We start from the raw sequence: 67,095 nt of genomic DNA on the forward strand, positions 1-67,095 counted from the left end.
TACTTATAATACTGTGAAATATTACAATGTCAGCTTAAAATCCACGAGTGTTTATTTTTATTTTAAAGAAATATTTACAAACTAAGCCTGGGTCACACGATGGTAGTGCTATCGCCGATAGTGACTGTATTGCAAAAGATATCCTCATATCGTGAGAGTGTCGTCGTCATGATAGGCGAACCATCGAACTATAATCCAACAGTGCACTCACACCACTATATCACGCACGCACGATAGTCGATAGTACAATCGCTGGATAGACTTATCGTTGGTTATATAGACTTATCGTTTTACGGTCGTGTAAATTGACATGCTATTGAGATAGTCGATGGCCGATATAGCCCGTCTGTTAAATTAGTATTCATTTTAACAAACTAGAGTGTGCGTTTAGGTTAGGCTAGGTTAGGACACAAAGTGTGGATACTTCACTTTCACGAAAGTAGCTACCGACCACTTTCGCAAAAAATCACTATCGCACTAAACTATCATCGCGCAACCCTGGCTTTAGAAGAGTATAATAAATTATACTATTATACTTGAAAAACAGTAACTGAAATTGATAGGTATTAAAATTTGAAAAAAAAAAAGAAGTTTTTATTATGGGTTATAGGAGAGAGGAAAGTGGAAACTACTCATTGGTGGCATATAACTTCCAAAATCGATGAGTTATATTTTGTTAATAAACTCCGGCGAAAAGTTCTTCAGTTGAACATCATTTTTATTGGCCGTCTGTATTGATTATAACACGACGTATACTACGTATACCTAAATAATTATTGTATGTGTATTAAAAAAAAAAAAACACTTGCTGCAGTTGTGCAGTACTGATCTTTTAAGTAGTTGTTTTCGATTATATAATTAATTACTAGTTATTATTGTATTTCATTATTATGTTAATATTATAAAAAGTATCTACCTACCAGCTATAATCGTACATATTTTATTATATAACAGGCAATTTAAACCACGTAAATGTATAGATATTAAAGTTTAATGCTATTTATTTATGTTTATTATTTATAATTTATTTTACTGCCGATACCATAAATTATATTACAAACTTCTAAGTATTAATAGTTACATAATTTATTATTTGTCTATGTAATAATGGCTTGATTGTTATTTGCAATTTTTGGTGTAGGTTTGACAAAATATTTCATCCAAAATATATCTAGGAATTAATATCATTGTCCACGCATGTATTTGCATATCCTCTATTCCTCTTGCAAAGAGGCCTCTGCAAAGTCTCCAAGAGACAATATGATCTAACTTCAAAATAATTCCATTCTTATATAATAGTATTCAAATTATTTCATGAACAGTTCAAAAGATACCAAACTACACCTATATGTCACGTAACATAACCAGGTATATACTATAGATAACCAAAAACTCTAACCAACCAAATTTTCCATATTTAATTTATAAATTATTTTGATCTACCCGATACGCGACCGTATGTATTACGTGATATAACATTTTAACAGACATAATTTTTTAGTATATAAATAGGTATTAACAAACTGAACATAATATCATCGTAAAAAAATGTTGTAATATTATTAACTTTTAAGCATAAATCTTTGATAACATAATTCCGTGATATTTTCTTGTAGCTATGTTTAGAATGTTTCAGCGAATAATTAAATGATAATCTATCGTTCAATTACACTAAAAAAACATTAATATGCATCATCACTTTTTCGGATACTTCAATAATAATAATTCAGAAACTTTTTTTTATTTTCATCGTTATGCTTAACATTATTGATACCTATTAGGTACCGAAAAAAACTACTTTACATTAACTTTATTCACACGATGACAATCTCAAAGCATATAATAGTATTTGCTAGATGCAATCGCCATCCAAACAATTTACTATCGAGCACATTTATTATACTTGTGAATAATTGTGAAATAAAGCCAAATGTATAGGTACGTACCTATCGTAACTTCGACGGTTTTATGATCCCCACACCCTCGCTGCAGTAGGATTGGGAGAAAGGATCGCAATAATTACTGTTTACTAAGTACTTACATGATATTTCGTAAATTTGAGATGTCTAATATATATGAAAAATATATTTCAAAATGATTTTACGACTCTTTAAGCCGAGTGGATTACATAATCGAAATGGAAGTATTTTTAAATGGATGTAAGGTCCATGAATATCTTGAAATATTATTTGTTGTGGATAAATACGAATAAGCGTTTATTATGCGTATAATAATATTAATAGCTTGTATTTTATTTAAGTACCCATAGAAACTTAAGAAATTTTTAATTTAGTTTAAAATGAAACTTTTTTAAATTTTAATCTAAAGATTTCAAATAAGTCGTATATTTTAAGTACCTTGCAACTATTTAAAGCGCCTCTCCCAAAACGGCAAAACATCGAATCAATCGTTTTCAAAAAAAAAAGAAGAAAAAAATTTTTAAAAATAAAATGTCATCGTGCCATCACAACATATTGATAACAAGAGTAATATTTTTATATTTTGTTTTGACTATTATTATTATTATTATCTTGATTTCTATTTTTAAAGTATAACATTTTAAAATTTGGTGGTATATTGTAAATTAATATCAATATTGCATTACTAATAAAAACAAATTCTGTGTACCTAAGCAGGTTTTCATTTTATATGTGGGTTGGCAAGTGGAGAGAAGTATCAACATTTGTCCTTAAAGATGTGTACAATGTTCGTAGTGCTTATTTGTGTTATATATTTAAAAAACTTCTAACTGAATCTGCAAATCTTAAATTATGTTATATACCTATTATTATCTAATCAACATGCTATCAAAAGTTTTCAGAACTTTTTTCAAATCCAAACCTTTTAAATTAATGTTTAGTCATTCATATATTATTTATTAATTCACATTCCCTAAAGTAGATTTTTGGCGCTAACGATTTTTCATATAAACGATTGCTTAAGTATGTTTCTACGGCAATGATAAAATAACTATATGCATGACCTGCCAAACTTTTGTAATTATTTGTAAGTACGGAAATGCCAAAGTAACAATGATGCCGGATTTCCTAACGTAAAAAAATCGAATCTGCTACTACCTACTTTTTTAACTTCATATACATAATAATAGTTTAATTAATCAAAAATTAAATCGAAAAAGTTTCTAATTCGTTTAGGAATTTTCATGTCTACTAATAGACATGAATTGCCTATAATACTAGCATTATAGGTGGTATACTATTATGCTGTGCTAATTGTTGGAGTTTAAATGCTTATATATTTTTCAAAATGTAAAGGCACCAAAATAAATTGAAAATGTTATCCTATAACTGCATGCTTAAATTGTGTTAACATTATATTGATCTAGTTTACTTTAATAATGCAAGTTGTTTGAGTTATTGAGATTCTTATATCTATTGTGTCTATTGTGCATCTTATATGCACGACGTTTAATGTCATATAAACACCCCGTACACAGTAGTCTGCATTTTACAAAGTGTTGGGTATGCATCATAATTTATAATACTTTTAAAGGAATATTTTTCCATCTGGTACTGAATATTACAGCTTAATACCTTTCATGTTACCATAATATTCCATTGTGTCGAAGATTATTATTAACATTTTATTTTTATTTTAACTTACCTATTATAATATATAAATTCCGTTTAGAGAATAATCGTATTAAAACTACACTGATGTTAAGCGAATTCATTGCAAAAATTGTTTTATTTCAACCAGCAGGACTGCAGAAGTGATCGTTTTATAAGACGCCGATAAAAAACTCGCGAGTAAATTAATAATAATGGGAATTATACCCAGAACATGTATAATTTAACCGACCAGAATGGAATGATTAAAAACTGTATTTTGAAAAGTGAAAAACAATTTTTCCTAAATATAAAATTCAAAAAAAAATGTTTGAAACAATACAATACCTATAGTTTTTTGAACATGCGTAAGTATAAGATAAATAGACACCTCGGCAGGGTTATTAGCAAGTATGAAGTAACCTAGGTACGAATAAGTTACATAAATAATAAAAAAAATATATTTGATACATTTGTTACCATCAATGATGATATTTTTAAAAATATTTTGAAAATTATACCATATGTATGGAAATTTGTAATATATATACATTCAACGAAAATATCAACTAACTACGGTTATTCGTTTTAGAATAAATTATAATCAAATAGGACAATACATTTTGTCGAAGTAAAGTTTTGGGTAAAAATGTCGGTTTATCCCTAATAATTTTTGTTTTTACTAATTATAAAGAAAATTACTCTGAATTTTATTATTGGCCCCCAAAGTACCAACTAGATTCTTTTTCGTATCAGAATATATACTGAAGTTGAAAATCAAAGCATTTTTTCTTCTGTAAAAAGTGTTTTCAGACACACAAAAACACATGTTTCAATGTAAAATCAATACATTCTTCTCTCCATTTAGAATTTAAAATGCATAATATGTCGCGATCATACAACTAGAAGAATTTGAACATCAAAATTCCCCATAAGTTTTCGTGAAAAAAATTAAAATATTTAATAGAACATATTAAAAAATACTTTAGATACAGTTGTTCTCACTTTATATGTTATTTTAATTTATCTTCTCCATTTGCCCAATAGAAATGATAGAAGTCAACCTTAAAAATAGGTACCCATATATTAATAATTACCATATGGTCACTTACTATATAATGATTTCCTGAAAAAATCAGTCATTGTTATAATTGTGCATTATGTACGAACAGTAAATACAATAATATAATGATTAAACTGTGGTCTGTTGTGGAGTGGTGGTTGTCCACTGCAGTCACAAAACGTCTCCTGAGTGAGTGCAATAAATAAACAAAAAAAACAACATGAAATAGGTTCATTTACATCTCTCTTTGCTCTATGTATGTAATCGAACGTGTCATGACTGGCTGATCAACGTAGTCCTAAACTATGATAGCTATAGGGACTTTTGACAGCACGTGAGTATTATTACCATGGAGCGGGGCCCTAAGAAAGGATTTTTCAAAATGTACATTATAATTAGGTGCTTGCATACAAAAAAATTTTGAGATTCACGATGGAAATCAACATTTTTTTGTTTATAAATGGTTGCTATACTGGTTATAAATTATAATAGAAATAGTGAAAATTAGTACTTTTTTTGTTATATCAACAGTTTCTAATGGTTAAATAAAATAAAATTGTTACTAAGCTTGGATATAAATATAACTTATACCTATTTAATATTTGGTCACTATATTTTACTTTTTCTAACACTGGTTACCAACGTTTTTCAAATATTACCAGCTTACTAAAATATACCGATATTGTATTTATATTTTAAAACCAAAATGGGTGAATGATTATAATATTAAATTGTACGTACAAAGATACTGAAATTAAATAATATTTTTTTTGTTATTGGATACTTAGTCAAGTTAAACGTTATTACTACGTTTAAAGTTATTCTAATGTTTATACTCATTTTATACAACGATATTTTGTTCAGTAAAAAATTTAAAAAAAAATCATAATAATAATTGGGCTTGATAATTTTACAATGGATGTCACCATAATTATAAAACATAATCGGTACGTACTGGATAAAAAACTAAATGCATTAAACATGGTTAATTATGTACACGGTCTATAACTAAATCGTAAAAATCATCTAAAAAATATTATTATATTACGAGTATTATATGTACTATACAATTTTATGATATTAGCGCATTGGTATATAATATATATGAACATAAAACATATACAGATCTGTTTTATAAATATGTTTACTAAATTATTAATTTCTTTAAAAAATAATTAGGCAACGAAGTAATCTGGAAATCATGTTAAAATAATTTCCTTTTATAAATTTCGAAGTAAAAGGGATTTCTTCATGTGAAAGTGTTAAATCGTTTAGGTACCTATCAACCTAACTAGATAAAATATATTACTAGTACCTATATAAAGTGATATTCTCCTTTCTCATCATGATAATATTATATTGATTTATATGATGTGCACTAAAGGGAATGTAAGTTAAAAAAATTAAATTTATTGCACACTTATTCATTTTTTTTTATACACACAATTATTATGGTTGTTTACCAGCTTAAACTTAGAATTTATTTTTACAAATACGATGAACTGAGTGTTTTAAATTATATATTAACAAATATGTAGGTATATAATATATTAAATGGTTAATTTAAATAATTTCCTGTACCCAAAGTATCAAATTAGGATCTACAACTTATATAATAATATATCCAAAAAACTGCGTATGAAGAGTTTACGTATTCAAGTAAAGAAAACAAAATTACAGATTACTTTTTCAAAGTGCAGTCAAAACTGTCAAACGCGGAATGTTTTATTGTTCTATCATTAAAATGCGGACCTAAGGAAAAGTGACATTTTTCAATAACAAATAAGTGTATACTCTTTTGCCACGGTCATAAAATTTTCGCGTACTAGATAAATTGTTGTTTATTATTTGTTTATAATCCTATTTTATTAAACGCACTTTTTGAATAATTGTGCATAATAACGTAGTTCGGCTATAAATTTCACAGAGTAATATAAAACATATAATAAATATTATAAATTATATAATATTATTTAGAGGCAATTAAACCTGCATAGGTTAAATTATGTAAGGTTTGGAAGCATTCGTCGGTTTTATTAAGACCGCGTAGTTAATACTTAATATCATGTCGTTTCAGTTAATTTTCTTTTAATCCCGTCTAAATAATATCAATTTTTAGTCATAATATATGTACCTATATACACATCCTTGCAAAAAATGTGCAATATAAATGTAATAATCAATCCAATATCGAAGCATACCCAATAAGTAGCAAAAACGTGGTAATAGGGATTTATGTATAGTCAGTTTGAAAACCCGCAAATTCACTGTTACAAAACTGCTCGGGTAATACAACTGCAACATATTATTGTACTAACCTAAGCGTATAATATATAACAATAATTTCGTTTCCACGCAATTTTGCCACGCGTAGTGTATTTAATTAAACCTTGTAGCGACAGACAATAATAGGATTGGTGGTTGGTTGTCCGTTTATATTATATTGGACGCGATTTGTTTCAATTCCTTGGCCGTTTACTGTCGCCTATATATACAAAAACACCGTTATAATACGCAGTCTACGGCGATTAAGACTTAAGAGAATTAAAAATCTGAGTCTGTTGGAACAAAAACAAAAACCCATTTCAGTCGAACCGCAAAATGTATAATATAAATCAAACGGAGGATATCGACCGTGTTGCGGCCAAGTGAACGCGCCGAGTGGAAGTCAGACGAAATAGTGTAAGCCCACCACCAACTCCGGGCGACTTGTGCGTATTATTTTATTATTATATTACGAGGGTACCTCTCAATGGGTACACTATAGATACGACTACACGATAACTGCAAAAACATAATATTTTTGTATTGTATAGTTTGAAAGCTGGATCGGAACCATAGCACAGTACGAGTGTATACAATAATATTATAATACCAACAAATCATATAATAAAATAATATTGTACAAGACTTTAAGCCGTTTATTTTTTTATTATATCGTGTATGCAATGACTTTAGGGGTGTATAATATACTGCGAGGAGTGATGGGATGATCAGATCTATCGAACACCTCTCCCACGTCACAATTAAAAAACCCTATTGAAAGTGTAGTATATGTATATGTTTTGGTGTGAACTGTGGAGTGTTTCTTACAAAGGTCAAAAAATCCCCAATTAATTTATTAATCATTTATTTGCTTAATTTTCATAATAATATATTATTAAAGACTTCAATAAGCAACGGTAAACATGATGAAAGCTTTTAATTATCTTTGATCAGATACCATAGTTCCTCGGAAACTTGCTCCATTAAGGAAGGTTATTTACCTGTATTTTATCATCTATACTCTAGGTCTAGGTCTTGGCATTGTTAGTCAGATTTTCTAAAAATTCTTTCCTAGTAACGAATGACTACCAATTGTTTAGCATAAGGTAATCAGTCGGATATGAGTTGAACTTGGTTTTTTTTTCGGCTCTCCCATGCTGTCGATAACTTATTATTTCGCATTATGCAAGGCCGTCCAATATTCCACAAAAATGACTAAATTCATCGTTATTTTTATCCACGACAATTTACTCTAAATCTTGGACTTTTCTGTAAGAACTTTGGCACTAATAACAAAAACAGGCTCTAATAGTCAAATTTGAATCAAAAATTGTTTCTTTTACCTAATTGGCTAATTATATGTGCCCGACTTTTTTACCACGGACCTTGGTGTTTCGGACTTTTTTACCTTTGACTTTTTAATCACTGACTTTTTTACTCTTACATTTTTCCTACGACTTTTTGGTAGTAGTTATATTTATTTTTAAGAGTTCATTATTATTATTTTTCTTATCTAGCATTCTAATTGTATTATATTATTATTGTATTAAATTCTTAAATTACAAAAAATATAAATTAATTATTTTAAGAGATTTATTAGGAGCTATAGACATACACTCATACACACTACACAGTTAGACATCTGTAGTTGGCTCTACATGTGTTGGTGTCAATGGTGTACACGTTTGAGTATATATTTAGAGCTTCACAATAAGCTATAGTTAAAATAATTGCTAATCATTGCTATAATAAGACTCATGATGCTGAGTGGACAGTGATTAATATAACATCAGTAGATTTTAAGATAACCACAGTTGTACTATTGACTATCCCGACAAATTAGATTATGTTAGTATGGCATTTACTATATTCAATACAACATTACAGTAATTTTAAATTAACTTTTTATAGATTTGAAACAACTAAATATGGTATTTTTACAACTATATACTTAAAACTTAATGTAGGTATAGTGTTGAAAATATCTTAGAAAAGTAAAAAAAATATAGCTAAACACACATATTTTTCAGAATCAATATTGGAATTGAATCCTCAATTGATCCGGTAATCTACCTTACGCCCTAACCCTATCGACTATCACCTACAATCTACATCATTGCATAGTTTACATTTAAACATGTATATAACTGTTACATAATATATAGAAAATTATCTTTAATTGCATTTTATGGACTCTTTTTATGTACTTTAGACATATTAAAATAATATTGACCAAAGTAATATGAACCTCTCTGGGCCGTATTTGAGGGGGGTCCAAGGGGTCTGACCCTCCTACCTGAATGTCATCAATATTTTACAAATGTTTGAAATCATTTATTTTGAATAAGTCAGTACTACAGTCAGTACAATACCTTTTGCAGAATTCAAGTTAAAAATCTTACAATTTTATGAAAAATTACATATAGTTGAACTTTTCCCACCCAGGTTACCTTCTATGTTCATACTACGACTAAGAATAACGATATTTAAAGCAAACTATTTAAAAATACAATTTTTTAAAGTGTCAAAACAAAAAAGAACTCAACTAAATAATTTTATACATTTCCATTTGGAGACCACTACCAGACCCAGCTAACGAGTAATGAAATTGCTCCAGACGAAATATTGAACACATTAGTTAGAGTCGACAGTAAATTTGTTTAACAATTTTAATTTTAATATGATAAAAATGTAAAATATGTTTAATTTTGTTCTACTAACGGTATTGTGAATAATAATCTAAACTAAATATTGGTAATAATATGTCATGTTGTGGTGTATGGGAGTAGAGCCCCCCCCCCCGCAGCTATGTGAGAGCACCCAGTATACTTATACTACCATTAGCTAAAAACATCTTCTTAGAGGTCATGCTTATTACAATAAAAATATATTAATATTATGAAGTACATTAGTAACTATTTTTTTGCCTTTTGTTGTTTACAGTTGGCTCACTTGTAACTCATAAAGTTAATATAACATTTTTATAATGTTTTCTTTATACAAGATATTGTATTATAGTCAGTATATCCATACCTAGGTATATCACAGTAATCAAAAATGTCAAATATCACGTCAAAATGTCGAGAAACTACGGATCAATTGATTGTATTGAACAGTTTACAAGTAGTTCATACTTGGGCGCGGTGATAATACCTAGTGACCACACGCCTACCAGCACCATGTCAATGTCAAACACCGGCTGCACGGTCAGCCGATAGCCGCTATGGTCGTATCACGTGGCGCCATCTCCCGGACCACCAACCTCTCAACTCGAGCTGTTTCGTCGCTACCGCGAATGCCCGGTGGGCTATAAATTATAATACCGTTCCGATACTATGTGAACACCGATTTGGTCGATTAAGATCAACACATTATTATAATTGATAATGCGACATTTCATTGTCGACATAAAAATTTAAAATTTAACAGAAGTGCAATAAATAATAATGTGTATCCATATTTGCCGAATCTGAAGACTCCATACAAATTGAATTCAAATTTTGTTAATTAAACATTTTCTTTGAAAATAAAAATTATTTCGAAAAAGTTTTTTATTTAACTAATAAATTTAATAAACCGATGGATATTGGATAATATTATTATATATGAAACAACGGACAACATTCAGGTATAGATCAAGTATTAGTATGTTTTTGTATACCTAATCCGTAGTCGATTATAATTTAGATGTATCTGTATTGTTTTTAAGCTTTTTTGATTCAACAGATTAATTAATGCTCTGACTATTAACCTTGAATTCTGATATTCTTAACCAATTTTAAATATCGACAAAAAACTTTCGTGGTCACTGTTATGATTGTAATGCACATGTAATTGGCCATATCACTTTTATTAAGAATGTATGGTTAAAGCTTTTAACACTCTTTTTTAATGAGAGAGAAGCGGGATTTTCCCTTAGAGCATCTATGATTTTTTGAAATTTTGGTGCCTATGACTTAGATTATAATTTGATATACATAATGAAATTTTACAAATATTTTAATTAATTGTATACAATTAATTAGAATTTTTGAAGTTGGTACTAACTACTAAGCCTTAAAAATATGATGCAATGTATTAAATTGTTGTTCTTACAGAAATGAAAAAATATCGAAAAGACATGCTAACATTTTTTTTCATGAAGTTCTAACTCAGAAAAAGAAATCTTTCGTTTAAAATTGTTTTTTTTTTTATAGACAGTCGGTTTTACATAAGTAAAATGATTAATCATTTAAATCTACAATGAATGTAATAGAAGCGATCTCTTAGTATTTCAGTATTTCAAAATTGATTTTTTTAAAAGAATAGGTGTTCGTGGAAAATTAGAATTTTTTGAAATCAAAATATTTATAGGAGGAGTGAAAGGGGGGTTGACTTTTTGAGTAAACTAAGCTCCCCTTATTTCCACCAATCCAATGCGATCCAACCCCGCCTTGAAATAATGAAACCCAAATCTATTTTACTCTAAAGACTATTTATGTTAATATAAACTTATTCGTTAAAAGGCGCTTATAAGTTATAACATATTAATTGAAGTGATAATTCTATGATACATTTTATAAATATTATAATATTGTATATACACGTTATTCACTCTTGTGGTGAAAATATTACTTTTGGTCATCAGACAAGTTTAATATTTTATACATAGATAGCGACGTAGATGTCGTTAACTTAAGATATTGTAATAAAATAAAAATTATCACATCTGAATAATATGTATTTTATTTAAATGTATTGCTTATCAGTCACAAAAAAAATGTTCTTCAATAAAATACTTTAATTAATATTTATTGATATATTTTCAATTTAAATATTATTTCAATCGAGGTTAAAAAGTCTTTAAGAATACAAATGATTTCCTTAAAAAAATGCATACTGTTAAAAATTACATTGTCGTAAATATATTGCCTACTTAGTTAAGCACATATTTTAATCTGGATAATTATAATTCGAATAAATTGTATTAAAAATGAAATTATTTAAAATAACAATATTATTTTAAAACCCAATAAAATTGTTTTTATTCATCATTTGAACTAATAATATTATGATCAACCTACAGAGAAAGATGTATCACATTACGTTAAATTCATTAAACATGGTAAAATATAAACATTTGTGATGTAATTTTTTTTATATAAACAAGTTTCACTTAGGGGTTTTGAACTCTTGAATCAAAATAGCTTTAAAAAGTAACGGCAGCGCAATTAGGATTTATTTGCGAAGGGCCTTGTACAGACTATAGAGTACAAACTAGAGAGCCTTAATTTAATTAAAATTAATTTTCGTTTGTTTTTATTTTCAAATATATACATACATTTAAATTTATATAATATTATATTTATTTATATACAAAAATATTTAAACTTAAATTTCGTAGCGTCCTTATATTTTTTTTCAAATTTTCAATTAATATCACCTGCCGATAAGTTGTTGGTTACATCCATAGATACATATTTTTATATTATCTATGGTTACTTCCACGAGTAATGACATGTCGGTTGTGAGTAGTAATGATAATTTATAAGTATCATATCATCTATACCTACTTCTACAGCCTCGGTCATTGTGACTTATAAAATTGAATAGGTATTAGATATTATAGAATTATAAGTAATATTGATGGTTATTAGCAATTACTATAATCCTATTGCGCAGTCATAAAAATATATCAACAATTATATGACACATGCTCATACAGATACGCATAGTTAATAATTTAAATTCACTGTAAACTAAAGTTAAAAATACTAAGTTAGTTCTGCTGAACGAAAATGTCCTATGGTGAGTGTGAGTCAGTAAGGGAGAACAAATAGTGGGCTGAAAATTTCTTGAATTATACAAATATACAAATATGATTTGCTTGTAAAACATAATATAGCACGGAACGTTTGAAAAAATAATTAAATTTACAGCCAAATCGGCTTAATTTAATTTTGATGTTTAGATTCTAGAAGAATTGTTTTTGGTTTTTGAAAATAATAGTAAATAGTAAAAATCTAATGTTCTCGAATGGAAAAAATATGTTTGAGGGGTGTTTGGTCGATTCACAATTTGTGTTCCTAACAAACAAGTATAATAAAATAAAAAAATCAATATTGACCAATTATACAATGAGAAAATGTATAGTACCTATACCTACCATTCTCTTTAAGTTGATACCTATAGTCTTAGTCTATACCGATAAAATTCAATAAAATATCTGAGATTTCGTTAACTTCTTAAATCGTGGATAGTACTAATTGCTTCTGTAATAAATTATAATATTAATAATAAAGTGTAGGGAGAATAAATTTGGGAAAAGTTATAATATTACGTTACTCGAAGTCCGTTACTCGTTGCATTCAATATTTTCATTTAAATTAAATTCACATAACCCGACATGATGGCATTATTTTTATCACATTACGTTACTTTTTCATTCAATAATAATGAGTTCCAAATAACGTTAAGTTTTTTAAAAATTAATTACAAAATCAGTCCCTAAGGAGTAAGGACGAAATGCGTAGCTAATGTACGTATAGTATTATACGTTTTAAAGCACTAATACCTTAGCACTTACGTCTTATACCATATTACCTATTAGTTGCTACTAATTATTAGGTTATACTATTATATAAATTGTACAGCAATATAATAGACATAACATTGGTGACGTATGGATGTATGGGTACATATTAATGATTTTTAATGTTATACATGAACAAAATGTATGAGTATTCCTGGAGTTTTTAATAATTTTGTTATTATTATCTAAAACTTTCAAAATAAATTTGATTGATTTTTTATTTTTCTCAAATATCCTAGCCTTTAGGTCTTGTCATACATTCTACATTCATACATTTTTAATAACGTAGAAAATAGCATGTAACTCCATAGAAATTACTATTAAAAAGTAAATGTTGTTACAATTGAGTTAATTTAAATAAAATATAATGAAATTACTATGGCGTTACTGCAAAACTAATTTCGTTAAAGTAATTTGTAATTTGCGTTACGTTACTAGCCAACACTGTCAACACTATATATTATATTATTATTAAATTGGAAATATTGACTTGCAAAATATATAAATATCGAAAGGGCAAATTAAGGGAATATTGATGGTTGTGATTTGGGAAGCATATTATGTAGGTATAAGTATTTAGTATTTCCCAAATACTTCATGATATCTATAATTAGTGATGAGTGATGACTATGCAAAATGCACATAATCGACTTGTAATTACATCGTTATTGGTTTGTATGTACCGCAGCAAGTTAGGCCGAACTTGTCTTGATAAGATCTACTGGTAATATGGGTATTTTTCCTTTGAGAAGCCATAATAATACAATCAACTTAATTGTCGACCCGGCGGTCACTAGGATTTTAATAGGCGCGAGGGGGGGGGGAATACTAATTGTATAATAATAGATTCTAACCAGGGGATCAGCTTTAAAATCATCTGTGACCGACCGTTTGGCCACCCTTGTCCGATCGAGTATATTAATATAATATTATAGAGGAATTTAATATCAGTGAATTAACGTAATTTTTGAGAAGTCTAATTTTAGTTATTGAACATTGATACTTACAGATTTTGAACATCTAATGAAATAATATTATATCTGTTGCCATCTGTTATCAATATTTTTTATTTTTTCTCATATTACATTAGATGCAGATGTACCTACATCGATAGTTTGCAAACAAGTTAAATTTATTATTTAATAATAATTCACTATATTGAGTCTGTACCCTGCAGTGAGTCATCGTAAAAAGTAGTTTACTAATCAAAGGGTTAAGTTAATTTTAATAAAATGTAAGTTTCTGTATATCATATTATATGTTATACTAGATTACAATACAACTATAGAGTATAGAGATAGAAGTATAACTATTTTAAATACCAATAAGTTTATAATATAATATATTAATATGTATTTACAATAGAGTATCTAGGAATAATCCTGCTAAGTATTTTTTTGATAAAATAGGTACTTTCTAAATTTAAAAGTATTGATATCTTTTTAAATAGGTATTAAAAGAGAATCTAATTAGTGTATTCGATGGATTCATCTATTTTTTAATATTCTCAAACGACGATACACTTTAATTACTTGCACCTCTTTGATTATTATTGGACATGGAATGCCTATGTATTTAGGTACTTACATCAATTCACAAATTTATCAAATCATTAAAAATATATAAATTGCAAGGAAAATAACATTATTTTATACTTACATTTAAAATAAACTGTTAGAGAACTATACCATGTTTATTAATAAGGTGTAACATAATACTTTAACAGAGTTGTTACTTTATTAGTTTGAAAAAATTGTATGAAAATTTAATAATGCACCTATACTGTAACACTGTAACAGTGTAACCTACCTATATTATATAATAATTATTAAAAATACACGTAAGACTACAGCATTCAGTGGAAAAATTACTGATTAATTTTTTTAACGTTTATAAAATTATATTTGTGCTCATATAAATAATCGTCGACATACGATTAAAGATTTTTGAAGAATACTAATTATAATACTAGTATATTTCGTATTTTAATTTTAATAAGGTATTTAAAGAACATAACGTAGAGGCAATGACTAAAAATTATACAAAAATAAATTTAAAATTAAATACATAACGCTGAATTTTAACAAACATTGAGAGTATCGACAAGTTTACACATCTAGTGTTTGCTGCCATAGTTATCGTTTTCGGACATTAAGTTTCAAATTTTTAGACATTTACATTATTATAGTCCCTGCCGTGGACCATATATTATATGTTTCATAAATATCAAGATAATAAGTACCTAATATTAATTTATTTTAATTTTGTACTCGACATTATACCAGAATATATGGTAATTATTTATTATGAACTAAGTACCTACTATAAACAGTCAAAATCTATTTATGCAACTTTAAAATGTGGTAAATTATATGGGACGCACGTGTCACCCTTCGTTTATAATAGACATTTCGTAACCAAAAATAAATTCTTCCTCACGGACAGACTTATTTTATATACATCACACAAGAAAAATGTCAACTGCAATCATTTTTTTTTTCAAAGATTACAAATGTGTGAAGAAATAATAACTAATAATATTGTAATATGAATAGGTATTAGGTGGTATACAGGTAATTTGTTTGAAAAAATTTTATAATATTATTTGGATTATTTTAAAGTTAAAATATTTACTTATTTTTTTTTACATAATAATACAAGAAATATACATTGTGCAAAATACTGCATGTTTTTTTTTATTTTGAGTACCTACTACCTACCTACCAGCTACTGTGTTAGCTGGAGCTTAAAATATGCATTATATGTAGGTACTTTAAAATAGTATATTATAATAGTAATAATTTTAATACTTTTGGTCGACCATAGGTATATTAAATTGTTTTATAAGAGCAAATAATATATATTATTAGTGTTAAGGTACATAACTTATTTATTTTTTATTTATTTAAATGTTAACATAATATACCTAATATTATCTCCGCTGCTGAACAAGCGTTACTTTCCGAACCTATTCGAAATTACCGCCGCTATAAAATGGCCAATGGGGTCGAGGTGGTTCGTATTATCGATCGATCTGAGAAGCGACGCACGCGCTGCCACTGGTCCACTCGCGCTTTCAGTCATCTCCACCGCGTACGAGAATCCGGACTTCCGGTTTTCCGTAAGCCTTGTTATCATTACGTAGCCTGGATCCAGTGATAGCGGTTGTATATTTTTGTTATAGTGCGAATAGTGCGCTCGGCAGCAACTGAATTAATGATATTATCGACGAGATATGTAAGTAGTAAACATGATACACACTACAATAATCCAACACCGTATATCCGGTGTAAACGTATATATTTGTTGAGGAGAGACCGGTACACCTCACCCCACTGATAATCACCCTTTGTTTTCGACAGTTATACCTACCTTATTAGGTATTCGTTGTGTGGGCACACTTCACACTCGGTACTGTCTGTCATATATAACAACTATACAATATAACTTTATACTACGTGTGCTTGTGTCAATTTTCTACTGTAATTTTTTAATAACCGTTATCTATAAAGTCGTATTTGTTAAAGTCATACAGATATAATAGGATTATGGGAGTGTTGTGACCAAATTGTTTCAAATTTATATTTAACATTAAGTAAGTAATTATATACCTTCTATAATACCTTTTAATCTAAATTATAATTATTATCTATAAAAACATTTTTCGCTTACCCTATTAATAAATATTTTTAAAACTAAATCATAACTCAATTAAAATTGTATAATACTTAATGAATTTAAAATAAATATAAAAATTTAAAATACATTTATTATTTTGGTTTAAATATAATAATAAATGCATGCTGTGCCACTCGAAAATCTAAATATGTATAGGACTGATATACTTGGTACATATTTCATACACTTTTATTTTAATAGTTAAAATTCAGAAAGAATTAGAAAAAATATTAATTATGAATCAACGAAAAAGAAGAATGTAGTATATTATTGATTTTTTTAACTACTTCATCCATAATAATAGCAAATACTCAACTTTTATTTTTATATAATTTTAACAGTGCTTACAGCACAATTACTTTTATTATTACTAAGAATTATATCTCATTAATTTAAGTAGTACCTTTATCACCATGGAATCTGTAATTTTATAGGTTATAACACTTTTAATACCTACCTGTAATATAATATCTATTGCTAAATGATTTTGTTATATTTAAAGTGCACTCAGCACTGAACTATACATCATAAGTGTTTGCATTGATTGCAACAAAATAATTGAAAGAGTAGAAGGATTCGGATATTATATTTGATTCTGAATAGAGAATAACATACAAACTATGTATTATAGTCTAAAGGAATACTATGTGATACATATTATATATGCATGATCAATTGATACAATCAGCCGTCAGCAATATTACGAATTACACAATTATTAAAACATTCAAAACTCTAAAATCAGTGGCGTGTATAGTGTTTAAATATTGCGTGTAATGTATGCAAATGCTATGAGCCCTTGGCAAGGGGCCCATTAAAAGCCAAAGTTTCTAAAAAAAAAAAGGAATAAATAAATATAATTTGGAATACAGATTACAAACAAGTTCAAAAATATTCTACTTTTATTTTTACTTCTATGAAAATAAATTGTAGTTTATGATTGAAAGTTATTTATAGCATATTATATTGTTTATAATATTTTATTGTAGTTATTTATTTTTACATACATTGAAGCCATAACAAAACATAGGTTTTAAAAAAACAATTAAGTAGCTACCTCTACATTATTTGTTTTATATTTTTCATCGATATCTATCTGGAAATTTCGAGTTTTGTACAACTAGGTAGTTATTAAGTTATGATTAATAAGTATGTTAAGTTTTGACGAGATAAGTAGGTAGTGGAACAACATTTTTCGGGGTACTCCTGTACAGTGTCATTCCATTCCTCTCTGCTCACCATAACTTAATATAGGTACTTATAACTATAATTAAATACTTGTTCGAAATTCGAATTTTATGTTTTAAAGTTTGATGATTATCAACCTGAATTCTCAGAAAAAATATTTTTCTTCAGAATATGACATTTATAATGTACGGTGTTGTAAATCAAAAAGGAAAGAAACTAAAAATACGATTGAATATGTAAGTACCTATGTTATAAAAAAAATAGTAAAAATATTGATTTGTTATGACTTCAAATTGTGTAGAAAATAAATATTTTCAATACTTAAATACTCTTCGAGACGGTGAACTATTTACTGGGCAGTGGGCACCCTGTAAATAATATACAATGTGTATACTGTATATATTATAGTCTCGGCCGGGCAGCACCGGAATAAAATAATCTACCTACCGAACGCCTTCTCCAGCACCCCAAATAATAATAACAATATTACGTAACACGATGTCTCGCGTGGAGTCTCACTGGATGCCGACGGCGGTCGCCCCCGCACGCACATGCCTGACGATGAAATACGATTTCTATCAATCCTTTCCACATGTGGCACACGCGCACGAGTTTACTCGGCACGGACATTTAATATCCATTAACGACAGCGCACCGTCGACGTATGTTAATGTAACAGTATAACGACAACGGGGCGAGCAGGGTGTACTGGTGTCCACATATTAATATTACGACTACACATAATAATATAATGAAAACTGTATTCCTGTATGAAATTATTGTTATCTTGTGCCTGGTTATATGAGACGAAAATACGGTATTGACAACATTTGTTCACGTCCTTTTGAACACCAGCGATATGTTTGGTGCAGCACTTACCTTACTTAATATTATTATGTGAGTTCTGCGCGTTGGCGCAGGTCATTTTGATTCTAATAGCCGATCGATTCCGTAAAACGTGTTTTTGAAAATAGATTTTATATTTTATTGTTATTTGATTTTGTATTTGACTTTCAAAATAAACAAAATTATGTTGTACATTTAAATGATGTTTAAATTGTTTTGAGGCCATATTTAGACAAAGCGATAAGTCATCCCTTAAAAATATTATTCTCTATATTTTTTGTTATGAATGTTTTTACTCTAAGATTACTTAAAATCATAGAAAAAATGATTCTGCGTAAATGCGTTTTTTCTATGTTGCGCGTGGGCCAGAGAGAGTAAACAAATTAAACATATTATAGGTACATGGGTACTATGGAAAAAAATATTGACAGTAAATAAAACTATTTAAGAAACTATTAATAGTTTATTGGACTTAATCGCGTAATTTATTTTACACATAAGCTTACAAATTTAAATTATAGGTAATTCCATTTTGATAATAATATTTTATTTTGACAGATTAAAAGAGATTAAAACCATAAGCACCGTAAAAGTGATTAAATAATATTCTGATGTAATCACTACTCAGCGATGCCAATAAAATATCAATTTAATATTACAAATATTATTAGTTATTATTAGTTACATTATTATAATTATTTAATAGTAATTTGTATAGGTTTTAATTTTACGATCATAATATAAGCCATCTGCATTATATTCACTGTAAGATTTTATATAATAAATTTTGATTAATAATATTATAATAAGCAATACAACGTCGACCGCAATTAATAGCCGTACCTATAATATTGGTACCAATTAATAGGTACACCTACCGGCTACCTGCATATTTAAAATATACCTTTATTTATTTTATAACGGTATAGTGTTACAAATTTATACAAAATTATTACTTATAATATGCGTTAAATCGTCAAAAATGCAATGATTTTTTTTTTTTTTGCAGCTGTTCCAGTGGTAACGGTCCCTAGCCCAGCCTCGGCGAATCCACCCCTACAACGTGCGTGTCTCCCCGTCCAGCAGGTTAGGTACATATATATACGCACATACCACATATGTGTATGTATATATAATATAAATATTCTTATACCATATACCCTACGCACGCACACGAGCCCGCGCACACAAACACACCCAAACGGCGCGCACACCCAGTCCGTCGTGTATATAACATTTAATAATAATAATAATAATAATAATAATATAAAAGAATAATAATAATAATATGGCGCGTGCGCCCCGGCACAATGGTCTTTCGGCGGCGGCGGCGGTGGAGGAGAAGCATCAGCGGCGGCAGCAGCGAGCAGCTGTTGGTTTGGTGGTCGTGACGTAGTCGTCGCCGTCGTCGTCTGCCGTGGAACAACTGAAATATTATTATTATTATTATTATTATTATCCCTGTCGAACCGGCCGTCGCGCACACACCGCGACCGCGTCCGAACCGGCGACCGCCGCCGCCGCCGTCGCAGCAGCAGCAGCAGCAGCAGCAGCAGCAGTCGTCGACCGCAGTGTGCAGCCGTTTGCCGCGTTCCGCACGGTCCCGTTCAGCCGTCCCTCGGTGCTCGCGAATCCCGTGACGAACACCAAATCGTTACAACAATATTGACGTCGATCGATCGTCGTGCGATCGCGTACTGTGAAACGACCATCGCCGTTATGCCGTCGGCGCCGAACACTCCGTAACCGGGGAATGACGACCGGTTTGGTGAGTACCTACCAGCAGCTACCTACGCTACAATAATATAACTATACACTATAGCGAAAAAATGTACAAACGGTTTTAATTTTTCTTTCCCGGTATCATTTTCCCCGTGTAAATGCGCTAGGATAATAAACCGGTGCTCCAAAGCGGTACCGATTCGTATTGGCTTATCAACACGGTTTTCAATGTTCTCGACCGGGGGTTACCCACCGGTTTTACCCCTCCCGTAAATTATGGGGTAGTTACTATAACGTGATAACGGTTAATGATAAAAAGGGAAGAGTCACATTTTTCGGGATGGATGCAAACCGGGATCGCTATGTTTTCTCGACCACCTCGTTGTTGTGGTAATAAAAAAGTAATCCACCGCGTTTCATATTTTATAAATTGGTTGGGCTCAGCGATGTTTTTAAAATTAAACCGATTTACTTTTTAAGGGCAGATCTACACCGGTTCGCGCCGAAGAATTGTCTTGTACAATATACTTTATGATTAATAATATTATTTTTTATTATTTTTATCTATCGGTTTCCGCCGGCTGGGTTTCCCGCCAAAACCAATATAAATAATATATCGTTTTATCCGTTCGTCCTCGAAATGGTTCAGGATACCGGTTACCCTCGTCACCACTCGCCATTATTTATTATTAAGCATTTAACACTATTGGGTAATACTGTTTCGTGTACGATAATAATATTTTGTATTATGCCTAGATATAAGTATAAATGAGTTCACTGCTACTATGCTGACTTAGTGATGTCAGATAACAATACAATTATATCATCATTCATCACGATACCGTTCGATCTTTATGGTTTGCTGCGTAAAATACTGAAATGCACGTCTGGCTAGTGATAATACTGATACCGTTATACGACGAACTTCATTGACTATAAGTTTATAACAAATAACAATAATATCTAAAGTATTATTTTATAATCAACAGTTATCTACCTACTTACCTATACTTTTAAGGCATAAGCTGCCAGGGTTCATTTTAGTCGGTTAGTTTATATTAAATCCGGCTGGGCGTTTAGATTTAATATTACTAAATTGTATGGAGTATGAAATAGTTAATGCAGTAAATTATAAGTACGTAGTCGTGTTGTTATATAATGTTTATACATGGTGGCGTACCTATTCAATAACTTCATAACTTTCAGAAAATCATAGTTAAATTGTTATGTTTTTCTATTATCGGCGATTTTTAAAATCCGTCATTTAATAATATAGGACGTAACTTGGGAGTACCTAATAGCTTTATGCTTTCGTCGTCAGTCCAAAACACTTAAAACTCCAAGTAAAACTATAGTTATAATTGGATAACCCCTAAAATTAAAAGAATTTATTTTTGTTTAATTTACATTCTGTAAAAAAATATGCTTTATGCTCCAATTTAGCACATACATTATACTAGGTAGTAGATTTGTTGTACTTGGTTACTTTATTTTTAGAATGTTTAAACGTGTTTCGTAAATAATCTAACATCGTCAAAATTATAGTGTGTACTGTGTACGATATTTGGTTGATTATATAGAGGTGATTTGACGTTTAAACAAAATTGAAATAAAAATACTTAAACTCGTAAAATCAAGATTTGTTTGGTGTTGATCTGAAAATAATATGATATATTTTATAAAGATGTACATCATGAACATCGACTTGTACCAGTATTTATTGGTTAGGTATCTTCAGTGAATTATCCAATGACTTGAGTCATAGGAACGACATGTACTGTACGTGTTCTCAAACTAAAAACTATGTGTTCCTTAAAAGGTCTGTTAAAAACATACTGCTTTAATCTTGTTTTGTTTTTTTATTTTATTTATTATTATTATTGAATATAATAATATTTTATGATTCCGATAAGCTAAAAAAGGATTCTGTTTGTATAGGTCTGTATACAACTATTATTAATAGGTAGGTACAGATTAAAGAAACACAATATATTATTATGTCAACGCAAATGTTTAATATTGGGTTATTTGAATAAAGGGTAATTTATTACAAATTCAGAAATTCTGAGCAAGTAAAACGTCGTTCACCTCATGCCAAACGCATTAAATAATGGTGATTAACTATCAAAGTGATATTTTGATAGGTAGTATTTACTTACGGCTACATGTTATATGACGCCTATGTGTAGCTTATTTTTGATTTGATTTTTACCTATTATATTCAACTTTTCTAGTAGAGCTAGATTTCTATGGTATCCACTAAAAACGTTATGTTTTCCGTTACTTTTTACAGTCTAATGTAATTATTTTTTCAAATATTAATTTTTTTATGTAAAGCTAGATGTACTAAACCACACATAACGTCAATTTAGATTAAATGGGTGCTTTTGGTACTTGAAATGACGTCACAGAGATACTGATGCTACTAAATCACAGCTAACAAGTTATGATTAACGGTGAATCATTGGGCGCAACGTGAATATCAACGATAAGGTTGACGAGTTACGATGAACAACGGAAATCCTAATTTAAACCGAATAATGCCCATGTATAGGATATCATTATGTTTTGTTTGGGTTTTTAAGAGAAATTATATGATATTTTTCCAATTCTTGGCAGATATAAATCGTCTATACCATTTAGACAGATGTTTTACTACTTGATTACTCAACCATTATAACTTACAAGTGTGCCAAACTGTCAAATTCCAGAACGTCAAAACGAATCTAATGGTTATAAATTATAATATATTATCGAAAAATTGTTCGTCAAATATTGATTATACTTTTTTATTGACTGTTTTGTTATGGTATTGGACAACTGTGCACAATATCTGTACTGTAGATAACGTTAATAATAAAATATTTATAACAAACTGGTCCGATTATTATGTCTGATTGTTTGAGTTTTACATTAGTAGTATATTTAATATTTAAAATAACATAAAATAACCTACAAAATATAAAACTTATCATATAAATGAAATTATTAGATATTCTAGTTACTTAAATTACAATGCCTGTATGTTAGACACCCACGACATTAATTCCATACCACACTGTCGACTCATATATACCTAAATGCCTATATCCTAAACGTAAAAACGTGGTTACCGAATAATGCAGCCGTGGCCTATCGATTTTTATGATAATTTTCGCGAGTTATTTGAAAAGGGTTATTACGTTTACTTTTGGGTGCAGCAAGAAGGGGCCGCTCCACAATGCTTGTTAATGAAACGTAATCTAAAAACGGCAATGTATTGTAGGGAACAAGTTCTTCCCTATGTATAGTATTATATTCTAGGTACCTACTTCCACAATGGTTGAAAGGTCTGATGGGCTGTGGCGCTGAGCAATAATACGAGTGTGACCCTTCGGTTTTACGACCAACGGACTAGTCATTTCGGCGAATACTTGAAATACTGTATACAACAACTGTAGTTTTATGTTTTCAAACTAGAGTTTTTTTAACATTGTGTCGGCTGTTAGGTTTAATATTTCGTGTTACACGGTCATTCGTCAAAACTAAACGGAGACACGAAGCGTAAAAAATCGTCTTTTTCTCTCACGAAAAATAATTAGTACCTATCTATACAAATATATGGAATTATACGAATGCCCATTTTATACTCTAAAAATAAAATACGTTTACCGTTGTGTATATTTCATCTCGACTATATGAGGTAGATAGTGATGTATATTATTATTATGTGATTCGTGAGGTGTGTGGTTCAAAATCATGTATTTAAATTGTTATCTAAAAGTTCGTTCTTATGTAGGATTTTTTTTTTCCCCAAAATAAGATCACTTTTTTTAATTCAATGAAAACAAAAACATTTGTAACTTTGAATTATTCTAAGTACTGTACTTCGTGGATGTTGTTTAATAATTTAACTATAGTTTTTAGACTCCTAGTTGATGCTTTCGAAAGGTTTAAATTTAAATTTCTTAACATTATTTTTGTAAAGGAGGGGGTGTAGTTGAATTTACTACCATGACACAACAAAAATGCAAAACAAATATTTTCACATCTTTATGCCGTCTATACTGAAGACTGCTCAAGTATACTTACTCATTATTATTATTATTATTATATATATTTTAAAACTTTTATACTATATTTTTTTAATGTTAATACTTACCTATGTATTAATAGGAATCGGTAACTATACGTTTAAATGGCATATTGATAGGGCGATACGCTACTGCCTAGCTTAATATAGATTTATATTCTTTGTATTCATGACTATGTTTAAAAATGTCACGTAACATAAAATAACCAAACAATCATTGATCTACATTAAATTTCATTAAGCACTTTCATTATTTAAATGTAAAACAATATAATCAGCATAATTCGTATGAATACCTAATGAGTAATGAATATTAAATAAGTTAAATTACAACTTTCCAAAAAACACAAAAATTATTAAACCTAGCTTTACATATTCCAAAATAAGTCATACTTTATAGTTTTATAATATGCCTTGAATACGCCTCAAATGTTGTCGACCCTATTTTTTTAGATAAAATATAATTAATTATTATACACTGACATAGAAACACTCAAACACATAAAATCGATATTCTACGGCTCTATATGCCCCTCAGCTCTTCACACGCGTTTCACTGTGTTTGAAACATTCAAAGTACATCACACACTCTCTTTTTTCGAGATGATGCAGTCACTTTTATAATTTTTTGCGTTTTTTAACAACACTTTATCATTTTTACAAAGACTGATACTTCGGTATAATGTAAGGCAATTTTTAAATATCTGTATTTAAATCGTATATGTCGTAGGTACTAGGTGGTAAAACTAATGTTTGACTGCATTTAGAATTTAGATTAAAAGTATAATGCAATGCATTGCATACACCGAATACAATTTCCTAATATTTTAGTAAATTATTTTAAATATTTAACTATCTGGTGTCATTGCGTGCTATAAAAATAGAATGAAATGCACATTTTTAATCGTATTCAATTTCGTAGATATAGTATATCATTATATAGTATTTCATTATAAATTTATAACCTCAACATTAATATTCTTATTGGTGCTTGGTGGTATTAGAACGATATTAGTTAAAATACAACAGTAGTTAGGCATTCGTCTTTTTTTTATCATGAAATTATTTTTATTTCTTTTTGGCAATAAAGTTATAGGTTTATTATATATCTAATAAAGTGTGTAACAGAAAAGTAAGGAAGACACCCGTAAGTAACTAGCTTGCAGGTAGATACCTAACTATTTTTAAAATTTTTGTTCATAACAATTGTTTTAATTTAAATATACTTGAATACCTATTGGCCTTAAATATTATTGATAAAAACAAAAGTAATTACATTGTTAATGATAATTTTCAGCTATTTCTGTTACACCGTGTACCTATATTCGGTGTTTTTGTAAAAATTATATTTAAATTCAATAAAAGCTTATATAATTCTTTTTTAATAGCTCATTAATCGGTGTTATATATTTAGTATGTAGATACATTGTAATAAACTATTGATGAATATATAAACATGTCTTATTAAATATTTCGCGGCTGACGTCAAGATAACATTTCAACCTCATAATAATGTACAAATTACAATAAATGATTACATATCTCTCAGTCTATACCACTATAATCTTTATTCACTATATAGGCAGTATACATGTAGGTAGTTCAGTTATTTATTAATCCGTGCTTATTTTGATAAACAAATTCATTCATTTTAGGTATGCGTACAACCGTGTTTCAAAAAATGCATTTAGTCTAACTCGTGCGGTTTTGCAGTCCTCGTTGTAGTTAAGAATAAAAACCATCCTCGTATAAACGTATTCAATAGATTCAAGAAATTCTCTTTTTTATACTTAAGTGAATTCGGTGACGCGGTTGAATGGTTAACACGTTCACTAAAGTATAATTTTGGACATCCGGCATTAGAAAGGTCAAGGGTAAGTTTTGGTAAATTTGTGTTGATAAATTAAATGGTTAGATTAAATTTGACAGAAGTGATTAAAGTTGATATTGCATTCAAGTGGACACTGTGATTCCTATACTGTTAAGAACGCCCATTGAGTACAATACTGTTTGTTGTTTTTAATCGTACCACACATGTTATAGAATTATGACAGCCGCAAGTAATTTATCCCCACTTAAGATTTTTATCCTTCCTTAGGGATTTTGTGTAACGTAAATAAAACTTAATATATTGTTTATTATAATCTGGAAATTCACCCAAGTGGGAACAAAGAATTATATTTTTACTCTATTACTATTTAATACTAATATCAACATAATTATAGTACACGTGCTTTAGATCGATTACAATACATAAATAAACAACATTCCAGTAAGAAAATGCACATTCCTGAAAAATTATCAAGTCGAGTTATAATATAATTTACATGCTCACGGCTAGAATTTGTACGTATTGTTTTGCAATTATAAAACGTTTATTTAGTTAATGATTAACTTCGTACAAGGTAATCCAGTTGATATATTACAGGTTATCATTTTATCAATATTTTTAGACTCTAAATCGGTATAGTTATAGCACTTAAAAGTATTATGTTACTATCGTACAATATTATGACGTTTCAGAATATACATTCATAGTTGTCTTTGATGGAGGAGGGTATCTGTTAATCAATAATATATATTTTATTAGAAATAAGAAAAACCGTTTAATTATTATGCCATCATGTGTATACAATATTTGCACATTTTAAATAATAGGCTAATTAATAACAAATATAATTGCATGTTAAAAGGTGCTACAGCAATAAATAGAAATATAATATATTAATATGTAATATGTAAAAAAAAATGTTGTTCCTAGTTAAATTATTTAGTTACATGTCTCAGTTAGCAACAATGTCTCTTTAACACGCAATTGATAACGTTTTAATTATTATCTGTGTAATACTTACGCGTCTATTGTTCAAAGTGTAATAACATAACATTAAACAATGCAATATGTATATGTGTAGGTTTAGACTATAAAAGTGATGTTAAATTTTCGTTATAAGGGTTTTTTTTATTTATGATTATTTGTGATGTACATATGCGTAATATTACCAATTTACCTATTAAGAACATTTTTTAAAAATCACTATCTCAAAAAATTGTCATTACAAATTACAATTACAAATTGGTCACATCTGCATGTGTTGTTAACTTGAATATTAGAATTAACTGACGTATTATTCAACTTAAATGCAAGAACATTATCTGTATTTGTTGGTAGGTTTTTTACAATATTTTAATTTTTAAGAGAATTGTGATACTTATGACTTATGAGCATTTTTAAATTGTAATATTTGACATACCTACTCATAATTTGCTTAAAAAAAAAAAATATCGCAAAAAACCCACCCACAAACACAGATAAAGTTCTTACCTTCAAGTTTGATAATAGTTCAATTCACTGTAATATTAAAGTTAACAACAGAAAATTGGTTATGCTGAATGAAAATTTGCTTTGTTGTGAGATGAAGACAACACATATTATAGAAAACCAAGTATAACGAATAACAGTATTAAACTGAGATTGTAGACAAATGTGTTCCTTACTTCATGTGTAGATTTGTTTTGGAGTTCTCATGAATCTTTTCATAATCATTGTGCTATTGTAATTTATTTACGTATTAGCACACGGTCGCGGTGAGGTGTTAAACATTATTATATGATAATGAATACAATGCGTTACTCAATCATCCATATGTTTTCTTTAATAATTCTAGATAATTTTTAATACGTAGTAGTAACCTAACGTAGGTACTGCCTACTATACTAATTATTATCAAAATTGTAACATAAAACGTAGGTATATTATATAGGTTAAATTTATGTAATATTGTTATTTTATAATAAAATTACAATAACTAAAATATTCCGAAAAATTTAATATTTAGGTAAGTATTTGAATTATGTAATAAACTGTGAACATAATTAATAGTTATAATATAAATATTTTATTTATTTTAACAGCAATAAATCAAAACTACCGAGACTAATGTTATACATTCCACCATTCCAGTAGTCGAGATAGATATAACTATATAATGATTAATGAGTCTACCATAATTGTATAATATAGGTAACTACATTATTTTATTATGTACACTCGAGTAATAAGTATTCTAGAAACATGGGTTATCATAAAAAATACTTTCTGTAAGTGTTAATATTATTATGCGAGTGATGAGCGGGTGATAAAACTTCATTAGACCTCAATATATAGGTGGGTACCCTATAATTTATAGTGTACTACACAATACCCATTTTATGTGCCACCCCGTAGACTGTTTAATTGTAGGGTAGAAATAACTCGGAAATAATGTCGTGATCATCATGTTGGAAAGACAAAATTTAAAAGGTGTAAAAATGCTATTATAAACATTTGTAGACAATTTATTTAAGTATCATCTATGGTTCTTAGTTTTTGAGTTACACAAAAATAACAAAGTGCCAAGTGGTACTAGAAAAGTGCCTAAAAAAAATACACAACCCAGTAAATTCAATACTTTCATCGCTTAGAATTTAAAGTATAATAGAACATAAAATATATAAAAAAATCCGTATAATATTTTTTAAAAAAACAGGGGAAGCGCTCTGCTATACTTTATTAGGTTTTAACTCTTAAGCGTACCTATCATGTCATAGAGTAGGTCACTGTAATGAAAATGTTATATTTGAATTCAATGATAAGTTAATATAATTCTGAGCAGAAACGGTGACAAGATGCGCCAAGTGACAATGTCTATTTCTAAGAATTTTTTAGGTATTACCTAAACTTAGATTTTTTTTGTGCGGTTGAAATATATTTTTTCCAAAATTATCACATGCATATTGTATACATGCAATAATATATTGTCTACAAATTCGGAATTTTTTTAATATTTCACCATTTCATATTATTATTGTTATTAATACTTCTATAAGTCAATACTGCAATGTACTTTCGAAGTTAGAACACATTGTCATTCAAAAACTATTAATTGTAGAAACTTGAAATATTCTACTATTACTAAAATTATCATTTTCTGTAAACAGTAAAATTTTGAAAATATTCAGACAAATTTTAGGCTATTTATAGGCATTTAAAATGTTTTTTTTATCGGTCATAAAGCTTGAAATTGTTGTATGTATAAAGTTCCTTATAAGTTGTTCTTATAGAAATGTAAAACTCAAAAATACATAGGAACAATATTATTTTCTTAGTGTTTGAAGTTCAAACTTCTGACAAAATTAGCAAAATGTTTAAATTATTTTATACATATAATACTTATATACTAATTAAAAAAATGTAATACAAAATTTCTTATAAGTTGTTCTTACAGAATTTTAAAAACATCACTAGCTCATGTAGATACCTATAATTTTTTTTATAGAGATTTTAAGTTGAAATTTTGACGGAAAACAACAATTTTTCCTATGGTAATTATAAATAGGCTCTTAATTCAAAAAATATTAATTTTTTAAAAACGTTTATTATTATTTTCTATATTCAATGACATTTTAAAGTTTAATCTACCCCTCTTAATATTATTTGTAATTGTGCCAATTGTGGTAATAAACTTATAATTAATATTATGGAAAGTGTTAGTAATAGTACAGCTCTATGAGCCTACTCTTTTTACGGCTACCAAGATATATATGTATAGAATACAGATAATAAAAGTATTAAGTATGAAGTATTATAATTTATATAGTATATCTATAAATCCTACACAGCTATACATTGCCTGTCACGTATTAATATAAAGTATCCTTAAAAGTAAACACATCTCTATGATAAAATACAATTGCTATTTAGTAATATAGGCTAACAGACTGTCTCCGCTCACAGTTGTTTTTCGTAAGCATATGCAATGCGACGACTACCCTTTTTTCTGTTGATTAGTTGTATATTCGAAATCCATTAGACGCATACTAACGCACTTTAGTCACAACAATATAACTTAATATACTGTATCTGCAGTATGCACATTGCTATTACATAATAATTATAGTATAGAACTCCTACTGTTCACTACAAGGGCGTTTTAATATACATTTGTTTTAGATGTATAGTGTATACGGTTCACTATATTATAATCTGTGAACTGTGCTACTATCTAACATAACTTAACGATATAACTCAAAAGATACTTTATAATTTTATAACAGTTTACCTGTATGGCGTAATGTTGAGAAGTCCATGTATTATATTGTGGTATTTTTATCCCTAGTAACATTTTTTTTTTGTGGCATTTTTACAGCAGCATTAAGACATAAGGAACCCTACAGGAGATAAAATGTCTTGAAATCAAGTAATAATTTAAAAAATATTACACTGATATACTATACCAACTAATTTATGATACAATTTTAAATATTTTAAAGAAAAATTATTTCCAAAAATGTTATTCCCATTTATTATAATAATATAGCTAAACATTGTAAAATAATACAATTTTAATAGCATTTTTTAACTGATATTTTTTAATAGTTACATAATGTAAGCACACAAGTGGCAAGTACCAAAATGTATCTAATTTTAAAATTATTTCATATAGAATTTGAATTTAGAAATATGTGTTTTAGACAAAGTCCCAAGCTGATAAATCATTTTCTTATCTAAAAAATTAGAGCTTATGTTAATTAAAGTGAAATAAATTCTAATAAATTTTTGTTTTATAGTTGAATAATTTATAGGATGTATATACCTACGTATTGTGTGTTAAAATTTAAATTGTCGAATGATTAGGTTAAGTTATTCAACGATTAATACATTAATACAAAATTGTGCAAATATTAAAAATAGTATTATTATGTTTTGAATTGGATAATCCTAACCCTTACTTATACAGTTGTATTGAATACTTATATTAGTTGTGTGCTCACAATAAATATAATGATATGTGAAATGTCATACAATAAATAAATAAAATCAGAAATAGGTATATAAACAATCATAAATTTAAATTATCATTAAATATACAGTTCTTCGAGTATTGGAGAAAGTAATTCGATTTCCGAGACAACTGTAATAAAAAATCTTTAATAAATTAAACACTTAATTATCACACCTATCTGCTTTTTCTTATATTACGAATTTGTTATGTCATTAAATTTTGATTATATTGTGACCTTTTGCAAGGAAATCATTTTATTGGTTGTGGTGACAATTTCAATGATGATAATTTGGTAACTTCTAACGTATGTGGAGATTAACAAACACGTATATTTTGTTAACTTTTATTGGATTCATGTTTATGAAAACGAAATTGATTTCATAATAATTTTTGATACAACGAAACAATACGTGTACCTAGGCACTGCAAATTATAAAACATTTCACTATCGATTAGGTAGTTAATAACTTGTTTTATGACACTATATTATGTTATTATATTATATTGCACATTATTTTTGTAAACCTAAATTTTACTGAGATGAATATTTTTTACTTACTCGGCTACTATTATCATACGATCTTTACTGTGAAAAAATGCGATCTTATTTGCAACACATGCGCACATCAAGATCTATCACCATAAACGCGTCATTCGATAAAAAGCTGTAATTAGTACCTATGTCCTATCAACTGTTGTGTCGGTGTTATCATTTGTGTCTTCTAATTACAATATCAACAAATCCAGGAAATAAGATAATAATTTATTTATTTCAAAAATCCCTTATTGCGTTATAAGTTACAACAAATTATATTATTTAAAAATATATAGGTACTCGCTATAATTTATTGTTAGTTTATTACTAATTACCGTATACCTACTACTAATTATTAATTCTAATGATATGTATTGAGGGTGACTACCAAGCACGAAGCAACTTCAAAGTCACGGTGACACTGTGGTTGCTGCAGCATTCAGATTGTGTCATACACTCGTAGATATTTTCAATGACTATAATTAATATATCTACCTAAGTATTCTAGTTCATAAAAAATATAAAAGTATACTTTTTAATCATTCCTTAACTTTTAAAAAGGAAATATTTGTTAAAATATAATGTATTGAGTAAAAACCTATTATGATCTAATACTTCAAGTGAACAGAGTGCAGCGTTATAAGTTCGACCAGGAGTAATGGTATTGGCATTATATTATATATTATAATTCCATCAAGCAAAATCGGTCTAAAAAATTATAACTAAGATTAAGTGATGATAGTAGTCGACCATTGAACAATATAATATATTATTTAAAGGGAATTGGAAGCAGTGATGTTCTGTCTTTATCTTACACTCGTATAATTTAGACGTGTTTTATTCCAATGTACGGATTGATCTTGTGAACCTAAAATTCTTATCAATTCTGAACACGAATTAAAATTTTTCGTCAAATCTACTTGAAATAAATTTGTCCACATTTATATTTTTTCATTTTAACTCTCATTAAATTAAAATATTTCCTTTTTTTAACTTCTCAATTTTTACTTTTTTAACTTCTTAATTTTTAGGATGACTTTTTTAGGCTTTACAGTGGGATACAATCAAAAATGTTGGAAAGTCGATCCCAAGTAGACTTGACGAAAAATTTGAATTAGTTTTTAAAATTCTTATTTCTTAACTAGGTCAATCGATGAGTTGGAAGAAAACACGTCCAAATTTCGAGTGTTCAGCGAAGACAGAAAGTCACTGCTTTAACTAATGAAATAAAAACATTTTTTTTTTTTAATTATATGTATTTGCACGAATAAACTTATTTTTAAAAAATAATAAAGTATTATTGATATCACTATTATCGACTGCCAAGTCCATCATCTGTCTGCTGTGCCAGAGGTACGATTGCCGTAAATATAAAATTTTGGTCCAGATGAGAAAATTCAAAAACTTTCCGATTCAGTTTATACAAGGTATTCTGGAAGGATTCCTATATATTATAAACCGCCAGAAAGGAAACCCCTGGTCCCCGGTGCAATCGTATTTCCTGCAACTCCCCTATTTATGCTATATTGGGTGGTACATCTATAAAGCTAATATATATACCTACCTGGCATTCTGGTTATTTATCACCCTTCTGGCATTCTTTCTATTTATCTTCATTCGTTAAATATTTAAAAGGAAATGTGTGGTTGTTTCTTATAGACTCAAAATCTACTGGACTGATTTTAGCGAAAAGTTGATCGATTGTTTTTAAAGATACCAGGAAGGTTTAGCAAATAGTTTGAACCACGTTCTAACTGATTATTGTTGTTTACATGCTACTACATTAACTAATATACCGACAATAAATGTCTATTTTAGATTGTTAATTTTGACACTCGGAGATAATATACCTAATACTTGTCGATTAGCTCACGATTTTATTACACCGATGTCTATATGTACACCAAGCGTAATAAGCGTTATGTCAAATCCACCGCTGGTGAACTGCCCACCTCTGTCGAATTTGTGCATAAAGCTAGGTACACTGAAACCCAAGTTGGATACACCAAGTGCCATAATTTTCGATAAATTGTTCACTTTTTTTCCCTGGCTAGGTCGGGTAATTCGGCTATTATATTTTATGTAACGATAATATTGTGTAATTTCAATATCGTGTGCGGCGACCAGATGGGTATAATGAGACGTGTATCATAATCATCGTACAGAAATAGTGTAATTATAATCAATTGGTATAACACGATAACACACATTACACGTTTACGTGCGAGGCATCCGCTAGATTGCGGGCGGACAGGTACGACTGGATGGTAAAAAAGCGACGGCAGACGGCTTGCGCGTGTCTCGGAACGCGTGTAACCGCCGCCGACGAACCGCGAACCGATCGCACTATCGTCTATCGCAGTCAGTCGAGCGTGGCATGCCCAACCGGTTGTGTTTGCCGGCACATTATTGCGACGACTGCGAAGACGTACAGTTCCGTTTTGATTATCGTTCGAGAGACGGTTTCGTGCGCTCGCGTTAATTTACGACATTTAAACAACAATAATAACACTCGAATATTATACATTTATTTTTCTTTTCCCCATCTCGTCCATTCGCTCACAATATATTTAACGAATTTCCACCTCCGTATCTCTTCTTCGACCGATTTCCATCGTGCAAATCCTGTAGACGCGCGTGTCACGCGCCCGGTGCAATCTGCCCGACGACGATCTTAAGCCATACCGATGAAGCTGATAAAACTGGTAAGCGTTGTTGTCCATACTTGGGTAAAACCCATAATTCGGCATGCCCCGACAATAACCACGCATGTCGTCTACTACCCAAAACGAACAATTACACGATACAGTGTGTGGACCCTGGCCGCGACAATCGCTCAAAATTCCTCGTGGGGCGAGACTGGGGGGAGTCCCTCATAATAGTTTTAGAAAAACTTAATAGGTGTTAGACGAAAAATTATCTATAATATAATATCAAGTATACAGGAATCGTTCACAATAAACCATTTTAAGGGAATTAAAGAAGACCACCCGCCAATATTATAGTTTCGTACTGACGCCATTGACAAAAAGTCATAACATATTACACAGTTCCGCCGACATTATATGTTTGCACACCACACCGGAAAAGAGAAATACTAATAATACTATCTCGACGTGTGTGGTAGTGCTGTTTTTTCAGTAATATAATCGCTTTAAATAATATATGTGTATGTAATATATATATATATATTGCCAGTTATGTGATTTTTTCAGTTGACTACTCGAGCGCTAACGACAACGTATCGTATTCGATTTTATTGGTTTCCGTTTGGTTTTTTTTCTATGTTTTATATCTCTTCACTTTACGATGGTGGTCTTTTACAATTAATCTAACACAATATCCAATAGCCTATTTTTACTAATCCTGTTGGCTGTAGGTACCTAACATAATTGTATGTAATAACTAATAATTTAATATTATATTATAATATGTATTTATTATTTCTGATTATTCAAACTTAACTAGTGTCTACTACCAAGTGGCTAGTGAACCGTCAAACTCATCGATGACGTACATAATTTACGTTTATTATTTTTAAATCTAGCCAGGAAAAACACAGTCATCGATAACACCGTTTTACGATACTGATTATATTTATCTGTTCGTGGTTCGATTTTTATGTCTTCGCGCAGGCTGCAGTTTAAAAAGCAAATAATATATTATTTATAAATAATACTATAATAGTTTAATAAAGTAAAGGTAGGTAATAGGTATTATGGTATAAATATTTATGTATGTAGTATACTACCGGTAATAAAGCAGCATTAATTACACCGATACGACTTTCATTCGATGTATATTACATTTTTTTGACCATCGTAAAACGTTTTTGACGCTATAAAACTGCCTCGATCAATATTATGAAGTCAATATTCCTGTGTGTTACGTATGATACGTTTATAAAATCACTCCGAACTATTGATAATCGTAATCATAATCCCAGTCATTGACTCTAAAAATCGGTCTGTTTCATTTCTCGGCGTATCTTTTTTGTGCTTTTTCACTTAAAAGTAGCAAAAAAACATTGTTCATATATTGTATAACATTACAGTATTACGTACGGTAGCTGGCACTCTTCTTAATCAATATTTTTGTAGGGCCACATTAGGGTTCCCGGAAGTGTTCAACCATCAAAATTATAATGATTGTACCTTTACATTTTACATATTTAACCTAAGATATAGTACTAAAAAAACAATAAATTATAAAAATACAAAATATGATTCACGATGAAATACGATTTTTTTTCGAAAACAATTTTCTTGGTTGAAAAAATATTTATCCGTTGGCATTTATGTATTTTATAAATAATTTATTTTTAATATTTATATTGGTTTTATATATAAATCTAATCGTTCTATGAAATTTTATATTCTAATATACTCTTTTTTTTATATATTTAGAACTTCAGCTTACAACTGTTATAGTTCGACAATTACAATTAATACAGGTGCCGTATATAAAATCGAGTAAATTAGTTATGGTTAATTATCCTAATACACCTCATTACAGTATATAGTATAGTAGCCTCCTATGCGTAGGGCATGAATTGTATGATTGAAAATTTGACTGTCATATCATAAAATTATAATAGTTGGAAACGACTAATAGAATCATTTCCAGATGATTAATTTGTTTCTAATTTAGATATTTAAAAATGATGTATAATTTTATTGTCCAAGTAAAGTTGATTTTTTTTTAATAAGCTTCCACATGTATGAATTTATAATATTTAATTTCTGTTGAATAACCTGTTGGTGTTTATCAATATCAGCATTTTTCAAACAACCAATGAATCATTGTTTCTGACGTTTCATTGCATATATTATATATATCAAATAAATATATATTTCATATTTTATAATTTATAACACATGACACAATGACTGACTTAGCTACTGTGTATTCAATTAACAATAGTTATTTACCTATATACCTACTATTTAATAACTTTACTTAAATACATTATTCTGACATATGTTGCCGATTGTAATTATTTTGTTTGCAGTGTATTGTGTATGCAATATGTAGGTACACAGATTATTTTGTCAAATGAGCTTAACTTGTTATTTTATGTAAGTACCTATCTTATAATTTTATCATTTTGATTCAAAAATTATTTAAACTTTTTCTTTTGATATAGGTACCTATTTAATAATTTATTATTATTATGAATATTAAGTAGACTTTATTACGTGATTTAGTATAATGAGAAAGAAAGAAAATTATGTTAAATGGAAGCGAAAGGGATTAATAACTACTTATAACTATTTTATATTTACCAATTATACACGCTAGAATGTTAGATTGAAATCAAAATATATAAAATATGCACTATGGTTTATGAACATCGAACATTATAGGTACCTAATGTTATGTATTAATTGTTTATAAGCTACCTATAATATTTTAGTCTATGATTATATTCAACCTACTGATTTTTTTTCTCATTGATTTTCCTATTCATTACTCAATATGTGATGTAAGTATAATGAATTTTACGTTTACTGAAGTCTTCCGAATCCCAACCGTTTACATATTTATATGTGTTTGTATGTTTGAAGGTAATAAGTAATTAACTAATAGGTATTATATACAATATTCATATATTAGTGAATTAGCTTAAAATTAACTAGGTATAGTTCGATAGATCCAGATATTATTAATTAATAATAGTTAATATGTTAATCTTTTTTTTAAAACTGATGTTTCTCATGGTGATAATGCGTATTATGGGAGTGTGTGTGCTCATTTTTCAAAAAATGGCTCTCATCGTTTTATAAATTAAAACACAAAAACTGTGCTGTTGTCTGACAGCTATTAAACCATATCAATTGATTATTATATCGTAGTATGTGTATAATTGAAAACAGTCAGTACAATTTTTAAATGACACTATAATTATATTATATTTTAAAAGCACTCACCGATAGCATACGTATATAAAATAAAAATTATTATTTATTAGAGCTGATGTTCGGTATCTAATAATTTTCATCATATTGAATTTTTTTCACTCGTGCAAAGCAAGACACTTAACAACGTGTATATAAAAACTGGTACTATTGTCCAATATGTCTTGGGTACTTTACCTGTTCTTTAGAATGTAATATAATTTAATAATATATAAATATCGTAGACATACTACATCACGATATATTAAATGATTACTTTTATATATTCGAAAAAATATTGGGGTTTATGGTTTTGTTTGTAACGTGAAACATATCAATATTATAATAACATGATGCGCGTGTTCGTCACTTGACATCGATTTAATAATGGTTTATTATAAATTAGCTACTTATTATATTTTCCGAGGGCAAAATAAACACTAATATATCTTATATTTTTGTAAGCTTAAAATGCTTACTACGACTTCTGGAAAATATTAGTCATCTGGCGGAAGACCAATAATGTAATTTAATAATAATAGTAATATACTAACTATGTCCATTATTGTTTTAATCGGAGCGAAAATAAAACGTATAAGGAAAAATTGCAAAGATACGCTAGCAATCAGGTTTTCCGATCATCCAATTAAGCTATTCGGTGAACCGTTAACCTAGTGACCAGTAGACTATTATGTGAATATACAGGGTAATTCACCAAGCATACTCATCTCCATTTTGCCTTTAATATTGCGTTTATTAAAAATGTGTGATTTTTAGAATTTTTAAGTATACTTATATGGATCATATTTTCAAATACTTGGATTTTTATGCCATTTAAAGAGTGTTCAGTGGCTATATAAACTGTTCTATTTTAATTATTAACAATTTTTTTCTGTAACTTATCAAGCAACAGTTTTTTTAAATACAAATTCAAATATTAAACATTGCGTAGGTACTATTATAGGCTTACAATCAGACAACATAGGGGCTATGATAATTTGAAAATTATAGTAAGTACCTAATTAATATATAAATTCATTTAAATCTTATAATTTGTAAAAGTTATCCGAGCTTAATAAGCACCAATAATTTATAATTTTTTTAAAACTTATAAGAAAGACTATTATCCCTAATATACAAGTGTAATAACTTAGAAACTAATTGTTCAAATTTTGATTTAGACATGTCAACATTTTCAAAAAATTCCTCCGAGTAATAACTTTCGACAAAAAGGATTATTTAAGAAGTTTGTATTGCGACAGGAATTAAAGAGATTTAAATGATATAAAAATATTAATGTTCGAATATAATTATGGAGTTTTCAGACTTCGGCGTTATTAAATATTGCGAAAATCAGAATTTTAAGAAATATATAGGTATTATTAATTGAGAAAACGGGGGCGAGCATGCTTTGATGAATCACCCTGTATATACCATGTAATAGGTCTACTGCTATACCGTTTATTTTTTAGAATACCGCAGACGTGGTAGGAGGCGTATATACGTATTATATAGGTACAGCGTTTGGCGCTTATTTTAATGGACCGTACAAATCGTAGCGTCACAGTGGTTAAAATTGTAACGATAAAGAAAATCGCCGCGAAAAGAAAAAAAGAATGATAAATGGCAAAAAAATTCCCGAACCGAAAATTGCCGTCTAAAACATAATCTAACAATTTAGTTACCCATTCGATATTGCCGTTATTATAAAAAATAAAAATAATAATAAAAGTAATTGTAATGTTAACGTCTATATAGCAGTAGCCCCATGTAGATAATATTATAATAATAAACTTAGCATCGTGGGCGTTATACACATAAAAGAGAAAATATACTCTATCGCGGAACCCGATTGAAACATACAGACGAAACAATAATAATAATATTATTGTAAACAGTACGCGCGTGCTTAGGTGGTTAACCGAATACTAATAAAACGGCCGGGCCGAAAATTCGAGAAAAAACGACGTTTAATTGATATTCCGGTGTGTACTCTGACACGGATATAAATTAATATTATACTTTTGCCGAACTCTTATATCCATCTATCTATATATATATATATATATATATATGTATACTGTACTATATAGATACTGCATTGACGACCACACATACACGTGGAACGTCGTACAATATTATATTAATAATTAATATTATTATTGTTTATCGGTGACGATGACCCGGAACGTCTTTGCCTGAAGGTTAATAATGAGTAGCCATGGTCCTGCGGATTAGGGGGTGTACGGTTTTTAAAGTCATTGCAAGAGTCAAAATTTGGGGGAGTCTAAGACTTTGATCCCGAATTCCCATCAAAAAATGTGCATGCGTACATGTATGATACTAAACTGAATATATGTATTAAAATATACAAAAATATTCCAAGCAAGCATTTTAAGCCGTGTAATAAATGTAGGGCTTTAAGTCTGTATATTTGGTGGGAATTAGCTCTTCTATAGTTGAACCAATGGTTATATCATGGTGTAAATCGTCTGCTATAAGACTGAAATGAAGAAAATTTCCCGCATATTATGGTGACGCTGCAGATGTGTATATTATCATAATATAATATGACCCAAACAATTTCTGATCGATAGTAATACAAATAATCGAGTTTCCCAATAGGACGCGGAAATGGATTTACTAGGTTAATGTCATCTGAAAATGCAACTGGACTTAAACCTATTATATGTATTATGTACCACCAATGGCTAACCGGACACTGCAACGATCGAGGTGTCTGGCCGTGTCCCGTCTATATAGTATCGTACATTGACGCTATCAAAATCGTGTTAGGTATACAGAAAAACAAAAAATAAATAAACTCCCATGACGTAATTAATAATTATGTACCTATCTATACACTGTGCACGAGGCCCGCGTTTTAATATCGTCGTACTGGGTACCCACACAATACGGGCTTTCCATGTTTTAAACATCTGTTATTGTTTTTATATTTCTCGTCGCGTCGGCAAGTAGTTACTGATGTAGGAACTATAATAGGTATAAGTGCGACAAAGAAGCGTAACTCATTTATTATTATTTGTTTTTTTTTTCGTCGGTGAAAGCGAATATTTTGTGTTTTGGGTATTCTCCCTTATTAGGTACCTCTATAAAGTAATAATAATGATAGTAATATTTCCACGATGTCTCGTTTTGCTAATTAGTTATACAAAAGACTGTATTATAATTCGTTAATGAAATTTAAAAACAATTCGTATCGAATTTCGTTTGGTTTTATTTGATAAAAGTGTTGTGAATATTTTTTTTCAACAGGAAAGCTAGTGTGTACGGTTGACCTTCGATTTGTGTTTCAACAAAGTTAATTTTCTGCATGTATAACAATAAAACAGATGATATCGAACTATAATTATATGGGTATAGTCGGGGGTATAATAATATAGAATACGTAGGTACTGTGGTCAACTTTTTTTTATTCATTTTTAATAATTCCGGTTTACCATTTCGTACGTTTGGTGCTAAAATACGTGCATTTATTTTGCGTTCGATATTTTTTTTTCAGCACATTAAAATCGTATAGGTATCAAAATTTGTCAGTTAAAATATTTTTTTTGCTATCCGTATTACGTATATACAACATTAAACACAGTTAGTATTCGCCTATTATTATTTGACGTCCATACACTTTGTATAGTAGGTATATTGCAGTATAATTATTTTAGGTATTCTATATTATGTAATAGTATATGTGTCTATCATGTTTTATATGTTGTATATAGTTTTAATAAAAAATATATAATTTACGGAAATAATTCGCCGTTTTTAATGTATAAAAACCCTTGTCAAATATATACGTGCTATGCGAAATGATCAAGGTAAGCCACATGGGTACATTATTGTTCTTGGCAATACCTCCTATAACAGCTTGCATTGCCATTTCAAATCGAGATAATAAATTATAGGAAATCATAAAAACTTATTGAGGTTTGCCGTTTGACTACAATTTTCTAGGAATGTCGTTCGCCCTATATAGAAGTGTTTTCGTTTGTGCAATGATATTCGATTTTGGATTAATAATATATTTTTATATAGTTTCGCACAGGAAAATATTATTAAATGATGTTTTGAAATTTATGTTTAAAAAAAATGCCTTACGTGAAGCACGCGGCTTCTGTATTCGCTGACCGCTGTAATTGCATAACACAATTTTAAATCCCTCTGTTATATTATTTACTTATCTACGTAATTATAGTTTTATAAGGGATGACAAAAAACATCGGATCGTTAATAATTAAATGTAGGTAGACCTTTCCGGTGGATATAATATTTTTAATTCATACAGATTTTTTGTTGTATTGGTCGAATTTCGACTTTTTAATATAAATTTTAAGCTTTTCAGCACTAAACAAAATATCATCATAATTATGTAAAGCATTGGGTACCTATACAATTTGATATTTGATCATAAATCGATTTTAGCCGTAATTTTATTCGCTTACGAATATTTGCAACCAGAACTTATTATTTTCTATGATTCAAATGGGTCTGGTCCTGTTTGCTGTCAATACCAGCTGTACTGCTGCTGCCAAACCGTATGTATGCCGCGTGCGTATGATTTAGTAATATAGTTTCTTAAATGAGGATATTTTCAACATAATATTGTACATCATATTTAATATTTTAGGCGTTATCCTGTAACGTTCAGAATATATTATTTTTATTGTTCGAGTTAAATATGAGTCAAAAGTACAAAATCAACAATTGGCCTAGTAAAGTGTAAAAATACGTGACGAGTATTCTAGTCTTTCAACGAATTGACATGATTTTTCTCTTCAAATATACCTATCCGGCCCATTTAATTCCAAAAACCTTACGTGCTTCAGTGTTATATGAGTAAGTATGTTCAGTGTTCACACGTGTATCGGTTTGATAAATAATATCATTATTTACACCAAGTGGGTCAGTGGCATGAAATGACGTTCATTTTTTTTCAAATCCAAAACAAAATATCGGTACGAGTCTTCCAAATATAGTCCTGCTCATCAGCGTTTAAAACAATACCAGTTAAATACTTAAGAACATACCTTGTTGTACACGCGCTGACCTGCAGGCAAATAATGCATATTTTAATTATATTATACTCATTATTACATTTTTTAAATTTATTAAATTTATTTATTATGGATTTTAGTTCAAATAAAATTCCCATAGCTGCTGGTTATACGATGTACATTATTAATGACAATAATTTATAAGTTTTTTCGCATAAAAAAAAAAAATAATAATAAAAAATACAAGTAGGACTAACACCACAGTAATATGCAAACCTATTAAAGTGATAAAATATTATTATAAAAAGTAAATTTTTGGTTATAAAAAATGTTTGCAACGACACTTATATAATAATAATATGGACCGCAGTTCCTGGACGTAATATAAGAACGCGACGTCTTGTTTCTCAATACTTGATATTTTACTCCACACATTACAAAAACAATTTATTTTTTCGGCGGCGATTCTTGTTCTATAAAATACCGATTGCCGATTTTATTTCGTTTATTACAGAATAGGTAATAATAATATGTAATACGCACACGGTGTATCCATTTACTCGTATGGAAAATACGTCTCGACACATATTATATATTATTATTATGTATAAATTATTTATTATATTACACACACACGACACACACGCTGCAGAGTTGTCGCAAACTCACAAACGCGCTTAAGACTTAGGCGTAGGTATTCGGTTTCCATGTATTTGTCAAACGTCACGTGCCTATACCGCAGTCTAGTACATAAGTATATAATATACTTACTGTTATGCAAATATTATCTTTTATACCACTGTTGCTGTAGTCGCAGGTTAGAAAACAGATATTATAATATTAAGCTTGTTGCATCAACTTGCACGGCGTTTAGACTTCATATTATTATATTACCTATACCTATATACTTTCACATTCCTTCGCTCATTATACTTCCCGGTATGAATAATACTAATATTAATATATATAAACAAATTTGGCGCAACTTGTTTCCGCTTGGCGTCTGGAGGTCAATAACGGCGGCCACCGCCCGCAACCCGTGTACAAATATAAAAATAATAGTAATAAATTTTCGTATACCATGGTATAATATATAAGCGCATAATATTATGCGATCACCCGCGGTCGGTCTATCGACCACGTGCGGAGCGCGCGTTTAATCGTCGCATTATGTAAAAGAAAGAAAAAAAAATACAACTAATCTATCTCGCCGTCAATCGCATTTAAATGAAAACGCTTCGATCCACTGCGCAACGTCGTCATATGTAGGTATTATTGTTATTATTATTATTTTTTTATAGTACCCAGACATATAGGTACTATTGTTGTTTCGAACGATAGATCGCGCACGCCGTGAAGACGGAAAAATATCGTCCGTGCAAGGTTGCCCACATCTCGACGCCTCCCCACGCCTCCGGTGCAGTACAATAATAATTGATCGGTTTCGTTTTTTGGTTTTGTTTTTTTTTTTACGAATATTGTCGTTTTGTACTTTGGTCGGAATGATGATGATTGATGTCAAGCGTATGTCGGCGCGGTCTGCGGGCTGCTACATATGTATATGTATATAACATCGTGTACTTGCGGCAAGGCTGCATTCTTTGAAAGTGAAAACCGGCGCGTGGTTCATGTCTAATATCGTATACCAGATGATAGGTACAGTCGACGACTTGGACGACGATGATGATCGACTTCTTCGTATATTAAGCGAGCTGGCTACGCGTGATTTATACGGTCGGAGAAAAATTGAAGTGAGAGAGAAAAAAAAAACATCAGCGGCTGACATTATTCACGGTATTTTTTTTTCTATCTCCGAATGTATAAATCTTTCTATGATAGAGAAATTAGATGGACTACCTGTTATATAATGTGTATATATATTATACATTTATTATATAGCTGGTCGGTATATAATATAAGTGCCTCGTGTAATGTAATTCGATTAGCGGGCGAACAAAACCCGAAGGCCGAAAGCACTTAGATTCAATAATTCGAACACCGCGTATAGCTGATACACTCGGCGTTATCTGCATTGGAGGATCCCGAGGAGAAAATATCACCCCCGTTGTCATTGCTATCCTTCCTTAATTTTCTATTTTTTACCTTTATTAATTTTGTAATTAATAAATCAAGTTTAGTATCCTTAGGAGGCATGTATAATACATAAGTACTAATTTAAGCATTTTCTTCAAATATATGCTGTAGGTAAAGTTATATTTTAATAGTGGCGACTGGACATAATGGGAGATCCTACAGTAAAATTTGTAATAAAACTTTGTCCCTTTGAATTCTAACTCAGGATTAATACGCCACAGACGTATAATACATAATAAATAAACAATTTTCATTTTAGCTGCAGGTGCATGTGTAAGACCATATTACGATGTATATTAGGTATACCTTGGAGTGATCTATCGAGTATTATCGACCCCTTTATTATTTAACGATGCATTTTAAGTCATTCAAATTCTGACTTGTAATTTGTAAACGTATACTTAAAGACCAGACTTAGGTTTTGTGCACCATTTAACTTCCAACCACTGTCACCGCCTGTAGCGCTACTAATCAGTGGCTGTGGTTGTGTGTGAATGTGAAACCATCCACAAGTCTTAGTGTTTTTTCACATGCTAAGAAGCGCTGCTGAGGTGCTGCGTGTTATAAAGGAGCCTTCCAATATTTGCAACGGGTTATAATTTCAGAAATATCATTAAGTATGCCTACGACATTTTCAATAATTAAGCGCAACTGCAGGATGGTTGAATTCGATGATAATAACTGCATGATAAAAACGCGAGCACATTAATTAAAATACCTCTGTAATTGCTGTATATAGTTATAATCCCGTAGGTACGATAGCTGATATCGAACGAAATTAGTTGAGAAAAATAAATCAAGTGGTTTATTATGATTGATATTATAAGTACTTTTAAAACATCTGCTGAACCAACTGCATTATGAACTTATAATATAGTATGTATATAAGTTATTATAAACAACAACTGCATAGATTATAAAAATCGGGTTTATTAAAAATTGAAAACGAAAATTATTATATTATTATAATAATGTTACACTATGTTTTACTAGCATTAATGTAGGCGATAGCCGGTGGCTAGGAATGCTATAAAATCGATTTGCTCACATCGAGTCGGTGTCGTGGAGGGAACCGGAAGGTTCCCCTAACGGAATGTTTCTCCTATGCATAATATATTATAAGAATACACCTTATTGTGCTGCTGTGATATCCTTATGAAATTATCATATTATTATTTTAACAGAAAACATTTTTTTATTCGCGTTTCAGACTGTACCCCGCTCTATGGCGGGTTTGGCAGAGAGACTATCGGGAATGATGCCTACGCCCAGCGTACGGGGAAGAAAGGGCTGGTGCGGCTGCCTCAAGGTAAATATAATAATTATAACGATAATTTAATAATCATATTCATTAAATATATTTATAGAGTATAGTATATTGGTCACTGTATCAATTTCATATTACGTTTAGTTATCGCAGCGTTGTTATAATTTATAAACGATATTCACTCACTGTGTACGCTCTTAAAAGTACCTGCATTAAAATATGCGTCGTGACGTCGTGTTACAACACGGCTGTGGACGATAACATTATTTATCATTAATACATAAACTTATAAATACTCTGTAACATTACGTAGGTATATATCGTATAAAAAAAAATACATAATAATATATACGTGATATATATACATGGCGCTAACTGCTACACCGTGACGATTCCGTGTTCTGAGCCTGTCGTCAAGGGCGGATTATATTATCATCGTAATTATCTAAGTCTGTTTAAGTCGTTGAAAGGACAAACCGCAGTGTCGATTGAAACCGCAGTGAAAATGATTTTAATTGACATCGCAGTAGGACGTCGTAATAATAATAATATAATAACAACGCTGTCGAGTGTCAAGTGTCAGCACTACACTAAAAAAAGTCGGTTTTAATGATAACTTCTGGTTATTTGACCGGTCCAGATTCCTTGTTTGGATTCATATCAACAGTGAAAATAAAAGTAATAACGTCAGATTTGTTGAAACATTTTGACTCGAGAAAAATATAAGCCCAGAATGCCTCCAATTATATGATAGTAGGACTCGAGATGTGTCATGTTGACGACTATACATGGGATAATAATATTATTATCATACATAGACACACCTACGCGATGGTCGATATCTTTGGTTTAATGTATTTGAAGTTATATTATAGTAATAATAATTTAAATATTTTAAGACAAACAACAAGCGTAGTATTATCGAGACCGGACGATTTGATGAGAAAACACGTATGCACGATGTATAATATACCCAAGATACCTTACAGTTCAAAAGATCAATCAAACGGCTACGTTTAAATAATAGCTGCTATACTAATGCCGCAGTTATGTGTGGTAGCGATTAGTTATATAGAAACAGTCAAGACATTCCGTATATGGACAGTGTGCATTGGATGCGATATTGTAATGCAATAGAGAGGTCCCTTAGTCGCTGCAACCTTGACTTATTACTTTATAATAATATATTATACTTTATAGGCATATAGAAGTTAAATGGTAGTATATAGTGACGGACGGACTTACTGCGTGTTCCGCTGTTAAATTAATAATAATATTATTATTATTTTTGACGTCTTCGGTCGTTAATTATTTTTCCAGATTACCTTAACCCTAAGTACCTATATATAGTTGGGCGATAGTTATTATATTGAAAGAGTACCTACAGTAACGTCGTCGCCGTCGTCGTTGATTCCTACTTTTCATGTTTTCCACATGTGCCCCGCCGCATTCTTATTATACTTGTGATAAATCATACCCATTATAGTTATTACTATATTGTGTAATAATAGAGAATCGCATGTATGATATATTATTATAGCAAAGGCATTCTTTGAGATAACAAACGCGCATAAGATAACAGACGCAGTAATTTTTTTTTCCCCTATAATACGAGGAAACATTTACAGTATTTTACAAGCCGCAATTAATGCCGGAATGCCAATAATTATCGATTATACGATTAGGTCTCCTAGAAAATGTCTATGCGGCTGTCATTAAAAACGCATATAATTGAATGTTTTTAACAACAGTATATAATTTATCACTTTAATATATTAGCCATTCGGCAAAGTTGCCACTCGCTAGACTCGAGTTACAAAATATCAGTTTACTCTGAGAAAATTACTTACGGCATTCGAACAAATGTTTAAAAAAAAAAACAAACAAATACTAACTTGTAGGTGATCAAGAATAAATTATAAATTTGAAGCCTGCAGGAACATCTGGCTTGGAAGTTTAAAATGTTATTACTGCTTGCAATTATATATAGCTCACCATCAAATAAATATGTTTACTCTTTTTAAAATTAATAATTTGTCGGTGTATAGAAATAAAGCTCGAAATCGTGTTTTTATTTATTACTGTTATTTTATTGAGTTTTTTTAAAACTTCTTTAAATGTATTATTTTAAGATATTGATATTGTATACTATATTTCATATGTAACTGTATAATAAGTGATATAACAGTATATAACACTGAAACGCATTTATTGGTAACTACACAATAATATAGAATATTATACACTTAGTTCTATATGACTAAATACCAAACAATTGCATAACATTCAACACATTTATTGATAGAATACTTTGATTTCAACTAGAATAACAACTTTTTTTAAACATGTTATATTGTTTATTATAAATTATAATTTAAACTCACATTCGTTTAAGTTAAGTTGTATACTTTGTGAAAAAATTAAATTTATTATATAATACTTACAAAAACAATAAGTTATTGATTTTTTTTAAATATTTCAGTCTAAAACTGTTTATTATTATTATGAAATTAGCAATGTTTTAGCTATTTATTTCGATACTTTGTTATAGTCGAATAAACATCTAAAAAAAGAATTTCCTAACAGTGTTAGAAATAAATAGAAACAAGTTTGTGTAATCTAACACATTAAACGTATAAAGTTAACTATTAGGCTAACATAAAACATTGGAACATAAGTAAGAAGAGAAGGGAAATTAAATTAAAAGCTCTAGACAGTATACAGCTAAATAACAAGGCAGTTGAATTAATTAAGGAAAGCATAATGATGAGGGCTATTTAGCATTGTATCTAATGGCATCGTAAGGAAAACGACTTCCCAGACATCAATGGAAAGATTCGAAATCGCAAATATATTATTATCTTCAGTGTGCCGTGAGCAGAGGGGAGAGTCGTTAAGACCAAGTTTACAGGAATGATAAGGATGAAGATTATGATTGAATCTTAGGCAAGATAAGTACAAAAGTTACAACTGCGATTATAGGATTAATTAGGCAATTAAAAACTAACCTCATCTGCTGAGCATCACTTAGTTTATTTGACGTTGTTAAATTTATATTTTAGCTAACTATCGATAGTTGTTGAGATATGGTTACAAAACAATCTACTAATTAACAATTATTTCGTTTAGTCTAACATTGAACATCGCACATTTTTTTGGATTACCCGAGGCATAGAAATCTTTATTATAATAAAATCCTTTCGTAGTTTTTTCTCGATTATCCATTGTTCGCAAACTCAATAATTAAATTTCAGGAAGTCTCAGTTTCGCCAATCGTGTACAATATCTGAACACGTGACCCCCGGTCAAGCATACGTGGTAAACATATTTAATAAGCCATCTCGTATTAAATCCTCAATGGTTTTGTGTCCGACGACTGATGATTATGGTTATCGGAAACCCACTGTGCTGAAAGTGTGGAATTTTTAAAAAAATAACGTGCTGACCTAGCCCAAGTGCGTTTTCCTTGTTAAAAACAAATTTGCTGTAATTGGCAGCTCCAAGCTACAAACGTGCATAATCGTTTGGATTAATCGATGGAGCGGTCAGTGTTTATAATATTATTATGCTTTCTCCGATATGACTCATTTATTATCATTCTAAGTTCATACGAGTTTATACAAGTCTTTATATTTATATATATATATTCTTATACCTGTAGGGATATTGTCATTTGTTACTGTATACATATGTAATATAATATACTCGAGTACAAATAATTATTATGTAATAACTAATAAGTAATAACAAAAATATGTAATATAATATAGGAAAATTATAAAAGTATTGGAATTATTATTACTGCAAGACTGTGGAGAATAAAGTGCAGTAAAATAACGCCACAATGTAAAATTTTGTATATATTATCATTGTGTTATTTTGTATTCTTTGATTGTTTATGATATAATATTTCGTATTTTGTTCGCTTCAATAATAATGAACGATATGCCTATACCTAGTAGACGATGACGGTGAAGATACCTCGTTAAATCTCGGCAAGTGTTTTCGTCGTTTGGACCGCGACTTCTACGAATTGTATTGTCGGCGATGGTTATTAGTATTATTATTGAAATCGTATTTCTCTTCATTGTACAATGAAAAAAACATCGATCAAATTCAGATTACGTAACTCGTCATGTTTCAAGATCGTTACTGACGATGAAAAGTGTATAAAAGGATTACACATGAAAAATTAGAAAGTAGAAAGAATAGTACTCATCACCGACGTTTCGATTCTTAATTTTTTTTTATATATACCCATCTGTATAATAATGCGTCACGTGCGGTGCTTTAATTAAATTTGATAATATGATCTATCCGTATCTGTCTGACAGTTAGTGACCAATGGATATTATCTTTAGAACCTCTACAGATTTTTATACAGAGACGCACGTTTACTTTTATAATGCTTTATAATGAAGACTTTGATGTATTCGAAGTGGTTTGATCGTCTCAGAACAGAGTTTCATATCAATTTAATACATTATTATAGTTATTATATGTATTGGTGTATTATTATATTATTTTCAAGAAGTGAGCAATTTTCTTCCCGAACAATAAATTATCGATTTCGAATAATATTTAAGTTGTTTAATACGATAATACCTATATGTTTGAAATAAACATAACAATAAAAAAATAAAAAATAATACACTCTTAATACTCGAGGAGTAAACTCCTATAAGTTCGAGTCTTATCTGTTTTTAAGTTATAAGTTATACCTACCAACGCAGCGCCACATATTAGTTTAAATTGGTAAATAGCATTAGATAAGAGTACTGTTCGAAAACGGGTAACGGGTATGCTTGATTAAACATAACACTTTTGTAAGCTGTTGTTAAAATGTTTGAAATTACCTCAATCTTCACAAAGACTCAAAAGAGAATAAAATCTTTTTTGGTTAATAATATACTATATGTGTTATTATATTATAATGTATTACGGACTACAGTGCGTAAACGCTAAACGAATGTTATTTTTATTAAAATATTATTGTTAACCGTTAGGTACCTATAGTTATTGTTAAATGTTTATATACATAGCATTATAGCAAACAATTACAATAGAAACTATCAACACATAATATACAAATTACACATTTATAGATTATATTTGTATAATAAAATGCTTACCTTGTTATGATTGCATTACGAAATATTATGCGTATTTTCCAGGACGACGAGCCGCCGGAGATCACATACATCGTGGTCGACTCGGGTACTCTGACATTGCAAAAGATGACGCCCACCCTGCCCATGCCCGAAAAGCCCGAATTGGACAGACTGTTCGCCGAGTTGGTTGTAAGTATCTCGGATTTATAATAATATGCTGTACGAATTTAGATACCCCCTGTAATATATTGTGTGTAGTGCACTGCATAATATTGGGTATATATTTTTACATATAATCTAATAATAGTCTACGTCCACGTCGGGACCTTATTTGCCGCCCATAGTCGATTGGCTTGCAATACACGAGTAACTTTTTACAGGACACGTCCTGAAATATCGAGTGATTTTAGATTTAAAAACGACTTACCCATATCATTCCTACTCACCTGTTCTTGAATTTATTTCGGTAGTTAAAAATATTCATTTTTATAAACCATTTATAGACGTACATTTAAAACCTTAGATCATATACTATGGATGGAGCCACAGAGTATTACTAGTATATCAATACAAAAAAAATGTTGCCGATATCAACGACGAATACCGGAATTAGGTGTTCGATGTACGCATGGGTAGCGCAACTTCTCGCATACTTATCCACAAATAATTTATTTTCAAATCATTTAGTACGGATAATTATGCAAGGGGTTACACCGCGCATGCGCACGTCGACCCCCCAAATTCGGAGACTCGTCGCTATATCGGCAACAAAATATTACACATGGGTCTATCCATAGTATATATTATGATCTAAGTTTAAGACACATTCTCGTTATCACGATTTGTATCATACCATTCGACTTTGTCAAATGAAGATTTTTTACTCTAATATTTCAATCGATTCCTAATTATAGTGTTATTATATAGGGTAACAGACATTGTTTGCGTACATTACTTATTAACATTCTACAATAATGATTCGTATAATATATTATTGTTATGTATAGTAAGTATAAGTTAATCAGTGAATATTATATAAGCCCTTATCGATTGTGTGTTTTTTTTTTTGGGAAGGGGGGTATATAGCGTACATATTCACTTCTCTAGTTTTATTTTAGATTATAGGTACTCTCTAAATGTACGATGATACTTTGATGTACGTATACGATATACCTGTCTCTTAGAATTTTTATTGACGAAAACAAAATATTCTATAATTTTTTATAATTTAGCATTTTTGGTATTTAGCAGATATCAGGTGATGATCAGAACAATATTTGGAGAACCAATAACCGTTCATGGTTAGGTACATACAGTATTTTATCCTTTTTCTGAATTGAAATTTCCAAAAATAGAAAATGTCATAAACATGGCATATGGTTTCTTACCTTCTACGTTTTTCTTCTTCTTCTTAACAGCTTAGCGGACCATGCAGATCCATCCATTCTACGTTTTTCATTGGATAATTTTGTTTTGATAAAGTTTTTACCATAGTTATTTACTTGCATGAAAAAGGTGTATACTCTGAAATATTTATAGCAATACATCAATTGTCATTTTAATAATCTCTGAAAATAACACTTATACTGCGAAACTGTTAAATGCATGATAGTCGATGGTCGTTCTCAAATCGTTTCGGTTGTCCAAAGAAACTTTTTTTTGGGGACGTTATATAATATATATTATGTTGTTGTCTTAAATAGGTAGAGAAAAATTATTAAAATAATAAAAGTTTGCAATAATTATATATATTATAAAAGTATCAATCGATCTCACGTCGAGAATCCGTCGTCCCCATCGTCGCTGTCGTATTTTTCATTTTTTTTCGGACGACGTGCATGAAAAATCGTCTCCGATATTACGCAACTATAATTTTTCACTTACATAACACGCACACGCTCAGAAATCATCGACTCGTCGTGCGATCGCATTCGACTCGCAGCATTGTTGTACAGTGAGAAACTCTCAAGGGAACTACGAAAGGACTTTTGGGACTAGTTTTTATGACCTATAAAATATTGACTGACCACACACACGATTTAATAACCGTCCTATTCGTGTTATGTAATTGTGTGATATTACTTATTGTTGGATATATATTGTATTGTTGAGTTTGTTGACCGGTCTTTATTTAATATTATAAATACGGGTTATTAGGTATTATTGTTGTTTTTGATCGCAAAAACGTGACCAAAAAATAAAAATCAGATAAATTTTCGGCTGTGTATATTGTTCATTATTGATTAAAAATTTACGATTTGTGCACTGTGAATTGCGAAGTGTTGGTATTACCATCGCATTTTTGTTGTTTTTATTATTATTTATTATTCCGTTGACACTTTTTTGTGTTAGTAAAGCAACTTAGTGCGTGTTTCCAATTGTTAGCGCAATAACGCCTTAATATATGAATAGTAAATATTATTTATATGGTACGATGAGTATGCGATTTTTCGATTTTCTCTATAGTGTTTTGATCAAATATATTTCAATGATTTCCCATGTGTTAGGAAAAACTACCAATAACAAATAACAGACAAAAAATATTGAATCTCTGTGCAAACACTACTGTTTTTTTTTTTAATTTAATGCTTTGGCTTTCACTTTCCTACCCGGATATTTAAAAAAAAAATTATTATTGGGTTCTTAATTTGGCTTTTTATAAGAAATGTAAATATTTTATTACAATCATTGTTATAATTCTATAATTTATTTGTTTGGAACAGTCAAGTTGTAAATTCTAATAAAAACTAGGTATTAAGTTTAACTACCTATCTAACATTATAATAAGTATAAATATCGACTTATATGATTAAAATCTCGCAAATAATTAATTATTTTATCATTTTATATCTATATGTTAATGTATGATAAATTTGTTATTATTTATATTATAGGAAGAACTTGATTTAACTGCTACTAATAAAGCAGCTATGCTGGAACTTCACGAAGAAAAGAAATGGCAAATTTATTGCAGTAAAAAAAAGATATTAGAGGTAAAATATATATTTAAAAGTTTGTCGATAAGATTTAATACTAATAATTAATATGATTGATTATCTTAGGATCAAGAAAATACAACAGATTTATCACAATCACCTGAAAATTACATTGAACGTATACAATCATTGAATGGAGATGAACAGGAAAACACCAAGTTATTTGATTCCCTAAAGACTGCTCTTCGTACTCAGCCTCATAGCTTTGTACTAAGATTTGTGCAAGCTGATGGATTAGTTACCCTGTTAGGAGTTTTGTCATCTATGAATTATGACACTCAGCAAGGAGCTATGCACACATCAATTATTGGATGTATTAAAGCCCTTATGAATAACTCTGTAAGTAATATTACTCTACTACAGTTTTTACACTTTAAACGTAATTGAATAGTATAGTATTATTATTATTTATAAGTTTTTTAGTATTTTTGCTTCAATAGTTTGATTTTTTTTATTGAAATTCATATTATAACTAACTTGTAATTTTTAAATCATCAATTATTATTTTATGAACCATATTTAGCTAACAGTTATTTATCATGTTTTCATGTAGGTAGTTATGAAATCATGTAAGGTTCTAATAAGTAGCAAATTAAAAATTATAAATATAAAAAATTATAATGCAATTGTAAAAAAGCTAATTTAGTAAAAAGGTGTTGTGATAATATACTATATAGAGCTAGTTAAACATTTTATTTTACAATCTAAAGTTAATTGTTTTACAAAACTCTTTGCATTACTTCAAATAATATTTAAATTTAGTTTAACTGAACACTTAAAATAGTGCTGGATAATTGTAATAAAATGTATAGATAACAAGGTCGTTCGACTGTACACTATTCTGCTATAATATTTTATGACAGCAACAAAATTTGTAAAAATAATGCTTTTAACTGAATCTTGTATTGATACAAATTTGAGAACACCATTGTCATATAGTCATGACTAGATGTTCAGGGATTTACTTATTATTTTACTCATTATTGAATGATTCATTTATAAGTGCTTTCATATTATGCAATTTTTTTCTAATTATATTTTCACTCTAAATAAATAACCATTATGTCATGAGTTTAGAGGTAATTTAAATTACTAAAAAAATTGTTTTTTAATATATCTTTTCAATATATTTTTTGATTCTTATAGGTATATAGAATAAAAAAATTAATAACCTAGTAAATTATAGTTGTAATTATGTAATAATAAGTACTCACATGAATACACATTATTAAATAGATCAATTTTATAATTTTAGACTGGAAGATCTCACGTACTAGCACATCCATCAGCTATTAGTACCATTGCTCGCAGTTTACTCACCGAAAATCCCCGTACTAAAGTTGCTGTGTTAGAAATTCTTGGCGCTTCCTGCTTAGTTCCAGGTGGCCATAAGAAAGTTCTTGATGCTATGACAGACTACAGGGAGTTCGCTCATGAACGTGCCAGATTCCAAGGCATTATTAATGATTTGGACAGAAACACTGGCATATATAGAGATGATTTGACAGTTAAAACAGCTATTATGTCATTTGTAAATGCTGTTTTAAGTTATGGACCAGGACAAGAAAGTTTAGAATTCAGATTGCATTTGAGATATGAATTTCTACAGTTGGGACTCAAGAATATTATTAATAAGTTAAGAGAACATGAGAATCAGACATTAGACAGACATATGGATTTCTTTGATATGGTTCGCAATGAAGATGAAAATGAACTTGCTAGAAAATTTGAACAGGTATAACATATATTGTGAACTTAAAAAACATGTTTAATTGATGCATTACTTGTATTATAATTACAGGAGCAAGTAGATACTCAAAGCGCTACTTCTATGTTTGACTTACTACGCAGAAAATTGAGCCATTCTCCAGCATATCCTCACTTCCTATCACTTTTTCAGCATTTTTTATTATTGCCCCGTAAGCAATCGAAAAATATACATATCAGATTTGTTAAAAATAATTGTATTTTAATATTATAGTTGAGTATGGAAGCCTTCCACAGCACTGGCTTTTGTTTGACCGTATTGTACAACAGATAACTCTTCAAACTGATGCTGGTGCTGATAACGATGTATCACCAATAAATATAAATGTCAAAGATATTATTCAACTGTATGTAATCTATTAGTCAAAAAAGTTTTTATTTTTATTTATACAAATTTTTTTGTTGCAGTTTGGCTAAAGAAGAAGAACTTGTTGCTGCAAAAAATAAAGCTGAAGAACTCGAAAAAGAAAATACGAGTATTTCTGCTTCACTCGCTAAAAAAGAACAAGAATTAGATTTAAGAAATCAAGAAAAAGTAAATATATATTATGTCTGACAAACATTTGCTGTAGGTCAATATAATAGTGATTAAAAAAAAAATACATAATTAATACACGATACTATAATATAATGAAAAAAAAAAAATAAAAATGGCTAAAGCTTTTAGACCAAAAACAATGATTACTATTTTAAGTGATTATAAATGGAAATAACTCGATTAAGTTGTTAGGATGGTTTTGTAAAATATTCTTAAATTTTGTTTAAACCTTAGGAAGATATGGAAGCTAGTATTTCAAGGATTAAAGAACGTTTGGAAAAAGAAATATCTATTCACTTGGAAACAAAACAAAAGATATCTGAACTCGAGGATACATCAAGTGAATTACAGCACAGGATTACTTATGAGCAGGCGGAGAGGAGAAAGCTAGAAGCAATGCTTACAAATGGAAGTTTACCAGATGATGCTAAAGTTAATTTTAGCGCACCTCCTATGCCTATTCCACCTCCACCACCACCACAACCAATAATTAAAAGTTGTGGTCCCGCTCCTCCCCCAGCACCACCACTACATATCCCTCAATCAAATCTTCCACCACCACCTGGTTGTCCCCCTCAATTAGTCGGCAGACAAAGATCAGTTGAAATTCCAAAACCATCTGCTCCGCTGAAATCCTTCAACTGGGCCAAGTTACCAGAAACTAAAGTTGCTGGCACCGTTTGGGCTGATATTGACGAAGGAAAAATGTATTCATCTATTGACCTTGAAACGGTTGATAAACTATTCTGTGCATACCAAAATCAAAAGCCAACAAATGGCACAACAACAGCTATTGTAAGTGAATTGTTGAATACTAAAAAAAGATAACTATATTAATAAAATAATTTATTTTTACAGAATGAAGGATCATCCGAAGATCTGAGACAAACTGGTAAAAATAAATCCAAAGTCTTATCTGTTATTGATGGCCGCAGGGCTCAAAATTGTACCATATTGTTGTCCAAATTGAAGATGTCGGATGAAGAAATCGCCAGAGTTATTCTGGATATGGACACTAAAGACGTTTTACCATTAGATATGGTTGAACAACTTCTAAAATTCACTCCAGGCCCAGATGAAGCAGCTTTGTTGGAAGAACATAGTTTTGATTTGGACAGTTTAGCCAGAGCTGATAGATTTTTATACGAGATTTCCAAGTTCGTAATAAAAATATATATTTGAGATTAATAGTCCTTTACTAATATTTCATGTTTAAAACACCTATTTTATGTTTCAAACATAAGTATAATAAATTGATTTAATGATAAGCTACTATAAAAGTCAATTACCTACTTCAATGCATTTTAAACTCTTTAATCATTAGACATAAAGTAAAATTATAGACGTTCTCAATAAAACTTATTTTTATAAATTTAATGTACAGCAAAAATGTCTATAAATTATTATCTGGTCTTATGTAATAATTTTTCTAAGTGAAAAATGTTCACACACATTAGCTTGTTAACTTTGTCTATGATGCTGATTGAATTTTATAAATAGTTATATCATTCAAATGTGTATTTTCAATAATTACAATAGTTAGTTAATAATTTATTATATCCATTTCTGCTTTGGAAATATACTTTTTATTTTTAAGGTTGGAGAATAGTGATTTAATAATAAATTTAAGGTATTTCATATTCTGTCTAGTTCTTTACGTCTTCTAAGATTTCAGACAAACATTTCAATGAGTGTTTACCTTTGGAGTGACAGTAAACAATTTAAATTGCACCTTATCTGTACTTCAGTAATACATAGTATCATAATTTAAAATAAAATATTCTGAATATTAAATACTAATATTTTGATTATTTTATTTAACAATGTTATATACTAGATAAATGTGCTCTAAATTCATAACTTTTCACACTTTAGACTCAAAAATTTTCTTATATGCAACCTTTTAGAAATTAAATATAATATCACATAAAATGTTGTCTTTGTTTCTTTTAGAATTGCACATTATGACCAACGTCTTCGTAGTCTAGTATACAAGAAGAAATTTATTACCTGGACCGGAGAAGTTGAAGGCAGAACCAAAATTGTTATGGAAGCTTCACGTGAAGTAGCTCGTTCTAGACGGTTAAGAAAATTATTGGAAATTGTACTAGCTCTTGGAAACTATATGAATAAAGGAGCCAGGGGCAATGCATGGGGTTTTCGCCTATCATCGTTAAACAGACTTACAGACACTAAGTCAAGTTCTGTTAGAGGCATAACGCTATTGCATTACATTGTTGATATGGCCGATAAGAAGGTAGTGTATATAAGTTCATGAATAATTAATATTATACATGACAGGATCATTGTATTAAAATAGTATGAGCATTTCTTGTACATATCTGTGCATTGAATGTAAATAGTTTACTGTTAATTATAATTTATAATCAATGGTATTAATTATAATTTTCATACCTTCCTTGTAATATTATATTTTAGACACAGTTATTTATTTATCTATTTATTTGAATAGTTCAAAGACATTTTATTATTGGAAGAAGACTTACCCCATGTAAGAGGAGCTTCAAAAGTAAGCTTGGCTGAACTTGAAAAAGACATGTCACAGTTAAGAAACAACCTGAAAGAAGTTGAACGAGAAATTGAGTTCCAAAGAGTACAACCTGCTGTACCAGGTGATATGTTCCTACCAGTAATGAAAGAATTTTTAACTACTGCTACGTGCAAATTTTCCGAGTTAGAAGACTTATTCCAAGATATGAAAACTAGAGTAAGTACTACCTGTCTAATTGTATTACAATATACATTTTAGGTACCTAAATCCTATTAAAATGTTTTATTTTATAGTTTGATAGAGCAGTCAGATTATTCGGAGAAGATAATTCTACAATCCAACCTGATGATTTCTTTGCCATTTTTGATTCATTCCTGACAGCTCTTTATGAAGCACGTCAAGATAACTCAAGTGTTAAAAAGAGACGTGAAGAAGAAGAAAAAAGGACAAGACAAGAAGTAGAGGTATGTGTTGTATTGATAAAGACCACTGAGTTAACTGAACATTAATGATATGTTAAATAAGTTAATAAATGAATGCAATTTTTTTTCATAGCTAAAGAAATTAACTCTTGATCGTAAAAACTGTAAAGATGGTGCCAGTGTTTTGTCAAATGGATCTGGTGGTCGTCAAGTTTCTATAAATGGTACATCTGGGGACAAAGCAGAATTTGATGATCTCATATCCGCCTTAAGGACGGGAGATGTGTTTGGTGAAGATAGTATGGCAAAAATTAAACGCAGTAGAAAATCCAGACATTCGCCTCCAGCCAGGGAACATAGCAGGGACAGAGTATTAAATGTTACTCGAAAAAAATAAATACATTTTAATTTAAATAATGTTTTTTATGTATTTATTGTTAATTAGATTATTTTAAAGATGACTTATTAGTAGTTCTTGCATTTTATTCTACTTTCTGTGATATACATTATGTCGTGTCCAAAATTTTGTGTATGACTACAAGTTCAACCTATTTGGCTTGCAAATACTCTCCTTCATCTTCTTGTGTAATTTTTCTTTTAAATTATGTTTTTTTTTTTACTAAGTTATTTAACTGTAAATTGTAAATAATAATAATAATGGTAACACCATGTATTAGAACGAAATGAACAAAATATGTAAAACACTTTTATAGATAACTTATAGATTTTTATATAGAATAAATTTAAATTACACTTGTTTATTAAATTATTTCGACATTGGACAATTATTTTTCAGTGCAACCAAAATTTGGATGTCGGTGTTTTTATACTTTGAAAATAAAACAATAATAATAAAAAAAATATTTATTTAATTTCTACCCAATTGTTACTAAATGTAATTACTGCTGTTATTGTAAATATGCAATAATTGTTTATATTTTTGTTGAAATGTACGATGATACTTGTATAAATAATTTTACAAGTATTATTTTGAACATAACATTTTTGTATTGAAATTAGATATGTTAACGTGTTTTTAAACATATTTCTTATCAATTGTATTGTTTAATTAAATTTAGTATCAACAATGTTTTTATACAATATACATAAGTTATTATTACCGTGTGAAGTGATGTTGTAAATTATGTCTTAAAAATTAAATATTATAATTGTATCTAAGTGGCTGAGTATGAATAGTAGTACAGTTTACTGTAAACCTACTTAGTAGTTTAGTAGATTTATCTCTTTTATATATTTCTAACAAATAACATTAATAGTTATTAACTTATAACAATTGTAATTGCGACAGTAAAAGTATGGTGAAAATGCAATTTCATAATTTTAACCAAAAGATATTACTACTTGCCTAATAAAATGTTCAAACCAACATTTTCTCATTGTACAACCATTTATTTCTATGAATGCTTTTTTTATGCATACTATATACATTTTACAGAAAAAATATTTGCTATTTACTTTTCTATTATTATTTTTTGCTATAAAGTTTAATTATAATAATTTACTATTTATTCGGAAAAAGATATTACTTTTTAAATTGTCCACAATTATTTTAAAGATTATTCCGTACTATTGTACTTTTAGGGTTTGGCCTAAGATACCTGAAAATATATCTAGATACCTACAAGGTACATTCAACATTATCCAAAAGATACTAGATAGATACTAAATACTTTACTCATCTAAGATAAAAGATACATTTTATCAAATGATGGTTATTCAAGGGATGTGCAACAATACTTTTCAAACAAATAATCATTATACTATGATCTAGTCAGAAGTATGGATAGGTAATATACTTTACAAACCTGTTATATACATGATTGACAAATATACCTATTGATAAATTTATATCTTTTATATATAGGTTGGTACTTGTTAAAAATGTATTATTGTTATTATTAAATTTCATTTCATAAAATATAAAAATTACATAGTAATATAAATTATTTTAAATGAGAAAGTATTCTGTGAACACCATATTGTTTTTAAGAAATAAGCTGTCAAGTCAAACATTTTGTCTGTCAATCTAGAAAGTGTTGGTGAGTATATGATACCGCAAAAGAAAACACTGCACTAAACCAGTAGAATAATTGACTTCAAAACTACAAAAGTACTAACTACAAGCTTACAAGTCGTAAACTACGACATTTTAGCTAGGTAGTACTAGTAGTACTTGTAGTAAGTAATGTACGTAGATTGACAAACATTTGTCAGAAACTCAGACAGTGAAAACAATAATTGTATTATTATGTTTATAATATACGCCATAGGGGCTACACATTACACAAAGCAGTGGCGTGTATGGGGGGGGGGGGAGAGGCCACCTGGGCCAGGGCCGATAATAAACTTTCAGGTTCAAATGGTTCAATTAAAACATTGCATGCATGATATTGCTTTATTTAGGTATATATACAATATTATACTTGAAGTACATAACCATACCCCGTGGCCTTGGTAGGTAGATACGTAAAGAGCACTTTTCGTTTTTTGATAGTCTGTAATAATAGGTGCCTATGTATTATTAAATTTAGAGTTTAAATTGTAGCCTGTAGGTACCTACTACCTATACTTTATTACTTTCTGATAAGTCATAACTAGAGACCGGATTTTTATGTTTTTACAAATTTTTGTTGAGAGTATGCAGCTCCGATTGGATAAGCTCTCTTGACGATTCATTTACCCATGAATTGATATAAATTTTTTAGCGCATAAAACAGAATAATTCAAGGTTAAAAAATATTTTGTGCAAAATATATGTAGGAGTATATTGCATATTGGGATTACATTTTTAATATTTTATGAAAAAAACTAATGGCTTATAAAAAATCAAAAAAATATTTTCATTAGGTATAATATCAAGACGAAATGACTCTAAGCAATATTGATAAGAAATTAAGAACATAACATTGATAAGAAACTCAATTATTATTCTCTGAATCTTTTATCTTATACTCATAGACGGAGCATGGAGGTAGTTCCCGTGTTCAACGTAAGACTAATAATTATTGTTATATAGGTGTACTAACTACTAGTTTTTTGGTAAATAAAAGTACCAAAAATTCCCTCTACCCCTCTACTTATTTTTTTTGGAATTCATAAGACTGAATTATTTAAGTTTGAATTGTTTTAAATTTTTAATACATACTAATATTCTGTTATTCAACAAGATACAATACGTTTTTTATTATTATTATTCTAATACATGTTATCATTATTGTTTTTTGAATTCATAAATCTGAACTGTAGGTAATATTAGGTATGTAAGTATATGCTGCAATCACACATCTATAAAATATAATTTAACAATATGGGTACACCAGTATATTACCATATTATAGATTAAATATGACTGTTTGAATAATTTTTTAAAAATTAGGATTTATTAAACCATCTAATATTTTTTTTAAACTGCTACTTTTATTTGTTTTTTACCTATTTAATACATTTTTATTAAAAAGAATATTTTTGCATACTTATGAAAGATTATTTTGATGAAATTATAGAGCATGGAAACATCTTGTTTTTAAGATTTTAAGCGCATGCAAGTCCGGTCTCCAGTTATAACCATCGTCGAGTTATCTTCAAGTACGTCAATGGAGCGTTCTATTTTTTAGAAATGGATTTCTCATTTACTGTGAAGGTATTTACACTTTTTATAGAGGGGTTTTGAACACTATAAGTTTATTTAAAAACGTTTTTGAGAAATCTACAAGAAAATTTATACAAAGACTTGCTCTGATGACAATTCATCGTAATTTGACATAAAATAGATAATATAGATAAAATATTAAAATATTAAAATGTCGATATTTTGAAAATATTTTTTTTTTTTTAGAAATAAACAATCTATACAAGTAATGTACAATAAGCTTATGTGGTAAGAGAATACAGGACATGAGAAATTGAATAAGAAGTCGCCCACTGGCAACACTTAGCATGAGTTATTTATACATGTATATATATATATATATATTTTTATATTGTTGATAGTTGCAATTGTATATACTATTCATGTAATATGTATATATATTTTTTAAATTGGTAATTGTAGGAGGTCACGACACCATTTCCTTCTTAACTTGCGCCATGGATTTCTTGGGAGAGTTAGAGAGGAGATGTTTTTAATAAGAGGATTTTGGTGGGATAGGAGTCGAATGCGGATGCGCAAGTAAAAGGATTGTGCTTCTTCGTTGATGGTTTTCATGTGAAAATCATTAAGTAATGTTAGGTTTGAGACATACGGTGGTGCATTGGAGAGTCGACGAAGAGCTAGGTTTTGGAATACTTGGATTTTATTGGTATTTTATTTTTTTGCTGAACCCCAGAGCTGTATACCATAAGTCCAATTAGGTTCCAGGAGGGTTTTGTAAATTAGGTAGAAGTTTTACTTTTAGATTGGAATTATTATTTTTCGATATTAGAGGACTAAGGATGCGCATACGCCGAGAGTCAGTCTTTTGGTTCGTTTATGATTTTTCCATGTTAGTCGTTTGTCAAAATTGAGTCCCACGTATTGTATTGTGTCCGATGTGAGAATTAGAATGTTGTTTAATGTAACAGTTGACAAACTGTAACATTGTGACTTGATTTGTTTTGGTTTATTTTAATACGCCATTTGTCGTACCAGTTAGTCATTAGTAGGGCTCGGATTTTAAAGGAAATGCTTCTTTTTATATATTTAAGATAGAAATCTAATTACTATACATAAATTCGTTTCACGTTAATCTGATTCCAAATAAACAAATTTATTTTTGTTTTTGTATTGCTTTTTTCAGTTATTCTAACTGGAATTTATACGTCTGTTATGCTATAAAAATAAAAATAAATGTTTATTTACTTAATAAGAAATGTGAAAACCCGCAATAATGACCGTGACCGTACCGTTAATGTGAAACGACCTTAAACATATAGATCTACAGATAGCTTATCCGTTATCGGCTATTGCATATAGTCTGTAGAATTTTTCATTCAGTACCCGTACAACCTCGATATCGACCGGTTCAAAATGTAAGTGTATAGTTCTTTATAGTGTTGTAATGTATTAAAATGCCAAAAGTTAAAACATATGCATTTTCAAAAAAATTAATTTTAGAATTTTTTCAAACAGATAGATCGATTTTATATTGCAAACTTTGTGAAACAAAAGTGTCAAATTAGTGACATTAGTGTCAAATGAAAAAAAATATAATATACAACAGCATGTACGGAGAGAAAAACACGCTCAAGCCGTTAAAAGACACGAAAATGAAAAGTCTGCATTACTTCAACCATTTTTACTATAGTCTAGTGATCAGTCAGGATTTTAATGCCGATTTATGTTACATTGGCGTACACACTACCAAGATGTAGATCAGTCGATTGGAGGAATGAAAAAAACGTTTTTAAAATGTCCCAAACGTACAGCAATCTTTAATGAGAAATGCCCAGAATTGCCAAATCCACCAATTTCAATGTGGTTCAATGTGTGTTAAGGTAGTGAAACAACTATTTCAAAAATGTATCTCTTTAATCAAATATTGTGTATATTTCAAAAAACTTTGGATTTCTACCAGATATTATTAGAGAGACATACATACAAAAATACTAACAAACATACTAAGCTAGGTTAGAGGGACTACAACATTAGAGGGAAAAGGTAACTTTTAACAAAGTATTTAAACAATTTAACATCATAATACTATAAATTATATGCATAATTTTAGGAGAATCGTTGACAACGTGTATAAATATTGTCTTAGATGCAGAAAAGAAGTTAAATGAAATGAAGCTAATGGAGATATTATTGCAACCGCAATTTCGGGTAAGCTAAATCGTGTTCTTCTGAAAAACAAAGGCTGGAAACAATTACTGGACATTAATACTATACTGTGTGGCGTTTCATCAAACGAAATTAACTATCATGGGTTTGATTTAAACGAAACTTCTTGCATGAAGTATGCACCAATCACTTCAGTCGATGTAGAACGTTTGTTTTCTATACATAAAAATTAAAAACATCCTCTCAGGCAATAGAGTCAGTTTCACTTCTGAAAATCTTACCAAACACATAGTAGTAAATACTTTTTTTAATTTAAATTAATTTCTCAATTTTTTTTATTCAGTTTGATAAAATTATTACTAATTCATGTTAATTTTTAGTCATGCTTTTTTTTGCTTTTTTAAATAATAAATATGCTTCATTTTTGCTTTTTCAAACAATTTTGTGCTTTTTTTTTTATTATTTATTATGCTTTAAAATCCGAGCCCTAGTCAATAGGTTGAGATGAAGTTGTAGATTTGATGAGGCGGTTACCGGATTTTCACTAAGTGACAAAATGACTTTATCATCAGCATAATAAACCACCGTGGTTTTTTTTGTTCTTGGTTGTTAATGGTACCTAATTTCAATACATATTTTATTTGTGTTTGATTTTTGGTAAGATTTCCGAATGGATTTTAAAATTAATCTAGATAGTTTACTGCAGCATTAAGCTACATTTTTGCAAAAAGAAAATTCCAAAAATGTTAGTTCTAATCAGAAATGGAAAAGATAATATTTTTTATAGTAACGATTATGTTCCATATATGTAAAGTAGTATATAATTATTATTTATCATGTTTTTCAAAAACGAAATTATGATTGCACGGCATTATGGATAGGCTCAATAAATACACCACTGTCCATCATCGGTAAATCATAAAATATATTAAATTATTTTGTCAATTCGTTTTTGAGTTGGGGCCTGCGGGACTGAATATATAAGTATGGAAACCTTTAGGTAGGTTTTTCCATTAATTAAGATTTCAGAAAATCCACTCATTTACCTTTATTTTCAGCCTAACTCATGCAGGGGCGCCATTTGGGGGGGAGCAGGGTATACTTTGGCTCCCCTATTATTTTCTGTGTCTTATTGGCCTGGATTAAAATTTAGAATGCGCCGACGGCCGTCCCGAGCCCTAATTCTCCAGCTATCGCACTAAATCGTGCAAGACGGTCGCCGATCAAAACTTTCAATAAGTCTAAGTATAAGTATAAGTATTTTTGTATAAGCATACACCGATTGGCGATTTCAAATAAATTGTATGTAAACATGTATATTATAGTGGTGCCAATTGGAACTGGCTGTATATTATGGTTCACAAAGGACT

The 67,095-nt window shown here is 29.4% G+C and overlaps 1 protein-coding gene across 1 annotated transcript; it reads left to right on the plus strand.

Moving 5' to 3' along the window:
* Positions 1–34,685: 34,685 nt before the first annotated feature.
* LOC111037825 (disheveled-associated activator of morphogenesis 1) lies at positions 34,686–60,576 on the plus strand. The gene is made up of 15 exons (XM_022320601.1): positions 34,686–35,035; positions 46,544–46,642; positions 51,775–51,900; positions 54,606–54,704; positions 54,774–55,046; positions 55,963–56,442; positions 56,509–56,626; positions 56,689–56,821; positions 56,883–57,009; positions 57,247–57,807; positions 57,871–58,169; positions 58,966–59,269; positions 59,486–59,740; positions 59,818–59,988; positions 60,080–60,576. Exons 1-15 carry the CDS (start codon positions 35,018–35,020, stop codon positions 60,341–60,343), a joined length of 3,327 nt encoding a protein of 1,108 aa, XP_022176293.1. The 5' UTR covers positions 34,686–35,017; the 3' UTR covers positions 60,344–60,576.
* Positions 60,577–67,095: the final 6,519 nt, after the last annotated feature.

The sequence above is a fragment of the Myzus persicae genome, unplaced genomic scaffold (assembly GCF_001856785.1).
Source record: "Myzus persicae strain clone G006 unplaced genomic scaffold, MPER_G0061.0, whole genome shotgun sequence".
Taxonomy (NCBI): domain Eukaryota; kingdom Metazoa; phylum Arthropoda; class Insecta; order Hemiptera; family Aphididae; genus Myzus; species Myzus persicae.

Bases quoted from the DNA above. Each gene is read 5' to 3' on its own strand.
- LOC111037825 (XM_022320601.1), top strand. The intron at 46,643-51,774 runs GTAAATATAATA...CGTATTTTCCAG, and splicing joins GCTGGTGCGGCTGCCTCAAG to GACGACGAGCCGCCGGAGAT. The intron at 59,270-59,485 runs GTAGTGTATATA...TTATTTGAATAG, and splicing joins TTGATATGGCCGATAAGAAG to TTCAAAGACATTTTATTATT.